General features: G+C 43.6%; 1 protein-coding gene across 3 annotated transcripts; it reads right to left on the minus strand.

Moving 5' to 3' along the window:
- Window positions 1–25,923: 25,923 nt before the first annotated feature.
- PCSK1 (proprotein convertase subtilisin/kexin type 1) lies at window positions 25,924–56,251 on the minus strand. Of its 3 annotated transcripts, none has more exons than XM_072859387.1 (14): window positions 56,069–56,251; window positions 54,274–54,378; window positions 50,725–50,835; window positions 48,317–48,463; window positions 47,780–47,856; window positions 45,546–45,634; window positions 41,333–41,505; window positions 38,826–39,038; window positions 37,542–37,642; window positions 36,320–36,553; window positions 34,658–34,815; window positions 32,525–32,658; window positions 30,535–30,696; window positions 25,924–29,017 (listed from the first exon to the last, which is right to left on the minus strand). In XM_072859387.1, the coding sequence occupies exons 1-14, from the start codon at window positions 56,246–56,248 to the stop codon at window positions 28,655–28,657; spliced, it is 2,247 nt and encodes a 748-aa protein (XP_072715488.1). In that variant the 5' UTR covers window positions 56,249–56,251; the 3' UTR covers window positions 25,924–28,654. The 3 variants fall into 3 exon arrangements, with proteins under 3 accessions (XP_072715488.1, XP_072715491.1, XP_072715489.1); XM_072859390.1 differs by lacking the exon at window positions 56,069–56,251 and adding an exon at window positions 54,736–54,843; XM_072859388.1 differs by lacking the exon at window positions 36,320–36,553.
- Between the last annotated feature and the right edge of the window lie 11,854 nt (window positions 56,252–68,105).

Below are 68,105 nucleotides of genomic sequence, written 5' to 3' on the forward strand. Positions count from 1 at the left end.
AAATTTCCCTTTATTTTCTTCCTCTTTCTCCCTTAAATCCTTGTATATGATTTTAGCTGAAGACTGAGGTATATCTGATCCAGTGCTGGGCACTTTGGATTTCTATCTACAGATGGAAGGGGGTGCTCTCCTAACACCAGAGCTCCTACAAGGGATACTGTCTGGATTTGAACCAAATGGGACATGGCACGCTCTCAGTGCAGCATTTGGAGCTTCTTGAGGGTTTGGGTTTGGTTTTTTTTTTTCATAGCTAGTTTCAGAAAAGCTGCTGGCACAGTCTGGAACTAAAGTAATCAACTTAGGTAAATTAAAGTGGAGTGGGAAACCTGAAATAAAAGATGCGGCACATAGCACAGAGGTTACAGCTCAGCAGCCTCATTTTGTCAGCACCCAGCCACCCCCAAACCGAACGCCCAGTTCTCCCAAGAGCGTGAGTGAGTCGGGCATTGGAAATCTGACGTGGCGAAAAGGACGCGAGGTGATGCCGGGCGGGATGCAGGCGAGCGCAGCTGAAGGAGGTCCTTCGGCAGACGCACGCCGGCCGGGCTGGCGTCACCCGGGATGTTGCATGTGACGTCGCAGGGCGCAATCTGGGTGATTCTGCGAGCCCTGCGCAGAGACCTCCTCCTCCTCCTCTTCCTCCTCCTCCTCCTCTTCCTTCTCCTCGCTGGCCATGGCTGCTCCCGCTCCCCTGCCCGGCCATCATCCCCACTCCCCCCGGTCCCCTGGGGCAGGAGGAGCTGGCAAGCCTTGCGCGGCTGCCGGCCCAGGGAGCAGGAGGAGGAGAGGAGCGGGAGAGCTAAGAGGTAAGGACATGGTCCTGCCTGCCCCAGCCTCCATCCTGCTGCAGGGGAGAGCGGCGGCAGCAGCAGATCCCTCCCAGCACTTTGTCTCCGAGTCTTTTCCCATTAGAAGTTATTGCTCTGGTTTTCAAGACCCACCGATCATGTTAAGAAGTAACGATTTGTGTGTCTCTCACGCCATAGTTTGTAAAGTGGCTGCAAAAAACCCTCAGAAATTCACAGACTACAAAACTATCACAATGCTCTGCTGTGTTTTTCCCTCTCCTCAAGAAGCCAGTCACGCACTGCCTCACCGTCTATAGCAAAGAAGCACTTAAGTGAAGGACTTTTCTCCTGAATCAATCCAGATAAGAGTAAGATGAGGCCATCTGAAAGCTCCTTAAGAGCAGAGAGGAGTACCAGCTGCTCTCCGAACCTGTCCTCCAGCGCTGAGTGCACGCTCTCCACCGCCCACAGCCGCCGCTCCAGACAAAATGCAATCTCCCCAAATGTAAATGCAATGTCCCCAAAATGCAAAGAAGCAAGGAGACTTTTAACCGCCCACAGCAAAGCAGCCTTCGCCCCTGTGGAGAGCAGTTAGCTCACATCAAATGAAGGCAGTACAGGGATCCCCAATGGTTCCCTGAGGAAAATCAAGGAGAAAGCCTTTAGAAGGTCTGTGGCCAACTCTAGCTCTGTCTAGTTTGTTCCTAGTTACCTTTACAGGTAACTAGTGCAGATAAATCACAGTCTCACAGTGCAGATAAATCAACAAACACTGCCACCAAAGCCTGCAGAGCTTTGGCTGGAAGAGGTGGCGTTCTGGAAAGCGTTTGGACAACAAGATGACTTATCTGAGAAAGGCACACATAAAAGCAGGCATAATTCCAATGTGAGAGCCCAAATACAGTGAATGAGGCTTTCTGTTGGTGCTTACAGTCAAAAGGGGACAGTTTCATAGAAAAAGCATAGGCTTCACACTGCGCTGATGTTCCTGTGACCACTTTGCTCCTGGACTGTTGGCAAGGAGAAGAGGATGGTCTCAGGCATCAGGCACGAGCATCAGACTCAACAGCCTAGATTCATGCCATGAAACACCCATCTAACCTTGCTCAGGATGAACCAGGTACCTCAGTTCTGCAGGTGTAAAATGAGGAAAACACTTCCCAAATTGGTTACTGACTCTGTGAGATGCAATGGTGGTGGACACGCTACTTGGAAATAGGAGAAAGTCAGACAGTTGTATACAACTGAATTCAGAGTCAGAAGAGTTATTGCTGGTAATAAGAGGGAAGTAGGAACTGAGACTGAGCATGAAAATGAACAGATAGAGATGATAGGCTGGACTGCCAAAAAGTGCCTGAAACCCTTTTGAAAATATAACCTGAATATAACTTCAGGCACTGGCATGTCAGATGGTTCCTTGTCCACAGGACCCTCAGAAACCACCTCTCAGACACTGTAAGCGCCCAGGCAGCCCTCTCCGCCTGGACCCTGGGTATGACCCGCAGACTTTACTAAACCCATATGAATCTACATCAGTTCTGCACCCTGATTACTAATTTTACTCACGTACTTCAAGATGTAGATGTACTTTGAGTACTTGTGGAGCCAAGACTTCTGTAGGGCAGTTTTGTGTTAGGAAGAAGCATCTGCTCACAGGTAGCTGTAGAGAACTGCTCATGCACCAGGATGGATCTACTGAAGCAGATCTCTCACATAAACCTACCTGGTTTAAATCCCTAATTAAAAACCCAGTGGAAAGGCTCAGCTGAAATTATTTTTTCTTAGTGGATAAGGGTTTTGCTGTAGGGTATCCCTAAACACAGGATACATTGTATTGTCCATCAAGTTGCTTAATTTAAGGAAAAAGTAGTTTCATGAGCACCAGAACTAACCACGACATTAAGTTCCTTGCAGATCTGCATCTCTTGCATGATTGACTTTGATGTCAAAGGGAAGCAAGAGTTCCATTTGAGATTTGCCCTGTCATTAGAGAATTTATAATGTATCTTCTCTGCATGAATTCTACAGGATATTAGAAAACACCATTTGATATTATATCTTCTGTAGTAACTGCAGCTCTGAAAGGCTTTTCTGCTTGGCTGTCTCTCATGCTCCCTGTAGAAACTTTGCAACATCTACACCCCTGTAATTGAAGCTGGCTAAGGGAGCTGAAGCTTGCGTTGGGATCTTGACATGTGTGATCACTCGTGTGATAAGCATAAGCTTTGGTTCCTGTCGGACGGTTCAGCACCTGCAACTTTCAGTATCAGCCTTTTCTGCATTCCTATATGGATACGAGCAAGATTGCAATCTCCCAGAAAGTTCTTCATATACCTGCCTATTACCTGACCTATGGGGTGACTTTCCAGTAGAACAGGCTTAACGCTTCTGTTTGTTGTTTGCCAGAGAATGGGAAAACAAAAGGCAAACTGCAGGTTAATTTCTCGGGTTCTGTCTTGCCAGGGTTAGGTTTTCCTTTCCTGGGGTTTCTGCCTTTATTTGGATTAATGCTAGATTAATGCATTCATCCAACTCAAAGCCAAAGGAGACTGAGAATATCCAGTCCAACTTCCAGGCTGACCCATTTCATCCAGTTTCTGCTCTGCTGAGGGAGATAATTGCATTTCTACTGAGGTACCTGTGTTCCAGAAAAGTGATCCCATCTTTACTTGAGGACTTCAGGGGAATACCCCACTTTCTGGACATTTTACTTCAGGGATTCTTTGCCTCAGTATTTATCCATGTATGACATACAGCTTCGTGTTATGTTGCTGCTCACGACATTAACAAATCCTTCAGGATGTTTATTTTCCTCCCCCATCAGTACTTTTTGATTATAATCAAGTCACCTCATAATCTTCTCTTTGACAGACCATTAATGCATTGAGCAGCACTCAGGCATGCTGCTCAGCTGCCTGGGTAAACAAATTATCTCTTCCTCGAAAGTTTTGGCCCACATTTGTGCGAGCTATGGGCACATGCTCGGGATTCAGGCAGAGACCCTCACCTGCCTGCGGCTGCCCACAGAGGTTATCCCCTTCCAGCCACTGCCGGCTGCATTGCCACGCTTTGTCCGTCACTGCCAGAGTTGACCGTGGTAATGCCAGCGGTTACATGGTGCCTCTGCTCTCACCTGCCGTGGCCTGGGGAAGCGCAGCCAGGGGAGCATCACCGCAGTCCTCTGGAGGCTGCTGTCGCTGATGATGAGCTCTCACCCTGCAGCAGCTCAGCGGATTCCCACCTCATCCATCGCTTACCTCCACCAGTCCCCAAAATGGTTTTGGTGACTTTTGTGTCTACACGCAAACTCGACAGCTGCTGAATCTGACATATGTCACCTATAGGAGAAACACCACTTCTCGACTGCTTTTTATCATTCCTTGGTCTATAACTCTAACATCGTCCCTTTACAGCACTGTGCTGCGGTGCCTGCACCATAACCCCTAAACTCTCCTCTGTGGCTGCTAGCACGCTGCGGTCAGCATCTCCCAGCACTGTCTGTGCAGCACTGCCTGCCCTGGGTGTACGGCTGGCTTGAGATTTCGTACTTCATGTCCTCTCACTGTACGGAAAATTTTTAGTTATTGGTCATTGCTTTAGCTTCTGTTCTGCTCTTCCAAGAAAACTTCAAAGTCACTGTGAAAGCTTTATCCTGTCCAGCAAATGATATGGATTCATCCCAGCAAATTGGTTTTAAAGACAACAGGATTATGGGCTCTAGCTCCACTGTATTTATAGGGACCGTTTAAATTTTAAGTGATAAGCTTCGAGATGAAACTGCTGCTTTGTGGATACATGGTCAAACTCGCATTTGCCTCAGTTACTCATTTCACTTGGCTTTGCATCTAGACCTCATCTGGTTCAGACAGTCAACAAGTGCCAGCAAACATCCAGCTGTCACTTCACTAGCGGTAACAAAACCATCTCTTGCACAAAGCTGATGGTCCTCCACTAACTAGACTAAGCCAGAATGCCTCTCTGCTAGCCATGGAGCTATGGGATAGCCAAAAACCGTTTTCCTGCACTACTTCCCTTGGTGTTGCTCACGCTTTCACAGCATCGAGGACAAGCGCAGCACTACCCGCACAGGGCAGTCAGCACATCGCAGGGGAAGGAAGCCTCATCCTGGGGCCAGACCAGGGGACAGGCAGCCGGGTGGCTGTCCTCCTGCTGGGATGGGCTCCCTGCCAGACCGCGGACAACCCCGCCAGCCTTTCTTTCCCACCTTTGTAAAATATGCTTCTTTGAAGGCCTAAATTTAGCAAGTGTTTATTTGGACTGCAGTTACTAATGATGGCAGTTGGGCAATGGTGTGTGTTATGGCGACGCATTCAGATCTCTTGCACGCAGGGGTCCCCGGGCGCCGGTGGGTGCAGGGGGCTGGGTGAGGGCTGCAAGGGCCATCGCTGAGCAGAGGGGAAGCGTTCCTGCAGCATGGGCTCCGGCTCTGCCCGGCTCGGGGCCAATGTCTGCCCAGAAACACCCGCAGGTCCCGTACGGTCAGTGCGAGGTCCCTGCAGGACCAGTTGTTCTGCAAGGTGCGGTAGCACACGGACAGGAACAGGGTTGGTGGAGGGTCATTTGCTGTCTACGGCATCTTTTCAGGAACTGCTTTTAAAAAAAAGATGTATTTTATCACAAATAAATTAGTATCACAAATTCAGATCTTGCTATGGCACATCACAGAGATGCACTGGCTTTTCTGGGATCTCTTCTTTCATTTCTTCTCGCTGCTTTTTCCGTTTCAAGCACTGCCATTCTCCCTAACCAGCTTTTCAGTTCCTGCTAGCTGAAGAGAAAAAGAGATTTTCAACTTGCATCTTTTGTCTACAAAACTTGGAAGTTTACCAGGATTTTCCGAGAGGTAAAACCTTCATCCAAATCTCCATTCCCCTCCCTTCCCTAAGAAGGCTCACGCAGGGAAGTCTACAATCTCCTAAGACCCAGAGAGTTTCACCTGCCATTCAGTTTACCTGGCACCATGTCTAGCCAATCTACCTGTTAAAATTAGCTTCCTGCTAATTATTGTTGTTTCAGATGTTGCCAGAGAAAGAAATAGGCTCTTCAGGGAATAAATGAGGGGAACTGAAGAGCAAATTCAGCCCAAGGTAAGCCCTCCAGCACTCTAGATTGCATTGAAGCCAAGCAAGACAGCTTTAGTTGTGTCAGAACACAGCTATCACGAACAAACCACCTGCCGTTAGTGAATCAGTCGGAAATGACAGCTCTTATGAGTCAATAGTTCAACTATGGACCAAATGACAGAAAATGATGTGGACTCTAATAACGTGAGAGCCGTTTTCGTAACATGTTCCTTTTTTAACCTGTAATTTCAATCGCAAATGAACTTCCAAAGTAACCGTTTGACTTCAGACACTTGTCTAAATAAATCTGGTGGCATCTGGAAACTTGCTTTACTGCCTGGACTTCCATCTCCTCTGAGATTTAGAAACAAAATCACAGCGCTTCACCTGCCCATTGCCTTCTGCCAGCTGTGGAGTGCAAAACTCACCCCTGTATCACAGAGAAACAACGCAGACTACTTTTAACAAAATTATTTGTCCTTTTTGCTGTGCCAAAGTCAGGACCAGGGCTAGAAATAGAGATACAGCATGAAGATACCGTTTGGAGCCCTGTTGATAGTGCTTCTGCCCAGCTGGAAGTAGGAGGCAGCGTTGGGGGGTGTGAACAGAGGAAGGTCTGTCAAAGAGAAGAAACCAGCCTTTCATTTTCCACTGAACTTAGATAAACCCTGGTCATGCAGAAGTCTCTTCTTTAAGGACACTCTAGAAGTAATTGCTAGTAGTCCGAATTGAGGGCCTGGCTACTTATATATAAAGAAAACAAAACAAACGAGGAATGGTTTCCAAAAGGCCTCCAGCAGATTGCAGCTGCCACTGTCATGGGAGCTGGTCCTGCCTACGCCCAGCTCGAGAGGCATCTCCTCTTCTGCTGGCCGAGGCGTAGACCTCTGCCATGTGCTACGTGAGAGGGCGAGGGGGTGGGAGGGCACAGTGCGCAGACACGGGGATGGGAAGATGTCACCCCAAAGACCACTCCTGCAGCTGATTGCTCGTCCTTCATTAGCACACATCGGCACTAATGCAAAATCGGTTTTAGTGTTAAAAGTCGTAACTGCAAATACAGTTTTTGCTGTACTGCACGCCTTTTGACGAGGTCAGATGCCCACAGGGAGCTGAATTCTACCAGGAGGAACGACTAACGCTGCCTCAGCAGTGAGGAATGTCCCCAGGCGTCCCAAATGAACAACTGCAATTTTAAATGACAAGTTTCGCTGCCAAACAGTCCTCTGCACAAATGGGGACAAACGTGGAGGTACTCTGGGAGCACGGTGCCCTCTAGAGCATTTGGGCTGAAATAGGTGCTTGGTTCGGGTCAAGGCTTGGTGCCTGGCACACACCCCTCACTGGCCGTGTTCACACTCGGTGTGTGATTGAAGTCAAAAACTGATTTACCTAGCGGAAATGTATCTGAGGCTTCTGCACATCAATCACATCGTGCTGCCACACCAGTTCGTTCTGGAGCTTGCATATCGGCACTGGGTTTTGATGGTCTCTGCTAAAACAGCTGTCAGCTGCAGAGATTTTCACTCCCAGGTCAGCTCGGTGGAGTTGAAGCAGGGATTGCATCCAGCCCATGAAAACCTGGCAGACAGCAGCGAGGTGGCTGGGCTTGGCAGCTCCCTGCAAGGTCAGCCAACTCGCCCACCACCCTCTGTGGCTGAGAAAGTGGCTGTTAAGAATTTCCTCCTCCACAGAGGATTTTGTACATCAGTTCTGCTGTGTCAGTTGATCATTAAGAGCATTTTGGAAAGGGTCCAGCTGGCTGTTCAGCAGGGGCTTTATTTAGTGCTTGGTCTGTAGCCGTACACATCTATATGACACGGCAAAATGAGAGCTTTGCTTTCAGAGAGCACGTGGGCTTTGGTGTGTGAACTTTGCTCCAGCATCTTCTCCAAAGGCCGTGGTCTCAATGGTCCTCGTACCCCGGGAACGGCAGCCTGACACTGCCAGCTCTGTCCTACGCATTTGCCATGAACCCATTTTTTCGTTTAAAAGCTTTAGCTTCTGCATCCCTGTCAGTGCTGTAAAGTGATGGCTTTTGTTCCTGTAAATACTTTAGTATGGATTTGTTTAAAGGTTCCATAAAAGAACTACAATCATTATAGCTTGACTGTGCGTTAATAATAGGTACTCACCTCAATATATTCTTTGTCCAGAGGATTAAAGTACTCATTTTCTCCAGCACAGGGTTTCTTTGCTGTGGCCATAAAGCCCCCAGGTCAGCATTACCCACCACTACTTTTGTGTTTCTGTCTTGAATATCAACTCAGCTATTTACATCTCTTTTCATCAAAAGATTTCTTATTTCTACAGACTTTTGTTGTCATGCTTACCACATTTCCTGGTGCAAAGACAGCCCATAAGGTGTGCTCTCTTTGAAAGCGTTCACACCTCACCTTGAGGAGCCCCAACAACATGAGCATCCTTCTCTGGCTCCCCAGCCATTTGCAGCAGCGAATCTCCCCAGGAGCCAGTGCTGCCTGCGTTGCCTGTTGCAATGATGCAGACAGGCTGTGTCAGGGTTGGCGCTGGTTCCCAAGATGTACAGCAGAAGATGCACATTAAACAGTTCATTATATGCTGCATTCATCTGACAGCCTACTATTGACTTCTTCCCCCATAGCTACTGATGCACACATACCTGGTAGAAACTTTTTCACACTCTCCAAGGACTTTGTCCCAGTTGTCTCTGAAGCAAATGCTATAGATTATATGTTACAACACTGTGATGTATATGGTGGACTGTATTTTGTAGCTGACATATGGACACTGCACATCTTTAAGAGATTTGGGCAGCTGAACATGCCTCTTGAAGGATCAGGGCAGCATCTCAGCTTAAAGATGACAAATGCTTGCACATTAACTATTTTAATTAGACAAAGCAGTCCTGTTTCACGACAGAGCAGAAAGAATTAACACAAAAACCTCCAGGACATGGAGGTAAGCATGTCAGTGACTCCAGCACGGACATTTAATATCGGTTCAATAGCACTTGCACCGCATTTATCAGCGTTAAAAGGGAATAGTGACAAGATCACTAAACAGCGTGTCCGTGTCTCTGACAGCCTGGTTCAGCTCCACACACCGAAGAGGTTTGCCAGACCTCAGCATCCCTGGCCAGTGACCGCTGTTGGTGGCCAACGTCCACGAGGTGGAGCTCCGAACGTTGGCATGAGCCCTGCCAGGACACTTCATCGTGCACCTCACACTCCCGGTTTTATCTCTTCCATCACGCAGAACGGTAGAGCTGTGGATGGGTAATCCATTTTCTCGTTAAATGAGTGCTTATTTCAAAAGTAGGCTTGAGGGTTTTCTTTTCCATCTGTTTTTCTGGCTTCACCTAACGCTGGTTTGCGCTCTTGTTCAATCACAGGACCTCCTGATACGAAATACAAAACCGTGTCTTCTTAGAAAATGGGGCATAGCTGTGAACAAACAGCGTGAGGTCGGCTTGACTTTCCGCTCGCGCTGAAAGCTGCAGAAGGCAGAGATTATCGGTAAATTGAGATGGTAGATAATGACAGTTAATGGTAATTGACACAGGCAGAACCATGTTCAAGAATGTCAAGTGTTTCACTGAAAATTTTTAAGCAGTTTCACCTAGCCGATTTCTGTAATTGTGGCAGGAATGTAAATGTCTTTCCTGCAGCCCTGGCACAAACAGGTCATGCTAACTGTAGAGGTTTGGAAACAAAATGAGTAATTAGAGTAATCTTACCCACCTTCACAAGGGACAGTTTGTTCAGGAGATTTTTGCTTGTTTTTCTCATAAGGTTGAGGGTAGCAGTGCTGCTGTCACCTGAGGCACGCCAGAAAGTTATCTTTCTTGCTGCAGATTACTGAAAAGTTCCAGTGTTTCCATGAGCAATATCTGTCCCTGTCTGACCTTTGAGACAGCCCTGCGAGCACGAGGCAGATGTGCCCAGTCTGTTTTATCAGTGCCTGCCAGGCCGTGAGGGTGGGCTTTGAGCCCAACGCCCAGCCCTTCAGCATCAGTTCGGAGAGCGGACGTGGGTCTGCGTCAACACGCTCAGCCTGGACGCTGGTGGGGTTTGGGTCAGAAGGTGCCAACCCTGGTGGGCTCTACCCCAAATGTGGTCATTTTGGTAGCCTTATATTGCTCGGTCAAACACCACTGAGCCAAGATCCTCAGCTCTTAGCGCATTGCTTTTCCTGGCAACTGTAATTAGTATCAAACAAAAAAAGAGCGTTTGATCAGAGGTTGTTTGAAATCTGGTGGGTAACCACCATCCTGCTCAGCTCCATCACCCCTCACACACCCACGCTAAAACCAGGCAATTTGAAGGAAACACCTCGCAGGCTGCTGGGCTGCAGATGCGAGGATGCTCAGTGCCAGCCCAGCACCCTGGGGTGCTGGCAGGGACCTGCTCACCCCAGGGGCACGGCAGAAGCAAGACCCCTGCTTCTCGCAACAGCCCCATGCGCTGGTGTACACCCCACCAGACGTGCCTCAATTCCTCTGCTGCTGTTCGGACGGAGATGGCGATTTTCCTATCACTTTTTGATGAGCGACTCCTTCAGCTGAACAGCCGCTGTGTATCTGTCACCTGGCTTTGACCTCCCGTTATGGGAACAGTGACTCACCACAGGAAAGCAATGTGGTAACACGTGAGGCTGCAGCGTTACCGGTAGGCTAACGTCTCCATCAGGACTCATCAATTAGGGTGCTAATTTGCTTCCATTTTCAACTGCTGGAAAACATTACAATTTATGTCAGCCTGTGCAGGAGGGCAGGTTTTGCCCTCTGGACAAGACCTGCTACCTCTTGTGCCCTGGCTCCTTGTCCTACCTACTGACCTCCGCTCCTCCGCTGGTGTTTCAGCTCTCACCCCGAGTCCTGCTGCGTGCTCCAGACTGCCTCGCTGGCTGCTCTTTCGCCCTGACCCCCTTCATCAATCATGGTAGACCTTTGGCATCTCTTGTGCCCGATCCCAGGTGCTTTGCTCTTAGGGTTCGTTTCTGGCCAGGGAATGATAATTCACACCTCGACAGCTCCTGCTGAATCCCTCCAGCGGAGACGGTCCTCGGGGACCCGATTCACTCGCTGCTGGAGCCTAGCTTTCGGTGCACCAAGATCCTGACGGACCCTGGCTGGACGCACTCAGCAGGAGGTGTTCAGCCATCTCTGCAGTGCAAGCTCACCTGTACCGGTGTGGGATGAGGTGGAGCATTTTGGGAAGAGAAACACTGGAGACTTCTGCCTCTGACCTCCCAGAGCTGCTCAGAGCGTGACTACAAAACTAAGCAAAGGGCTGAAAAAGCCTCCACCAAAACCCAAAATAACATCAGGTAGATGGGACATTGGCGAAGTAAGGCAAAAAACTAAAAGTGCGGGCATAAGAGATAGATACCCATGTCTCTCACACCTGTACTTGTATGCTACCTCTTATGATACATATCTCAATATTGAGACAGATGAAATACTTTCTAAATAAGGAGTTACACTACATGTTTACACCTGAAAAAAACGTTCCTTGAATTTCAGTCTTGGTCAGTGACATTCAAGCAATGGTATTGAAAGCTGCCTCTGGCCACTGTGACCACATCGATGGCATCTTCCCTCCGGTACCCATACCCGTGACACCGATGAGGGCAGGCTAGCAGGCAGGGCACGTTTCAGCAAGCAGAACAGCTCCTTTCCCCACGTGCACCAGGGAGATTGAAGTCGGGGTTAAAAGCCCCTAAGACCCACAGCTGCAAGAGGTTTAATCCCTGCGAGCACAACTGGCGTGCGTTGGTCGAGTGGGGGGAGCACGCTCCCTCCAGAATAAGAATAGAATAGAACAGAACAATAGGGCAGAACAGAATAAGGGTTTTTTCCCCCGTCCCAGGCGCACATCTCTGCTTTGTACCTCAGGCTGGACTGAGGAGATCCCTCCACGAGCCGACTCACCTGCAAAACAGCAATATTTGGGGCTGCCCCCTCCCCAGGCAAGGCTCTCAGAGGGGAGGGAGGGACGAGATGTCGGCGCGTTGAATGGTGACATCCTCCTTTCTAACAGCTGAAGCCAGGCCACCTCGGAGGAGTCGCTTTTGTTGTCATTGGTTTTTAGCTCAAGTTTCGGTGTCTCAGCCCCAGGACTGAGAGGAGGAGGGCAGGGCTGACTCGACCCCTCACTGCTGGAGAGCTGAGCTGCCCCAAAAACTGTTTCTCTCTTTTACTCAAGCAGCATGTGCCTTAAATGCATGTGTTTACTTATGTCTGTTCTAATAGTTTTACAAAGTGTATTTTCCATGCAGGTCGGGGTCCCTGTTTTTGAGCCAGAGGGAGCAGCTGAGCCCCCGCCGGCACCTGATGGGGCCGGGTGAAGGACCTTGTCCCACCTGCAAGAGCCCTCGTCCCGGGGACAGGCAGCACCGCAGCGCCTTGCTCCCCGTCTGCCTGCAAAGGGACCGGCAGCCTGCCCTGTCTCCAAAGGACCAGCCTGCAGCCCTCGCTGCGGCTCTCAGCAGCAGCTCACCAAGCTACTCGGTGGGCCGGGCTCATCCCACTCGCCACAGGCAACGGCATCGGTCCGTGCGTGGGAGCTGTCGCTGGTGTAGCTCTTCCCACTCCCAAACTTTTGCTCAGGTGCCTTTAAAAGCACAGCAGGAACAGCAGCGGTTCCTGGCTTTGAGCATAAATAAAGAGCAAGGGGTTGGCAGCTCTTCGGGGAGTATTTGCTTATCGCTTTGAGTTAAGTTGTGTTTTGCGAGGCAGATTTGTGCTCTGGTCTGGGAACTTCTCAGTGCCAAGTCCCAGAGCTTCTGACCAGCACTGGGCACCTCCCTCTTAGACCAGAATTAAGCGGCTTTGCTGTCCGGCAGCAGGATTTAAGGCTAAACCCTCTCCACAACTTTCCGCTTGGTGTAACGACCCCGAGATGTCCAACCTCTCTGCCCTGATTCTCCTCCTGTCTCTAATTTGATGCTGTGGTTTTTGCCTCGGGAGCCAGCCGATGGAGAGTAAGCTACTGAGCATTTCAACGTGCAAATTCCTAGGATCCAGCCCTCATTTGTCCAATTCATAACTACCTTGTTTTCATGAGGATTTCTCCTCCTACCAGCTACCTAAGAACAAAACTAATCATTATTTTTCCTACAGAATTCAGAGCGGCACAGCTCTGTGGAAGAAAATCTTTTTTTCTGGCATGGTTTTTTTGAAGGATGTATTTAGTGTGATAGTCAGAGCATGTCATTGCTGAGCTCCAGCATAAAACAGAGCCGCAACAAACAGAACTATTAACTTTCAAATTCTCAATAACTGGGTCTTGCTATGGAAACAAAATCTCATGCATTTTTTATGCAACAGTGGCTATCAATTTTCTGTTTGTTTTGTTCCTGGTTGTTTGTGGTTGTTCTTAATAGCAGCATTTTTTACCGAACTCCGCGTATAGAAAACTTCCATAAACTTCTAATTCTCCTTACTTATGAACCTGTTTTTGGTATACCAAGATGAAGTTTTGAGAAGATAATCTAATAATAGTTGAAGAGATCACCTGTTTAGGAAGAACAGGTTACAAGGCAGAGAAAAAAAGTTATTACTACCATCTTCATACCTGCCATATTAGTCAGTAAAACAGAAGTTTTGATCCCATAAAAGTATGTTAATACATGCAGGGACAAAATCTTTTGCACTCAGAAAATCCTGCTCAAAGGATGAGCACACTTTGTATGTAACATATATACACAGTAGTTCCTTCATACCCCATTATCCAACCAAAATTTTCCTCTCCATCATGCAAATAGGGTTTCATTTTAACTGCAGTCTGATTACTAAAGCATTTAAAAGTTTAGCACAAACACAACCAAATAATTGCAAATAAATACGGACTTAGGGTATTGATTCAAATATACTTTCACACTTCCTCTCACAGTAATGCTAAGAAAAAAGTCCCCAGCCTGCAAGTTTTATATCAATTTTACTATTATGTGACAAGGGAGTTTAAATAGCATGTTCTTAGGAATGGAGGAGCACAGCCCAAAGTAAAGGGAAAAATGTTTCAGCTGGCAGGACACTTGTTGGCTATAGCAAAATAAGGAAGGATGGAATAAATCATGGTATTCATGCACCTAAGGAAGTCAGGAGGAACAATTCATGCAGCTCATGACAAGGCGGCAGTCATCCCCTTTGCAAGGTCACGCTTCAATTAGAAACAAAAGAATACAGTCTTGAAGAGCCGAAGGAAAACGTGCAGTGCTACAGGGCAATTGTTTCCAAAGGTCACAAGGCGATATGAAAATTAAAAAATGATTTTGCAATTCTTCACCCGGAGGGCAAAATATTGTTTTTTCCTCCGTTTAACTGACGGCAAAATCGAGACCACTATTGAACTTGTATGTGTAATTATTACATCAATAGATAAGATGATTCAGTAAATAAAAAGAGCAAGAGGTTTCATGCTATTAGTACTTTATCATTGGCTATTTCAAGCTTTTATCAAGTAGTGGTAATCAACCTTTATTTGCGTAATACATTCTTATTCCAGAGTGTTGATTTTATCAAAATTACCTTCTCAGTAAAGGGTGTAATTTTCCGGTGGGAAAATGAAGGATGTTCTCAATACTGGTAATTGTCCAATTATTTTGTACAATTTTTATGTTTTAGCAAGCTCGGTGAGTTTCAAGGCAGCCTGAGCACTCTGCATGGTTTGTACGCATGCTAAATAGGAAGGCACCTGGCAGCGTTTTAATTATACATGGTCTTCTTGCTAACTAGGAAAATAAGACCTGAGCGTGTTTTTTTCTTGCTGAGTGCGAAAAAGACGTCACATTTTCACACACCAGAACACAAACCCGACATTATTCAATTCACTTTCTACTCCAAAAACCATGTTATTTACTAGTGCCTACCAGAGCACAAAACAAAGCTCAGTGAAAAGAGCTCTGCATAGTTCAGTGTGGACAGCTACCACCACGAATACGACGATTCTGGGTGCAATGTTAAAACTGGGTGTGTGGTTAAAACTGTACTGGTGATGTGCTGTACACATGTGCATCCACAAGTACGTGCTCTGCTGATGGAGACGCCGACCCCCGGGAAGGCTGGTGTTCCCTGGAGCAGGAGGAAGAAGACTCGTACCTTGCTTACAGCGTGGTCACTCCCGTCAGTTAGCTGCTGGCGAGTACAGCAGCAAAAGGAGGAGAAGGGAAAGGGCTGGTTACAGCAAGCTGCGATGCACAAGGCAACACAGAACACCAGCAGCACCAGCAAACGCTTCACAAAACCCGAGTTGTGAGCACTGGGATGTCCACGTGCATGGACAAAGCCGTCCTGCATTTACCTGCTCACCCACAGTCACATTTCTACCCGTTCTCCATTCTTGCACCGTTACCTGGAACGGCAAGAAACACGTGTCAGGGTTTGCAGATCAACATGCTGAAAAATGAACAGCCATCCAAAAACCATGTTCTCCTCTACTCCTATGCTTCCATGAAAATATTATATCTGCAGCAGGTTGTGCTTAAGAAACAGTACACTGTACCAGATAATCATACCAGATGATCTTTGTCACTGGGAAGACTAGATGAATCTTAGCACAGAAGTAAAACACAGGTTGCACACGGTGATTTGTACCACCAGTAATTTACATGGCCAAAAACCCCCGAGCAGCAAGAAACAAGTGTTGCCTGACAATATTATTGATTTTCTTATTTTGAAAGAATCACCAAATAAGCACTAGAGGGCAAGGTTGAAGGAGAGCAAGAAAACAACCAGATTTGGACTGCAGTGAAACACTTGACACACTAATGAAATTTCCTTCTGATAAATTAATGTAAATCAGGCTTGGAAGGAACACTCTCATTTTAAAGTTGGCTGAAAGACTGTAAACAAAATGGTAAGTGACAATATAGCAAACTGGGGAGGGTTTGTTTAATACGATGGCAAAGGGACAGGTGTCAGGGCTCTTTCTATTTAACATCCTCATTAATGATCCAGAAGAAGAAACAAGCAGCATGTAATGAGATTTGATACTTGGGAGGATTAGTTAGCACTGGTGAGAGCTGCAAATTAATGCAAAGCAACAGACACCGGAATCATGGGCAGAGAGCGACAAAAGGCACAAAGCACGCAGGTGGAAAACAAATTTAATAAAGAGAAACCTGAGGAAATTGCAGCCAGAGGAAACATCACTTCGGTAAGAGGAAGCCTAGGAAGCAGTAACGTGGGAAACAATTTCAGCAGCAGAGCAGATGAGTTATCACATACCATACCGCATATCGCTGTGCTGCGAAGGTGCTGCAGCAAAAGCCGGGGACACGTAAGGCTGCACTGTGCTGCAGGGAGCTCAGCCGCCTCTACGTCTCGGCACCATTTTGGAGAGCACCATCATGCTCAGCTGCTCCGTCCTGCTCATCTCTGCTGCTGCCAGACTTCAGAAAAGAGCAATAAAGGTGTTGGCGAAGGACTCGGGCGGCTCGATCTCCGGGAAAAGCCTGGAAGTGCTGCAGCTTCGCTGCTGTAGCACAGCTTGGCAAAGCCACGGCTTGGAAAGGACGGGGGGGCACAGCCTCCACCTACATCTGCGGAGGCGTAAGAAGGAAAAATGCAGTTCAGAGCACTGAAACCACAGCTTTGCCTGTCAAGCAAGGAACATGCGACTCTTTCCAAAGTATTTGGGCCGTAGCGTATATGAAAATTCCCACCTGTGAGAATATAAGAGCAACCTCAGTAAATTCTAATGAAGGCGAAAACCTATAAAATCTGATATAGTTAGCAAGACGGCAGTGATGCAACATTAATACGGGCTTGGAAATAAACAGCCTTACACAAACAAGACTTCTGATTTATCCAACCTCAGAAAGGCTGAGCAACAGCATGGGAAGAATATGTCTAAGCAGTTATAGGTGGGTACCGACTGTGATCATATAGCTCAAGTAATGCAAGATGAGCAGTAAATGCCTGCGGATGACTTGGAGGCAGACTGAAGTCCTCTGCCACACCAGATGGGCAGCTTTCCATTAGCCAGCACTTGCTGAATCCCCTGGAAAACCTACGAAGGGAGGGAGCAGCAGCCTGTAACACGGGTGCCGTTCTTCAGCTCCTCTGCCACCATCTTTTGCAGGGTCAGACCTTACTTATTTGCAGATGAAGGCATCCCTCAGTGCAGTCTCATGCATTGCACACACTTTCACAGGCACATAGCTAGCACAGGCAGCAGCAGGGCTTTAAGGAGCAGTAAAAGGAAGAGCATTTGGGATCCAAAACCTCCTGGGCAATTTGCTGGTTCACGATTTGAGCTGCAGCAGGAATTAGGTGTTGTTTTCCCATTTTATTAGCACTACTCGCTTGTTAGAAACTTAAAAAAAATTCCTGGACAATTCAGTAACTTCTTCCTGACAGCACTGTCAGATAATTCAGGTGTATCACAAATCCATAACCAGTACACCCACCTTTACTTACCCTGCTCTGAATTTCGGCAGGGCCATAGCAGCACAGCAGCATGAAGGGAGCGTCTCTCCAGATACCCCAAGTGTCCACGCAGCTGCAACAAGACTTTTAAAATTCTTAAAAAGTCAGAAAAGAAGGCAGAAGGCCCACAGGGTATTTTTAATCTCAACGGAGCCACGTAGAATGCAAATCAAAGCCCATAAGGAGTAATCCATTCAAGTTCACAGGAAAAATTAGGTACTGCAAATAATTAATTCCTCCACATAATGTGGGCAAGGAGGAATCCTCTGGTGCTGTTGGCTATTTGTAGTGCCAGAAATACATGTCTGATCGCTGCCTGTCCCAGGGCTCGGCTCCCACTGGGACCAACTGGGAAGCTCGGGAGTGATACCGGAGTGGAGCCCGACCCTCTCCCGGGCTGGATGGGGCTGAGCCCCATCAGCAGGCAGAGCTGCTGCGGCAGAAGCCCATGAAGCTCAGCAGACCCAACGGCTGCTCACCCATCCCTCCGCTCCTTGGCCCAAACTCCCCACCTTGCTTTCCAGAAGGGAGCGGGAGGCTTGATGCCTGGGACAGTGCACGTCGGCCCTGCAGCCACTGCAGGGGGCAAGCTGTGGCCCATCTAGTGACAGTCATAGGGAGGCTCCTAGGTCTTCTCCAGCTTTGCCGTGAGGTCTAGGACTCTACGCAAGCCAGGTCCTCATGGTCACCCAGCTGTGGGCAAAACCACTGCTCTGGTGGGCTGGTGGGCTCTGGTGGGCTCTGGGGAAGCGAACACCATGCTACCATCTTCTTTTTCCCCAGTTTACTCTCTCTGCGGAACATGCTGGAATTCCTTTTTTCCACAGCAGATGCTGCACAGTGTTGGCAAGAGGTGCTTCCTACAAGCCATCAGAAACCTTTAGCTGTTCCCACGTGTCCTTTTTCAGACAATCTCTAGATGGCAAGAAGGGACTCAGGCAGACCTGCCGAAGGAGAGAGCTCCCTGTCCGAAGCTGCCCACCCTGCAAGGCAGACCCTGTCTTGGTTAGACCTGCCTTTACGGTTAGACTCGATGATCTTAAAGGTCTTTTCCAACCTATACGATTCTGTGATTCTGTGATTCTGTGAAGGTGCTGAGCAACATCCAGGGAGCAGGAGCTCTGGAAGCTGGCAGCTCCCTGCAAAACTTGCAGTCTTCCTGTTCACAGAAGAAGAAAGCAAGCCATTCTTGCCAAGAAAATTCCTGAGGCTGATTGTGATTCTTCAGAAAACAAAAGCGTTTTCTTTGCACGTGAAGGATCACGACAAGAGCATCAAATGTGAATGGCATAATCACAGGCATGGTCTTTGCCACTCCAAATTGTAAAGAACAGCTGTTGGGTAACGGGACAGAGATGAGGAGTTGTGATTATTGTGATTACTGCCAGACTGGTTGGATCTATACGCACAGAGAAGTCTCTGCCAAAGCATCCCACTGTTGTCTGACACCCATATTCTGCCTTCACTCTTCATCTCGCTGCATTCTGCTCCAACTCTGACCTGCTCGGAGTAGGGACTGTCCTACACAGCCTATCTGCTAGCTGCCTCATGCAGCACAGCTTCGTCTTGGTCAGGCTGTTTATCTTGATGAAGCCAGAGTATTATTAAGCATAGAAAAGCACTGCTGTGGATTCGCATATTACCTAAACCTAAATATACCATAAATAACATTTTAATCTGGCTGAGGGACTTCCAAGCAACCTATTTGTCAGCGGTAGCAGTTAGGGCATGCCAAGAATAACACCGAATCAGGAGGTTTTTGAACAGCAGTCACACAGATAGCACAGCAAGCTACTAAACATGCGATGTGTCTGAAGATGACTCAGCCTTCCCCTCTTTCAGGTTAAACAAAAGGTGATCTTGCCTCTCCTGCGTTACTTTTCCAGTTAGCTGAAGTGCTAGTGCTCATCTTTCTCCTGGCCATCTGCAGGCTGGAAGAAATTAAAACCTAGGACAGCTGGTGGAACAAGGGAGCTGTGGCACTCTGCTCTTCAGTTGCTGTCTACAAATGAGCGTGAAACGTTGTCACTGAAGGAAAACTAATGCTGCCCAGGAGAGGAGTTTGTGATGTGTACCTTTATAAGGTTAATATTGTTTTATATAGAGATACATGCATGCTTGTATGTGTACGTAATCAATAATTCTGGAGGAGAATGGCCATTATCTTCAAGCTGGGTAGTTCTGTTTCACATCTCACAGCTCTTGGCTGATTCACAGCTTTCTAGTCCTGCGGATGTTCTTATTTCAGGTTGGTTACAATCTGGAGTCTGCTTTGGTACCTACGAGGGAACCAACAAATTCCCACAAGTTACAGGACCTGAAAAGCTTGCACACAATGTGTAGATCCTATTGATGGTAACGAGAATTAAATGTGTGACATACTGTTTATTGTCATTAAATTCACTGCGCAAAAAATGCACTGGAATCCAAAACACAATATTTCTATTTCAATGTAAAAGAGAGGAGAAATGTTTGGACTGTGGAATGTCTTGGTGAAAACATATACCAGTAAAACAATTGCTTTTCTGGTATAATTTTTTCTGTTTGGAGACTCAATCTAAACTATACTGGTAGCATCACTGTTTCATTGATAATAAGTGCACCTGGACAAGCCATACCAGAAAACACTGCCCAGCACAGAGGAAATCTCAAGTGTTTTATGATCACAGATAGGTGGAGATCAGCAGAGAGAAATGACTTTTTATTTGGGCATTTTGGCAGGAGATTTTAGACTGGGCAGGGCTGGGCTGGACCCAGGTGAAATACCAGCCTGATTCTGTCAACACTGCAAGAATTACTCCAGGTTTCACAGGTTATTCAAGCTTTCCCAGGTTAGGGAAAAAGATGCATCTTTGCTAAGTTCTTGTACGTCATGTGCTCAGTTCCACACAGGTAGCCTCTGGTAGAACATCACCTTCAACCATTTGCTGAGGGTTGAGGGCAAGGAGCATGCCTCCCTCTAAGCAAGAAGACCATTCTTTATTAAATGTATAAAGCCTATGAGGTTGTTAACTCTTTTTGGTGATTCGGTTCTTTGAACAGACCAAGTGACAGCAGCACAGCCTGATGAAAATGAAGAGCACGAGCAGATCAGCTCCATTCGTGACTCAGGAAGGGACAAGCTCATCACGCCCTGTAAGGAGACAGGGTGAGCTAGACATCAGCCTTTTTTATGTGCAAGGTGCAATGTAGTAAATTAAATCTCTTCCTCTTCCACGGTTACTTCCACCCACACAAAGAAACTAACTGTATGACTGCACACTGCAGATGCAGGAAAACAGAAGACGTTTGCAGGCTGAGCCTCGGCTTTGTGCTAACAGAAGATGACTACACTCAGTTTAGTGCGTAATTCCCTAGCCACACTTTGCAATGCATACAGAGATATTTTGTTCCAGAGAGAGGCAATATGGGCTGGGGTTTAAAAAAATCCAAAGGGATTTAGGTACTCAGAAGCCAGTGAAAGGTGAAGGACTTGGGGCTCCTACTTCCTTCCGTTTCCTTTTAAAGTTTCAGCAATGACTCATGCCATCAACACGCCTTTGCAAGTGTAACGTGCTGTGGTCACACTTGAGATGGGTGCAACAAGCTGAGCTGACACAACCGCCATTAGCTTTGCTGAGAAAAGTAAACACTGAGCATCTCTAGAGGTAAGCACATGTTGATGAATGTTCCTAAAAATGGGAAATGGCTTAGACTCTCAGTTGGTATAAAATTATAGGGGCGAAGTCAAGGAACTGAGCTCATTAACACAAACTGCAGAGCTGATGAACCTTGAATATCTGGAAATGCTGGGCTTTGGATTTTATAATTAGAATTCTGGTAGGAAATGGAGAATGAGAGATCAAGAAAGCAATGAATTTTGTTACAAAACAAACCATATCTGACTCATCAGCATGAACAGCAGAAAGATCTTTAAAATTTGTCCTTTGAAGCCAGGGTAATGCAACTGAAAATCGCTTGAATAAAAAGACTGAAAAAGCACAAAATTCACTCTTTCTTGTTTGGGTCTCTTTCCAATCTGTCATCTCTTTCTTGTTTCTTCCTTTCCGCTGCTATAGAATAACACCCAACTCAAGTTATTTTCAGCTATTTTTGTTTCTCAGGTACATGAGAACATTTGGAGTGAGCCTATAAGGACAGTGGAGTTAGTCAAAATTTATGTCAAAGTAAGTAACAGCACATCTGTCTTCAGACTGTTCTTCAGTCCCAGTGCATTTGTACAGCACCGTAATATGAAACTAAATTATTGTAATATGCTATGGTCTAGCTTCTTATTAAACGGATAGCATTCTCTGAACTTCATAAGAAGACTAAGGTCACACAGGTTCGAAATGCCCAAACATTTGAAATGTTTAGTAAGAACATGAAGTTAACCTGTATGGAAGCAAGGTCTCCAAACACAGGGCTTGCCTGGGGCTCTGTAAGCGTTGTCTCCCTGATGAAGAACATGCACTTCCCCGAGGGAAAGTGATTCACCGTACTAAGTTGAGAGCCAGTGCACTGCCATGTCAGCAACTCACGAAACTCAGTTGCACACTGCATGGAAATCCAGGCATGACTCACGACGCTTAACACAGAATTGCAAGCAGACATTTGCAATAACTAAGCAGAACTTTAGCATCACATCCCCTTACTCTGTGCAGAGGTACCCCGCAGGAGCAATCCTTTCGGATTCAGCCAAGCACTCCGTCAGGTACTTGATCCCATGCATACGCTTAAACAGGACAGGAGAGTGATTTAAGCAAGCGGGTAAGATTAAGCACACATTTAATGGTTTTACATCACCTGCAGCATATGCCTAAACGACTTGCTGAACTGAAGAATGCCCATTGTTTTCTGAGTTGATTTTCCTCAAGCCTGGGTCTTTATAGAGAACAACCTTGGACTGAAATGGGAGATCTTTGTAAATTTTCTGCAGCGACCACCAGCCTGAAGAGTCCCATGGCCTGAAAGGATGCGTGGGAGCTCCAGCCTAGCTTTTCAAAAGCACTGAGCAGCTGCACCCGGGTGCGCTCAGCACGGCTCAGCACCAGGCTGGGAGCAGGAGGGGGAAGGAGATGAGGACAGCACGCACACTGCCTACCTTTAGACATGTCAACTCAGCACCTGAATTAGGCGCGTGGTTCAGAAGTGAGCTGCTACGTACCCTCGTGAGAGTGTCCTCCATAGTGTGACTCAGAACAACCTCTGAATCCTACAGATGCTCTAAAGGAGACTATTTCTATTAATTTCAAAGGAAATCTAAAGAAATATTCAGAGTACTATGAACACCCTTCCCTAAAGAATTTCAAATTCGACGCTCGAAGCCATGAAGCAATTTTGACTGCAGTGTTTTCACAAGAGACCCAAGATCCAGCATTTACAGTACCTGATACAAAACTTACCTGTTGCCTTACAAAGCCAGCATTACTCAACTGTCTAAACTGTTCAAAGCTCCCTACAGAGTTATGGCTCTTTTTGCATAAGAGTAGGGTTGCTTTTGCATTAGTGCAACTGCAGAAATACAGAATTCTTTGGCGAAATGTACCTCAGCTGTTAAAAGGATTATCAAATGAACAAATCTCCCTTCCTCCTCTGCTGCCCTCCAAAACAACCTGCATTATCAATACTACTTTGATGCAAAATCTGAGCTGAAATTTAACTTTAAACTCCGTTACAGCAAATTAGCACTGTGTCTTCTTCCTTCTTGCTCTTCCTGCTAAGAGTCGCTATGTTCTGCCATCAAAGAGCTTACGTGGAGTCACGTAAACATGTACATACTCTTTTTTCATGTAAAGGTATAAGCAATGAATTGCGTTGACCTCAGACAACCTGGTGTAAGCCACTGGTTAAGCAGTGTTTTTAGTATCTAGAGGTATTTTCAGAGAACTTTCATTGGTGCACCACTCTAAAGTGGGGTAACTGAAATACAGTGTAAAAGAGGAGAAACTAATAGCTACAGGTTTTTTCTAAATCCTCAGTTTTTAACAGGTCCCTCACAAACTGCGAATTAGCATGAGGGTAACCGAGTTCCCCGTTGAACTGTGGTACCAAACATTGCCTTGACTTCCTGGATTTGCGATGCTCTGCATCACACTATCGCTATTCCGAAGCGCAGGACTAATGCGCTAGGTCTAATGGAGCTGGCATATGGCTCTCCTCCTTGTCTAACCGTTACAGGGCTGTTTCACTTGAGCGCTTCGTGGATCAGCGTATGCAAAGCTGCACGTCCTTAGTTCTAAGTGCATCTCCTTATCAGAATATATGGCACTGTATTACCCTGCATGTTTATGGTTTGAAACATGGACTGATAACGCGGGCATAGTCAAACAAAATGGTACATGTAACAGCAACCAATTCATTTGTTTTAGGGAAAGAATATGACATCAGAAAGAAAGAGATGTATGCTCAGCTACATTTGATTGGAGGTAGTCAAATAGCTGAAATGATATAACCATTAAGATATATTTTCCTGATAACTACCCATATTCACATTATCTATTTATTTTTCTCTGGTATCTTAGTGGAACTTGGAACATATTTGACCTATTTTTTTCCACTGGGCATTTACTGCATCACTGGAAGCAAAATTTCTCTTTCTTTCTGATTACATTATCCTCATAAATGGCAACAAGAGAAGCAATATTTTTAATGAGTACCTGTGTCATTAAAAGAAAAATGTTTACTGAAATGATCTCTATTAGTGCCTAGTAGGGTTGGAGTTTGAGCCTTTTCAGTCTGCAGTCAGAAATATTAGCTAGCCAAGTAATTGATTCAGAGCAAAACACACATTTCTAGAGTTGTCCCTTTCTAAAATGCTGTTGTGAATGGCATGGTTCCTAGGAGCTCTGGAAATGGACTTCCTGAAAGGAAAAATTTGATCAGACTGAAAGGTTTTAGGCTGTGCAGATATTTTGTATCTACATAAACACAAAAGTGGTGTTGCATAATGATGACCAGGTTTTTTCCTCTAATTTTTAAACTATAATTATTTTCAGAGGTGAACTAATTCAGGAGCCAACTATGCTTAGGTTTGTAAAGTTTGGAAAATTGCAGTGGCAGAGGTTGGTTTGCTGTTGCAGAAGGAGGGACAGCAGTGCTCCTCCTGTTGCTCTGACGCGTATGGAGTTAAGCGTGGCTGTCACCTCCGCGGTGCAATATGCACGTAAGAAATGTAAAAGCTCATAAGTAACCTTCGGATGTTTCCCCTTCCCGTGAATATGCTGTTTTCATAAACAGACTACATCCACTCCTAATTTCTGATACTAGCATAATTCTAGTATTGTATTTGTAAAGTCCCCTTTTCTCTCTTAAAATAATTTTCTTTTTACTGAAAATGCTTATGATTGTTTTCAAATTGAAGTGACTTTGGGAGAGGTAAGAAAGAGGACACTTCTTTTGAAAACTAAATATCCAAGTTTGGAGCTACAGGGTATGACTGATCAGAGACTCTGCTTGGATAACCCAAAACAGCTAAGGCTAGGAAGTTCAAATGCAGCGTGACATTTAAAAAGCAAGCCAACTTGAGAGAAAATCCATTGTTTGCTGTAGAAGCTAGTTAATATTGCTTGAATGTAGACTTAGATTTCTTTTTTTATGCTCCTTCAGAAAGCTGTTTTCTATGCACATTTACTAAAGGTATTTCTGCTATGGAAAAGTAGCTTATTGAAAGCACAAAAAAAGTTTTAATTAACCTTACAGCATTTGACAAAGCAGGTTTTGTTAACTGAGCAGCAGTTAGTTGAGACTTGAGAAGCAAACTAAATCTAAGTATGATCCATAAGTCCTCAAGAAGTTAGAGCTTTGGCAAGCAGACTCGTACATCTCCGCAGTGTTTGCTCAGACATGATGTCCTTTCAGCCTAACAGCAGGACAAGGGGGTTTCATGGAGAGGGCTCCATCCTTCTGGTCACGTCTGAGCATCAGCGTAGGTTGGAGCAGCCCAGGGAACACCCCAAAGTGTGTGCATGGCTACATGGTCCCCACAGAGCCCACTTCTCAGTACGGACCAGCAAACAGCTACTCCTAAAAAGCAGTTCTCCACAACTATCTCCAGTATATAAGGGTATATAAGGGCTTGTTTCTTTACCGGCTTGAAATGCGAGTAGCAGGGTAAAAAAACCAACAAATATTTTAACTGCTGCTGCTTTGATGCAAGAAAGTGAAGACCTGCATATCTCATTTGACCCCGACTTGTTCTACTGTACTATTTCATTGTAGTGCTTCTGACACACACGTCTGTATGTGAAATAGGCAGAACTTTGTAATTCGGAGCCAGCGGGTTTGAATTACAGACAGTGCTGCTGTCACTGATGTCCGCAGCAAATCTTACTTCGGCTGCAGTTGTGAAAAGTAAGCATTCCAGCATTCCTGGTGAAGAAATCCTCTGCAAGTCTTCATTTTCAATAAATTGCACATTTTCTCCACCCAACCCCCTGTTACTTCCTCAAGCCCTTATTTTTAATTCTAAACTATATTTCTCAGTCCTTTTAAGTCAATGGTTTGACTTCATCTTACTGTTTTCTTTACAAATGTTAAGACCACACACTCTGAGCTCTGCTAACACACTGTATTATGCTACTAGTAGACAAATTTTAACATCACATCACATACATGTTGCGGTTGCTGTTGGAACATGCCTTTTAAAAAATACCTTTATTGGATGAAATTGTCTCTTTCCCAAGAAAAATCTGGTTCTTTAATATAATTTATTATGCCTTTTAAAATTCTGTCTGTTCAATAAAATCTTTGCTATATTATAAATACCTGTAACGAAAATATAATTTAAAATTCTGAGAGAAAACATTGTTTTTTCCTTTTACATTTTTCACAAAACCCACACAGGCACCAAGGAAAGACTAACAATAAAAATAATTTACTCCTGTACAATCTACTCTGGGTTGGAAACATTCAAAAGAGAGATTTTAAACTTGTCCTCTAATGAAACTTTGGCTACAACATGGGAACGGAGCTTAAAACAAAGGAGGGTCCTATGTTTTGTACCCGTTTAATCTGAAAACTTCTTTCAGGGGCTGATTGAATGTTGCTAGTACTTTCCTCGCTGTAACGTACCTGAACAAGGACTCGCTAAAATCGCTGTTACCTGAGGGAACCAGCCTCTGAGCTTCATTGCACAGACTAAAAGTGGTCCTACCTCACCAGAGGGGAATATTTATCGTGGAGATTAACTCTTAGTTCTGCAAATTAAACATTAGTGGAAATAAGTTAGTGCTCTCACTCTGCAATAGCAGCAATTAGAAATTTTTACATTTTGCTTGTTCAGTAGTTATGTATTGCCAGAAAGCTTGTGTGTTGAAGGGACAGCACAAGAAAGCTTTCTGATTTGGACTACTCGCAGGGATTTTTTTAATCACTTCTCATTCTAAGCAAATTTCTTAGTAGAGAGGGAGCGATTCAGTATAAGAGACATTCAATGGTGGAGTTGTTATCTTTGAAGTCTGGACTAGAAATATAGAAGAATTCTTCAAATCAACTAAGCTCAATCTATTTAAAGCTGGCAAAAAAGCAGACTAAGCCCAAGATAGGCATGAAACCATCACAAAAAATAAATAAGCAGAGATTTTTAAATCTCAAGTTTGGTAAGACAATTGTCAAAGTTGTCTTTAAGCAGTCCCTTTTTCCATCAAAGAAGACTTCAGTGCTGTTACAGTAAATAGATTTACCTTTAAATTACAGAATTTAGTGTGAAGTTTGAAAAATCTCTATCTGAACTGATGAATTATGAGCAAAATGCTGAATTCCTGTCTTGGAGACACTTGCATCATTTTAAGGAATAGACAGTGTAGGAGAATCAAATATTTCTAGAATGTCTGGAAAACACATTTCTATAGTAGATGAGAGAGAAAGAAAAAGTACAAACCAGTCAGCACTTGCTTTGATTCTCTTTAGCACTGCAATGAGATAACTATCCCCTGAGAATCTTCATTTCCTTGTTCTAGATCCCCTCTGATTTCTGACATCCAACACTGCATTATTTTTTTTTAATTATGAAAAGCAAAATAATATGTCAATCTTGACTCTGGCTTTAAAGAGGTATGTGTGGAAAAATGTTTGTCTAGTACACTGCTAATGTTAGGGAGCCGCCAGCCCTTGCCGCTTTCTGACAGCCACTTCTGTTTCCTCCTCTCCCAGCTTCTCCTTCCTTCTGTTCCTCTCCCTCCTCCACATCCCATGTGCTCTTTCCCTCCATTTCCGAGTCCCTTCTCAGGGTATTTTTTTTAATCTCACACCTCTCCCATCCATTTTGCCTTAATTTCCTAGATGTTTGGGAAATGTTACAATCCACCACAGATACTCCAAGATCCAGTCTTTAAGTGGACTTTGCTGGTACAGTTATCCTTTCTATTTCACCTTGGTCACAGTTCAAGGAAAGGACAAAGTGATCTCAGCTTTGTTCTCCTGACCACTGCAGACATAGGCATCTCAGAAGGCATTTATACCATTTAACTTTAGAAATGTCACTGAGGTTCCATAGGTAGGAGATTGGTCCCCCAAAGCTCATACAGTTGATACACATAGATCAGTACTCTATCAGGTAACTCAGAACCAGTGTAAAGACTAGCCAAGTGCTCTGAAGTGCTATCTATAGGAGCCTCTGCCTTCATTAACTACGTACAGCCTAGAAAGACTAGGCTCATAATTCAGGCACTTCACTTAGGTAGTTAAAGTTAGGTGGTGAGAATGCCATCCCACAGTCTGGGATGCCTCATCTGGGCCTCTTTTATGTTAGTGTATGTCTGTCTGTAGTCTAAATGGTGCATAACTTCATCAGTGTTCACTGATGCTCCAGTCCAACTTCAGCCTCCCAGCTGCTCCTCTACGGGAGAACAGAAGGGAAAGGGAGCACTGCTGTTTGGAGAAGGAACAAAAAACCTATGACGGAAGCAGTACTGGCTGCAAGTGTTAAATCTGGAATAAATGCCAAATATAAGAAAGACTGCAATATTCATTACAAATGCAGGGATGAGAGTATATCCCCATAGTTTTTGCAGTTCGGTTCAAAACTGCTTGGTAATTCAGGTTTTGAATCCTACTGCATGCTAAGTGAATAGGGTGGAAGAAAAAGTAACATGAAAATTGTTTAAAATAGAGCATTAGAGTTTTCAGGGGAATACTATTGCATTTCATGCCTGAGGGGGCAAATCTACTCTGATGGTAATGAAGAAAGGCTTTGAAAAAAGCTACTACTAAAAAGCATCAGTTTACTGCCTTATCCTCCCACACCCGTTTTTTCCCCTCCTTGATATGTGTATTAAATATGAAGCAATCAAAGCAGCAATCACACAACTAGAGCATACAGCAGACTGAAAAAAAACTACAGGTGGGGCGGGGAGAATGAATATTTCCAACTCAGTGCCATACCCTATAGTTTAGTTTCCTTCATTTATAATATTCACCAAGGCTTGCAGCAGTCTATCATCTCTATGCTTGTATGGTTTGGCATTGTAAAAAAGGTCAACGTAGTCACTGTACAGACTTTCTTCTGAGTCTCTCAACTGGGAGGGCTTGTTTAATTTTTCGAGGGCTTGATAGAAGTGTTCATATGGAATATTTAACTTCTCACTTGCACCCTTCTTTGGCAGTCGCTTCTGAGCCATCTGTCTGCTAAAAGCACTTCGCAGTAAATGTAGCATAGCCTCTGATGGGATTTTATCTTCTGCTTTGTCACTGCTACCACTGGTATCTTCTGTGACTTTGGGCTTTTCACTCAGGTTCTCCTGTGTGGTATGGTCCTAGAATACAGATTAGCATAAAAAAGGTTAGGTGTCAATGAAAAACTGACTGGATTAAGATTTGCTCTGATTAGTGATTTCCAGCTCTACGTGTGGGTAGATGCTATTTTTTCATTCAGGAGCCACTTAGCGTCTAGAAAAGAACTAGACCATTATACACCAAAACAGACTATCAAAAGGACTATATTGTATAAATCCACCCACAACATAGGAATATAATTACAATATAATTATAAATTCAGATTCCACATTGGCAGGATACAACACGTCATTTTATAGCAGGATTTGTCCCAGCCTTAAGAGATATTTCTGGTTGTACTATGTGAGACAGCTCCTCAGCTGTCTAACTGAAGGAAGTATATGCAGTGGCGATGGCAGCTCTGATTGTGCCACATACCCTTGTGAAAATGACTGAACCAGTGCTTCCATATAACTTCTGTCGATGATCTCACCTGAGAAAAGGCAGTAAAGTATGGCTAATGGGTGGCCATGACATATATCTTGGAAACCTTGGAAGACTAATGCCAGATACAGATGTACAGAGAAGTCAGTGAGAGGCATGATCTCGTTTCAACAGTGTCTGTTATACCTCCCATGCTGACACTGTAGTATGTGGCTGCATAGCTTCCTCATTTACACTAGGATTGCCTTTCTAACTGAACACTCATTTTAACTTCATCTGGTTTTTACTGTACCTCCTGAATCCACTTTTACTTTCTTCCAATTTATTTTCTTGCACATGGCTGCCACTCCTGTGGACACTTATTTAATGTATTTAAAGACCATAATCATGTCTCCCTCAATCTTCTCCTTCATAATCTGGCTGAGGAAGGTTAATCTCTCTATACTTTATGGACATCCTAATTACTTAATGGCAAGGCAAATTGATGTGATGTGATAAATAAAGTATTCCAAAGAAGTTGACATAATCAAGCATTGTGAAAATGTACAACACTATCATCCCGTGCATCCAGAAACCCACTGCCACTCTCAGAAGCCTGGAGTATGTTTAGAGCACTGTACTTGAAAGGTAAAGAAGGGTGACAAAGGACCTAGCAGCAACATATCTGCTTAACCAAACCTTCTGAATCAGTGAGTCCCTGACTTTTGTCATGTCTTTTCTTACTAACCTTCTTCCAAACTCCCTGGAAACACTCCAGCAGGCACAGCTCCTTTTCGATGCAACACTTGTTCTCACTAGAATTACATAAATTCAGTGTGTCTGTCAGAGCTGTTTTCCTCGCCCTTGTACCACTCAGCTGCATTAGCTATTGAGTTTACTGCTTTAGTCGCAATATCCTCTTACCATCCTAAAACTCTTAGATGTTGGTGTATGAAAACAGAGAGTAATAAAAATATCAGTTGTTGACATGGACAAAATTACAATACACAACTCAGAAGTGGCCAGGTGCTAGATGAAATGAATACATAATGAATATGTGTCTTCTTACTAGGAAAAAATATAATTTTCTTATAGAGTGAAAAATACGTAAGGAAAAAAATTAATGTAATACTACCTCTACAAAGTCTGTCATCTTCTCCACTCCTCTTCTGTCATTCTGCACAGCATTGTAGGATGTGTATACACGTGGCTGCTTCATATGTTCAGGCTGGGTAGCAGTGCCATGCAAAATCAATTTCCAGTTTACAATCCTTCCTTCATTTTGTATTCTTCTGGACTAAAGGACAAGCATGGCATTAGCAGAGGTTCTCAGGACATAAGAAGAGGAAACAGGACACTTGATGGTAAAGTAGACAGAAGTGACTAAAATAAATAAGGCTTTCAATATCTAAATTTAGACAATGACTTATAAGCACCAAAAGACTGATATATTAGAGACAGGATATATCAGAAAGTGGGATTTAATACAATGGCTTAACTACTCCAAATATTCACATTTTGATACAACATACTTATTAATTAATCATGTAAGCATCAATAGAATTTTGTCATAACACAGAACACTAAAAATTACCAAAGTAGTATTTTGTGTTATTAGTATTTGTTCACTAAGCCATTTCTTGGCAATTTCCTCACAAAAGTTACAACTGGAATAGTAATTTGGAATAATATTCTGTAGTGGTATACAATAGCAATCTGAAACACAGCTTGTGGAAGTGAGCAACTAATGCTTTGTCCATTAGCTTTGGCAGCAGTATTTAAATAGTGGAAAGTGGAAGAGACAAGCACAGAGAACACTGAAACTTTATTTTACCAAAGCTTCTTTCAGAATTTTTGCTCAGTCATTTAGTGACTGAAGACAGCTGCTGAAGCTCTTCTTTTCTAATAGAAGTCTATACCAAAGTTTACATACACAATTTACATGACAAGTAAATTATGAGTAACTCTGCATGGGAATCTGTGATTTCAGTTAGGGTCATTAATGTGAAAACTTATTTCAGGAATCACAAAACCCTACAGGCTGAGGAAAGAGTGCATTACCTCTTGAGGACAAAAAGCTTCGTTTATTCTAAGTTTCAGGTACCTCTCACTTGAAAATGGAAAATGAGAGGTAATTACAAACAAAATGCTCTTCTTAACTTCGTTCCCAAAAATGCATTACATTAATTACAAAGAGCAGGTATCTGTAACCATGGGGTTATCCATAAGCCTGCACTATTAACACTACACTGCTGATAATAATATTTACTTCTACTGCCTTGTCCTTCTGCTTAGTACTTGGCATTATCCTCCTGTTTACAATTTGAGGCCAATAGGGGTTGGAGGCTCAGTGTCTGATAGGAAGCATTCAGCTTCTGGCAGGATCTGACCCCTAATGACAAGCTTATTAACAGACAACTTCAATGAAATTGTCCAGAGATGAGTGTGCTTGATCACCCTCTCTTTGAAGAGAATGATTTTTCAGTTGCCTATCAAACAGCTTTATTCTGAGGTCTCGCTGTTGTAATCCATATCCCCTGGTGGTTTTAGTAAACTTATTTATCTCATATCTGTAGATTTCTTGGCTTTAATCCTTAAATGTTGTTCAGCAGTAATTACTCTAAGAAAGAAGTTAGGGAAAGGTATACATCAGAAAGATCTCTGAGGTCACCAGAAATTCATTAATTCAAAAGGTTTTGAGTTAATGAAAATTATGCACACACACTAAGAGAAGACTAGATCTGTCCTGTGTTCTTTTCTGCAGAAAAACCTAATTTGCACTTAATCATATGTTAATTTGATTACATATGTCACTCCATGAATCACATATTAAGTGATTTCTTTCAGTGACATATAATGTGTGAAAAACATAGGCATGAAATTCTTTTGACAGGTACGTGTCAGTGAAATGAGGATGGTCCTTTGCATTTTTGTAAAAAACAAGAAAACCTGACCCTATCTTTTTTCTCTAATCTTTAATCCAGATGGATATTTAGTATAAATAAACTCTTGTTGTAGCTTGCTTTATGAGAAGACTCACTATTCAACATGCTTGGTAGTGGTTAGTGATCATTTTATCTGCGTTAGCTTCCAAATATAGCCAGTTAACATATCGACGTACTTACCACATCAGTAATTCTTAAAACCCAGGTGCCTGTTGGATTCTCTCCCCATGTGTGAACAGACATGAAGTCCCAGTTCTTAAAGCCATTGGGAGATTTATCTCTCTCTCTCTCAGCCAGTAAGACAGTGTTGGTCCCTGTGTTAGTGCAAGATCAACAATAGTGACTGTTCATACATATCCGCTTTTACTTTTCACATTGCTCAGCTTGCACACTATCTAGTGCATAGGTAACCTGGAAAATAAACTATTTAACAGTGGCTTGTGGAACGGGAAACATGCTATTTCTGATCAGTGGTTTCTTTAATTAGTTTCACAGCAGTATTTAAGAGCATAAAAACTATCACATTAGGTCACACTAAAAAGGTACATCTTGCTTAGTGTTCAATTTCTAACACAGAAAAGCAGTGGATGCACATAAAGAAGCATAACAAACAGAGGTCAGACACAAACAGTATTCTCCACTGATGAACAGTTCAGGAAACTTCTGAGATGGAAGTTTTGAAGGCAAACCAGCTCACACAGTATTGTGAAACCAAAGCCTTACCCTGAATTCATCACTGTATTTTTTTTTTTTTTTTTTTTTTGGTGAGTGGATGTAAATTGTTGCAGCATGGAACTCCAACAGGGTGAAATGCATTTGCATTGTTATTACTATTACAAAATGCTGCAGTTCACAAAGTATTTCTGCAGCGGAAGAGATTCTACTGCACAGTAGGAAATTTGTTGTGCTTGTTTGCATATAAGGAGAGAGCAAGGGAGCTATATTTACATAATAAGGAGCAGAGAAGCCCCAGGGAGCCGGATCACTAGCTATAAATATATTTAAAGGTAACACCATAAATATAGAAAAGGAATGACATACATTTGGTAGTACTGTTTTGCAGGAAAGTGGAAAAACAGCAAGAACGAAGGGAAAGAACAGTTTAACCATGATAGCAACATGATACAATAGTGGAGGCAGCAGCACTGGACTATTGCTACCTCAGCTAAACCCACAGAAATGCATACAAAGATGAAGAACACATTACTGTCGCCAGTCTTTCAAAAAGGGGTGTTTTTCTAAGGTGAAGCCATACTTCCTACATATTAGCAGTAGAACAGCATCTTGGGAGGGAAATATCTCTATAAAAGTAGAATGAGAGCTACTGTTGCTGTCATCTCCACCTAGAGACAGTCCGTATATTTACTCCCAAACTAAAACTTACCTAAGACGGAATTAAATTTGAAAAAAAGCACAAAGAGTCAAGGGTAAAACACCTCACAGCAACATTGCTCCCATAAGACACAAGGTAAACACAGAAAAGGAGGAATTAAGGTTAGACTTAAAAGATATCCCAGACAAGGCACGGTTTGGAAATACAGTATATGTACATTATCTTAACCCTGGTCTCTAGGGAGGTCCTGCAATAATGACATGAACAAGGCTCTACTGGTTTATTATCTGTGAATTACTAGATTAGCCTTCAATATCAGTAAATTAGATTGGCCTGATGTTTAAATTCATACCTGAAAGCTTGTCTGTTTTTTTCTAACAATATCAGTTGATTTAACAGATCTTACTCTCTACAAAGTTGTTTATATTCATTCTCCTTTCTTTTTTTTTTCCTTATGGTGTTATTTCAGGGCATTGTCAAGATAGCTTGCCATATTCTAGCACATTTAGTACCATTGTCCTAAGGTGCCTAACAGAGGTACTGTGTTTTTAAATACACCAATGGGGAGACACAGTTACATGAAATCTAGGGAGTCAGATACCCTGTTTTCCATTAGTTTGTTAAACCACAGCAAGGCTGATAAGCATTATTGAACTATAATTTGTTGTCTGACAGGAATGGTCCTGTTGCCAGAATGAAAATATATGAGAAGCGGTGCATTCATCTTCTGAAGTATGATTTTCAAACCTCTTCTCACAAAAATAACCTGGAACATGTGAAAGCTGGGAAGGGGTTTTAGAGAACCAGTCCTCTAGTCCCCAGGATGCTTTGTCCTCACACTCACCTGGCAGAGGTGACTAGATTTGTCCAACAATATATTCAGCTCTTTTTAACCACTGAAGAACACAGAGGTGGTTTTTAATGAAATAAATGTTACACACCACAGCAACACAAACAAAGCATGTCTTTGCATCCTGTACCTGATGGAGATACCAGAGTGACATGAAGATCACCTCTACGGGAATACTCAATCGTTGCCTCAAGCTGCACATGCTCCAGAGATGCAATGGAGTTTTCTTGACCCTCGCAGGCTTTTGTGGGAATTTCAATGATGACTTCCTCATTTGCTCTCAATAATCTGGCAAAATTACAGGAGGTCTTTGATTACTTACAGAAACTTTTGATTCTGGGTCGTTATGTGAAGTGCAAATGACACATTTAACACCCATTCAGAATGATGAGAAAGGAAGAAGTAAAGACAAATTCTACATTTTTTTTTTTTTTAATGCTTGAGTAAAAATCATGGGAAGTTCTGGAAGCACAGATAATACTGAAGTGGACCAAGTGACAGGCACTGCATAACACAGACTTGTGCAACACACCTGGAAACAAGCAAGTAAATTTGATAACCCAGGGTTTCTGTCAACACTTCGTTGTCCCACAGAGACTAAAAAAAACAGTCTTTGCTGTCAGCTACATCACAGGACTTATACTTAGTTCCCTCATTCAAATATCCAGAAGAGCTGTTATCACGGAGTTAAAATACTGCAGCAGGCACAGCCTTTTTAACCCTTTGTAGACAACGCCATCTCAAGAAAAAAAAGCTTACATCTTCTGTACATTCTCTGTACAGAGAGCTACTGTGCATAGCTCTCTCTGCACAATTTCCATTACTTCTAATGAGAAAGAGGTATCTAAATATCCACATAAATAATTCTAAACTCAGAATTTTGTGATCTTTGCTTTTATAATGGAACATAGAGGACTGCAATAAAAATATATAAACAGCAAGTATTATATACATCAGTACTGGACCAGCATTCTGTGGAAAGGAGAGAGCTCATAAAACCAAATTGACAGTAAAATAGCATAAATAATAAGGTTACCAAGCAGTGACACTCCAAAACACTGTAATATGTTTCTACAGACAGATTTTTGGTGCACTTATACAGTATAATATCAATTTTTGAAATAGCTGTATTTTTTCTAGACAACAAATCCGTAAGTGAACAAGTGGAGACAAAACCGGTCTCGATATTTTTATTGATTAACCAGCTTAGTGACTAATTGTAAATACCTGTATGTTGAGCTCAGTTTAGGCTCACTATGCTGGGAGCACTTGTGAATGTGGCTGCTAAGTCTTCTCAGTGAGCCTTTGAGACACTTGTGTTTCATCACAGATGTGCTATGGATGTGACTACAGCTCAATATATCACCTTGATTTCAACATATACTATGCCTGTCACAGGAGAAGAACTGCTAAGACCAATTACAGATGTTTTTTTAAAAAAAATCCCTGGGAGACTTTGGTATCTTTTTATTCATCTTCTGATAGCAGACTAAACATTCATATCTTCTCTGATCAGGTTCACCCTCATAGTACCATCCATCCATAGGCTGGCTGCACAAGCAGACATAATAATCTTATTCTTTGTTAAGGCTTCATGCTAGTAATTTCCATCAGTCTTACACTAAAAAAAGCAAGCAACCCAACACTGCTTGCCTGCCCCTGAGGAATACAGTAAGGCAAAACCAAATGAATAAAAAAAAATCTCTGAGTCTGGTTCAGAGCAATCTGTGCAGAATACTATCCTTCAGGCTTTACTAAGATAGACATAAGCTTAGTTACTGCAAATTCTTACCTTGGTTCAAAGCTTTTGTCTTTGACAATACACTCTCTCTTTTCTGGTACACCTTTCCACCTTTTGGGATCAGCTAAATCTACCAATGCATTGGCATTGAGTAGTCCAAACCCAAATCGACTGTTGACCATCAGTCCTGCTCCATTCTTTTTCCATCCTGGATTTCCAGACAGTGGATCGTATTCTGAGGTCCACACTACCAAGTGCTGCATATCCCTCCATGTTAGATCTGGGCTGTTGAGAAAATGTTCCTGGTTAATTGCTTCAGTGCTATCTATAATTTTTCTCTCAATTATTAGTCTGCAACAGAACATGCTTTGAACGTATATGGCATCCCACTATTGTAAAATACAGAGCATGTCACATGCTTATCCTCCCAATACTTCTCCAGGTAGACAAGATTTCTGTGTAAATGAAGAACGGGTATCTATCAAGACTAGAGTCCAATTCTTCAAAATTATTCAAGCATTTAAAGTTAACTAGCAAAACTAGTATTTCCCACCAGTCTTTATGGGACCTGGACTTTGAAAATTCACTGGGTATTTGATTCTATCTGTGATTAACTCTACCCTTTAAAATATGGCCCTACATGTCTTGGTTTACATCATCAAAGGAGTATGCAATAGAACATAGAGCTGAACCTACACCATTCAAGTACTAAGCCTACACCCTAATGCCTGAAGTGTTTTCTGTGAAAAAGCCATTGTCCTTTCCTGTCCTGTTCTTTTTTACCCTCTCTAAGTCATACATTGTGACTACCAGCCCTACAGGATCTGAACCTGCCTGCTCCCTGCCAGCTCTGAAAGTCAAGCTTGGATACCTTCCATTTTATGTCTCATCATTGGCAGAAAAGGTTCTGTAAATTAACTGAAGACTTAATTTAAAATCTTGCAACCTATTGTCTTCAAATTATGTTCTCCTGATAGATGTGCGGCCTCACTGTTTTTAAGTGCAGTTGACCAAAACTCAGTAAACAATTGTTGCCAATGCATAAAATGGACTAAAATTCCTTGGTCATCACGTTTTACTTACGTTGGATCTGATTTGCTAGGAAGATGTTGAGGCAAGTAGCTGCTTATTTTTGTCATCAGGCTGAGCAAGTCTGACTGACAAAAAGTGGAGCTGCAGCATGAGATGGTGCCACTTTCAAATAGACAACATTTTGGGGAAGGTGGGGTGGCTGAGAGAGAGGAGTTTCAAAGGTAATTGTGTGACATCTTACTTTGCTTCCAGCGCTAGAGCAAAAATTCCTGCTGCCAGCGGTGCAGACGCAGAGGTCCCAGTGTGAGTCTCTGTACATTCATCGTGAAGATCAGCACTTGTCTGACAGAAAAAAAAACAAACAACCCAGTTTGCATGAATAAGCAGTTGTAAACACAGTCATATCCACACTCACAAACATAACCATGTATCCTTTACTTGGTGCATATTAATACATTCCTCACCAGCAGAAAAAGTGATGGCTGTTTAAATCCATTCATATTTCAATCCACTCTTTTTACTTCAACTATAATTTTTGTATCAAAACGCTTTGTGTTGGAACAAAATACTCCCACACTGAATATCTTATTTTATTCTAAGGTTTCACAATAAATGTTTCAGGCTTACTGGTGAATCATAAAAACAGATCATTGTGTTGGGCCTAGAACATTTAAAATTACTGCTTGCTAGAAAATTACTCATAGGATTAGTATTGGTGTTCTGCTCCCTCTTCAGCAGAAGAACTATAATTTGCAATGAAACACGTGCTTTATTTGGAAATTAAATACCAAACTCATCTGCCCATGTATCTACATCTCGGCTATGAAGAGAAGCCACTTAGGAAGGACAGATCTCCTGGGTAACTTGGAATGACATTGTTTTAATTCCCAACAATGTAGTTTATTGTAAAATTAGCATCCACCAGGGCTGAACAGAAATTATAGGTACTTCAACATTATTTTATCACAGCGATTTTCTTCAGTACAAGTTATTTCTTGCACAGTTAATGAAGGCACACGGACTGCTCTGTCTGCTTGTTGAGTACGTTTTACAGGTTTGGAAGCACTATTGTTGCTGTCGTAAGTGGGAATTCGGGGGCTGACAATCTTACAAAAGCTAATGGCAAGGTATATCAGAGATACTGACTCATATGGTACACTAACTTCACAGGTTCTTTTTCCATTTACTCTAAATCTCTCTTCATCTGCCCTTTCTGAAGAATGGGACCATATCAAACTTCATGCAGAGATCTCTGTCATACACAAACAGCAGACAAATTCAGCATGCTGATTTAACTACATTGACACAATGATTTTGTTTAACCATTGTTTACATTAGAAGATGTTCCAGGAATACAATCACTTTTTGGATTACAAATCCCTCAGTGTTTCAAGGCAAAAGCACTAAGCATGTAACATATAACATAAAGCAGGCACTTGAAACCAAGCATTTAAGAGCTCTCACTTGTTATTTGCATATATAATACATTTCTATGTTTGTTCTGAATCTGGTAAAAACAACCTACAATTCTTTGGTCAGTATAATCCCCACTGCTGTATGCTGTGGCCAGAGTTGAAGAGCACTTCTCTGCATACCAGGGAGAAAGGCCTTGCTGAGAAGCACTGCTAATGGAGATAGTGTAGATACTATCAGTGTAACCATCACAGTCACAGTTGTCACCCTGACGGCCTCCATTCCCAGAAGCCCATACAAAAATGGAGCCTTTCCCATTTCGGCCCTAGAGGAAATGGAAATGAGTAGTTATTAAAGAGATTTCAGGCTCTGTAATGCATTCTTAACAACACTTTCCGCCTCGCCCCCCCAAAAGCCTCACATTATCAAACACTTTCGGGTAGAAAAGGACCATTTTCCATAAGCACTGTAGAGGACAGAGACAGAAGAGACCAGCTACTTGAGGTATCCTACTTCACACCCTAAGGTACATCTCTTAGTTTGACTGGTCTAGGTTTAGTGTTCCAGGTACAGCAACTTTCCTCAGAATAGGTTTTTAAGTTAAAAACAGAGTCTGTGCTCCAAGTAAGTTTTCCCACATGCTGATGTTTTGGTCCTGAACATTTCTAGGAAAAATGCCCTTTTTTTTTAAGAAACAGCAAGTTTATCAGGGTCTATTTCACTTGCCTTTCCTGTACCCAAGGTATGGGTAAGCTGTATGAATGATGTATGTGATATGACCTTTCCACCAATTTATTTTTTGAAAGAAAGCATTTCATGGTTAGCATTCACTTGCTGAAACACAGTGCACCAGCAAGCACAGCTGACTGAAAACCTTCCCTTCTCTTACAAATCTGTGGGCCAGCACCACCAGCCTCCAGACATAACCACGTTCATTCCCTGCTCTGGTCTCCAGTGTGTAATGAGGGAGCAGCAGCAAGTAACCAATGCTGACAGCTGACAGCATGTAAACCATCACAGCTATCATAGGGGAAACACGTATCACCCTATCTATCCAGTCTTAAGCTGTGCTCAGAGGAAAAAAATACATTTCGTGTGAAGAGCAAAAGTTCATGTGTTGTTCATCATTAATATATATACATTCACTGGAAACAGCTGTTGAAATACAGATTTTTATTATCCCACTCAGATGAGATTTGAAGTTATTCATGCAAGTGCTAAGACATTTGCAGCACTTAAAACATTAAATATAATGAAAAGTAAGCTGTATTCGTTGTGATACAACTGCTAAAATGGGAAGAACAAGCCATGTCAATTACAGAAAATGAGATAGTGTCTTCCTTTGAGAATAAAGGCTGCAGTCCAGAAAAGCACTGGTATATGTAAACACCTGCTTTGATTTCACTTAGAGTGCTACCAACGTCTCTCAGATGCTTAAGGCTAAGCATATGCTTAAGTGCTTTACCAAGCCAGCAATGAAGGCATCAGGGGTGAAAGTCGTTGGCAACCCCAACTCTGCCTGACTTTAAGCAGATCAGAGACCATCCGGATCCTTGCAACAGGAAGCCTGACAAATTAATGGGTAAATTTGCTCCCCTTAAGAAATAAAACCAGTTGTAAAAAAAGATACATTCTTCACCAAATAGCCCGCTTTTTCAGAGTAAGACCACTGAACACTGGTTCCCTAATTATTGCCATTAATTCTCCCTCTTCTCTTGCTGCCTACCTAGGGACTTATATCTCTGTTTGTCACCAGCCCACTCCTCTCAGTCTCCATTCTTCCCTCAGAGTATGTATGTCAGCTGTCAGACTCTTCTTTCTTCTTCTCTCCTTCTGTCTGCTAATGTTAACTGCCCTTTTTCCAAAATCCTCTTTCTTTTTGCTTTTGTCCTTCAAGCTTCCCTCCATTTGTCTCCTCTCCTGTCTCTGATTCAGTCTTCCTCACTATATTAGTACCTGTCCATCTTCAGATATCTTTTCACCTGACTAGCAAGAGCAGTAGTAGTTTATCAATACATGCCCAGTAGCTCTCAGTTTGCACCCTACTTATCATCCAACCAGATCTAAAGAGGATAACATAAAAAAGAACTGTAAAAACATTGTCTCCAATACTCTTCATCATGCATTTTTACTATCTTCATTTTAATTGGATCATGATACACACCAATTTATAAACTAATGCAATTAACATAATACCAGCCCATCTACAAGGTGCTAAAATGCATCACTATTTCATACAGCAAAATATTCACAAAGCAGAAATTTTGTATTAAATTTTATAGGCTTTCAGTGCAGAAATCCAATTACTGTTCAGTGCAAAACAAGCAGCAGAGAAGGGTGGGGGTAGGGCGAGACAAAGGCAGCAAAAGTAAGGATGGAAAAAGAAAGCTCATCTGTGGAGAATGGCAGCTTAAAACCAGCTTAGAAAATGGTGCTTTTTTTAAAGTCCTGTTCTGGCTGGTAATTTCTCTGACCTGTACTATTAAAATCTATCTCCTCCTTTTCAATTATGTTTGAGCAAAGAGAGCACAAACCATTTTCATTTCTTCCCTGATATAAACCATTTTAAAATTCTATTCTCTGCCACATTTTATTGTGTCTTTCTCTTAAGTATCATACCTGCTTTATCCCATACTCAAAAGCTTTCTGTGCCAGTCTCCCAGGTCCCTCCACGGTTTTACCATCATCATTAGGGCCCCAGCTTGCACTGTAAATATCCACGTGTTCTGGATTGAAACCGATTGAACTGGCTTCAATAGCATCGGTGACTATTCCATCCAGCATACGTATACCTTAACAGAAAGAAACAAGAAGGCTGGATTTACTTTCTGTTCCCTCTTCTTTGTCTTTGTTAACTGTTTCTAAAGTTTCCAGCAAAATTAATCCATAACTATTGCAACCACAGCCTACTGCTGTTCATGTAAGTAATACTCAGGACAGTTCATGTCAGTGTGAAACAGTACACTTACCCTTTATTTGCAGAGCTCAATGGTCTCTACAAACTTTCAAAAAACCCTCTCAAAATCTTGGTTTCTCTTCTTTCTTTCTTTCTCTCTTCCTACAGACAGCCAAAAAGATGATGTTTTGCTTACTGTTCCTGCTTTTTCTTATTGCATTGAGCTCTTTCTTGACTCTTTCTTCCTCTCTGTTAAATCTGTAACAAAGACTTCTCAAACTGCTAGCATGTCACTAAAATTAAATAGGTTTTATCAGCATTACTTTTATCTTTAAGAGTTCTAAGAGTTTTAGTTCAAAGATGTAGTTCTGAAGGTTCTGACTAAAACACTTTGTCCTCACAGTCATTAAGGTTTTGCTGTCTTTGTGACACTGCTATTTCACTAGCTCTTCAACCTTCACCACAAAAAATTTTGTTGTTTTACTGCCACGTTTTTTTCTACTGTGAGCAATCCAGACATGCTAGAGATATCTAGCCATTAACATTTTATTAGGAACTGCATGATCTAATCTTCTTCAGAGCAAGCCTGATCTCAGTGGTACTTAAAATTCAGTGGCAGACAGCGGTTCATCTGCACTGGATCTCTCGCTCTGCAAATCCCTAGTTCTGCAGTAGGATTGCTACCACTGTCCAGTGCTAGAGGAGGACAGAAATAGCAGAAGTCTGGCAAAATTCCCACTATGGCATGGCTCTCCCAGCAACAGCAGCAATATAAGAGCCACAGCAGTCAGGATTCAGCCTGTGTTTCAAGCAATAAAAATGTCTGGGTTGTCTTGAACTTGGCAAGTTAGTACTACAGCAGCTGCACCATTACTGGCAGTTGGTGAATTATGAGTACTCATTTTCTAGTATTTTCCACAAAATGGGGATTTTTCCAAAGCTCAGCTGGCAAAATGTGGTCGTTCTATTAAAAAAAAAAAAGAGAAAGAAAAAAACCCGCCTCGCCCTTGCAGCTCAGTGTCTTGTTCTTTTTTTATACTATCAAGCAGGAAAAAAAAGACTGTAAGCATAATTCTTTTCCCAAATGGCTGGCCTCTAAGACTCATAATACCTCTGAGATAAAGCTGGGCTTTATTATTTCATATCAATTAGTGGCAAAAACAGACAAAGGAGTTAATCCGCTCAACCACTGCTACTCCACTATCACTCACAAAGCTGGGAAAAGAAGCAAGGAATATCCTGTGTCTCAGGTACTAAAACCACCACTTACGCTGGATAGGCTTAAACTCGTAACATTTTGAATACTCATTTTTCAGTTTGCTCAGAACTGTGAGATTCTCTCATACCAGCGTGCTGTGAGCAAAGATCTGCCTGTGTGGAAATGACTGCAAGCTCCGGGTGCTAGCTTGCAACACATAATGAGATACTGGGAATGCAGAGAGTAGTGTACAGATATTTCCCACAGAAGAAGACAAAGACAACTCTGCAGATAAATAATGTAATAAGGAAGAAAAGAAGAACACTGACAACACACTGATGAAAACAGTTCAAGAAAAAAAAATGCTGTCTTTTCATTGTGATCTCCAAAAATCCTGCTTGTTTAAGTCAACTCAGGGATTTGATGACTGCAGTGATATTTCCCTAAGCAGACTCCAATTATGTCCTCTTGCATAAACTCTTTCTTATTCTTGCACATGCTTGCTCCCATCATCAGTCCCACAAAATTGAAGGGCAAAGCCCAAGGTAATTTCAGACACATACATGTATCTGCCTGGCAGAAGGCTATTTTTAGCAACACGTCACTGTGCGGGAACTCTCAGCCCAGTCCTTTGTAAAATGGAGCTTCTTAATCATTTGATTTCCATGGCAGCACCAGAGAAATACCGTAGCACAGTGCTATGGTTAGGTATGCATGAATATACATTCACCCTGCTTTACGCCAAAGGTGATCGATACACACGCATTTCTTAGCTCTATGCAGAACAAGAGGTGACTGTTAAAGGACAATGAAAGGTGTCACTTTGAAAACTGGCATAAAGAAGGGGATTTTTCACACAGTGCACAGAAAAGCCTATGGGATTCACAGCCACAAAGTACTAAAGAGACTAATGAAGGTTTCAGAATAGGGCCAGGCATTGACGTGACTAGTCAGAACACTCAGGATTACTAAAGTCAGTATTTTCATGGAAAACAAAAAATTTTGAATGGAATGTTTTGTTTTACCCTGTAATGCAAAGTTGAACCAATCTCTGATGCTGAAGGTTAGAGAAAAAGGTATTCCAAATGTGAGGGTTTCTTTCCCTAAAGCAGCTATTGCTGACTATCAGAGAGAAGGCATTGGCTGTGGACCACTGGATTTAACCAGTATGGCAATTGCTACAAGAAAACAGGCACTTAAAGAAGTCATCCTGAACTAATGTCAAAGAGAAGTGTGTAATGCATCATTTCATGGATTTAAAAAAAAAAGGAGAAAAAAAGCCTATGAAGAAATGAACCCTGTGTAGCTTGGAACATCAAAAAAGCCTTCCAATGTTTAGCCTCTCCAAATTTATCTGAATCTTTTGAAGACTTCTCCTATCTTCCATTGCTCTCTGAACATATTTTTGTTACATCCCTATCTTAATCAGGCTCGTCATATATAACAGCTTACAATTTCTCTCAACTTTTCTATTCTGTCTCCTCCCCCTGCCCAGGTATAAGCAGATTTCTGGGTAATTTAGATTCCTGGACTGCTTTTCCTCCTGTTATTTTCCTTTACTAGACAAATCACACCACACAGATCCGTAGTTTGCATTGGCAAATGAACACTGAGCATATGCAAATAACTGTGGAAGAATCTTCTCTGTAGATGCAAGTGCCTTAAAATATGGGCACAGCGGGAGTTCAGACATCTTTGCAGCTTCATCCATTTTGCCTTGCTTTGAATTTGGCATCTTCGTCTTATGAGTGAGATATTTTATCTAAACAGAGCATGACAGCATAATGCATTATGGCAAAGGCAGACTGCAAAGCTGACATCTATGACAGCTCAGTAGAGTAAATGGGAACCTAGAAATGTAAGACTGAAATGGTAGGAACAGCAGTTATAGGTGTCAATTGCCACTCATCGTCCCTTTGTTGGAAAGGAAAAAAGGGAGTAATGGAAAAACTAGGACTGTACAAGTATCTTCCCCTGAGCTAAATAACCATTTGCAACTGATACTTTGATCATGACTATTTCATAAACCTCTAATGGATTAAACTTTTAGTCACCACTTCAAAAAAAATGGCAATATTGATTGACGGGCAAGCAAGACTCTACTTATTTTCAAAATTAACTCATGATGATAGTAGAGAAGTAAGCTGTTGAAATAAAAACCACAGCAGTTTGAGTATCTTGACTGACATGACCTTTTGAATGTAATTGTGTAGATGGAAACAATACGCTGCAAGCAAGGGTGCGTATAAATTTGTATCTTCTTACTTTCACTCTACTCAATCCCTCTCCTCCCCCATGCCACCTCCTTCCAGGATGACCAATTATAAGAAGTGAGTCCATCATTCTTTAAAAGACACAGTCTTATCTCTGGGTACAATATAGGTTGTTGCTGCTATTATTATTAAATTTTTAGTTATTATTTTTATTTTTATTACTATTATAATCATCATCATCACCACCACCTACATCGTTTTTGCTGTTGTTATATATTCTACCTATATTCAACTGATAACCAAATTCCAGAGAGTATGCTGACATTCAAGAAATGCTGTCGTATAGATGTAACACTGCATTATGGCCAGACAGGTGTTTGTAGCCTAATACTGCAAGATTGTTTTTTTCTGAGAAGGACCAATCATCCGTATTTCAGATTAATGGTAGCTGAAAATACTCAGCACTTCACAGGATCTGTCTGGTTTCCATTCATATTAGACATCTAATTATTTTCATTTTCTTACCTCCAACTTTGGAATTGTAGGCTACTCCAACTCCACATTTTCTGTTGTTGGCTTGCATGGCAATTTCTCCTGCACACCGTGTCCCGTGCCTGAATAAATATAGTAAGAATAAACAACATCTCATAACGTCGTAACTCATAATCTCATAATCTCATAATTTACTCATAATCTCATAATCTCATAACTGCGTAATGTGCAAACAGACTCAGCAATGACCTTCTTCATTTGGTGGAAGTCTTCCTTTAAATTAATGCAGCTATTGAATAGCTTTTGAGTTTTATCTACATGATACAAAAATATTTGTTTCTCTTAGGCATCAATCAACATAATTTTCCTACCTAATGATCAAAGGATCATTGCCATAAGATGATAAATACCTAATCTAAGTCACACTGAAGTCCGTAGACCTATTAGATATCAGTATTTTAGTAGAGTGCAAAAGTAGCGTAAAATTATGGGGCTAAATGCTGCTAAACTTCTTCAGACAGAAATATGATACAAGCTTTTTAATCACACTTTTAGATACTCTTTTTTTAACAACAGCTTTTATTTAGGATTTCAGAGAGTTAGCATTTAAAGTATCCTCACCACGGCTAAATTTTTCTTGTAACTGACTATTTTCTATGCAATTCTTTTTTTCCATAGGTGCTTCTTCTTCCACAATACAGAAAACCTTCATATAAGTGTAATTGTAAAAGAGTTGTATTATATAATACTACAGATTGTTATTCAATGAAGTGTTAGAATGCTTCTGGGCTGAATTCCATTTACTTATTAATAAAGATCAGAGGTAATACAGGTAGATTTAAGAGATAATGTAATCGGAACAAGAGGATAATGGCTTCTTGCTCTTAAATAACGCTGTAACAAAGTAGAAATGTCATTTGTCAAATGTCTTATTCATGGGACATTTATCCTTTGATTGATTGGGTTTTTTCCCCATACACTGATTTATGTTGTGGATGCTATTGTATTGTCTGATAGACAATAAGGAACCAGTGCATCAGTTTCTTACTGTATCTTTATTGAGTAGCAGCATCTGAACTGGTTTACAAAATTGACATCTTCTGTGTACCAGCTTTTAAAGAGCTCCATTCTCTTCTCTTTCTGATGGACAAAATCCCTCCCTGAACTACCATGGATATGCCTAGGTGTGACAGACCCATCAAGATGTTCCACAGAGTATCAAAGAGGTAGCTCTAGAGAGGGCATCAGAGAAAATTCCACAAGTCCACTAAGTGAACTATCTGGTTGTCTTGTGTTCAAGCCTTTTGAAACTTCCTAGGTTATTACCTTGAGGACATTTAGGCCAAATCTGGTCTAAATAAAGCTTCCATATGCCTCAGAAGAGACAGAAAGATTGTCCCAGGAGTGAATGCAACCTCCATGGTGTCTGACCGTGTGTCATACCCGTATGAGAGGAGGTCAGAAGCATGACTACACCTGTGATTGCCTGCACTGAGCTAGAAGCTGTTCTATTGGTCCAAAAGGTACTGCCAAAACTGGAAAACAGCATCCTTAGCTACAAAAGCTGACCCAAAGGGATGGGTTTCTTGGTACGTTCCTCTAAGATACAGTCTCTTCCAGAGCCCTTCATAGGAGACATATTCTTTTAAAATTCCCAGTGCAAAGCAGAGAACTGAAGTAAAAATCTGCTTAGGGAGGTATCATTCTACAAACACACACGGTGACATGAACAGATTGTTCCCATCAGCTTACAGCAACATATCAGTACCTTGCATATAAAAAGATATGAAGACATTCAGGACATTATAGGGAGATTACAATTATGAAGCTCTTCATCTGGGAATTTAATTTCCTTAGGTTCCAGTGTTTGTGCCAATGGTGCGTGCAAATCTTTGTGCAAACTGAAACACAGAAGGTTCCTTCCAAACATCAAGAAACACTTTTTCACTGTGAGGGTGACCCAGCACTGGCACAGGTTGCCCAGGGAGCTTGTACAGTCTCCCTCCCCAGAAATATTCAAAAGCCAGCTGGATTTGGTTCTGGCCAACTGGCTTTAGGTCTACCTGCTTGAGCAGGGGCTTGGACCAGACAACCTTCAGGGGTCCCTTCCAACCTCAACCATCCTGTGATTCTGTTATACAAATTCTTCCTTTTATTACATAATTGTAATAGGGGACATACATAGATATTTCTGCATTTGCATGTTCTAACACAAAAATTAATAGTGTACTGTTTTGTTCTCTTCACACAACTGGGAGGCTACTCACTTGTTTTCGTTTGTTGGGTCATACCGAGGAAAGGGATCATGATCGTTGTCATTGAAATCATAACTTGCCTTTGGATCCTACATTTAAATACAAAAAAAAAAGAATTAATTCAGACAACTAGAATATGCATTTTTAAATGTGTAACAAAATGGGTTCTAGAGTCTGTATTTATTTATTTGGTGTGCCTCATGTTGACAGCAATCAAGTTGGCAGAATTTGATGGGCATTAACAATTCCATAAATTTTTCACGGAGCTTTAATAATTCAGCATTAAACCACTGTATACAAACATGCCTGGGAAGTAAATCCACTGAGGGAAAGAAAAACCAACAAAAAAACCACTCCACTATCATTGCTAAGTAACATTCAGCTTCCTGTGACACAGACCAGGTTCCAAATTATGCCTAAGGCAAATATTTCAGTCTCTGTACTGTAGGAGCTGACTTACAGAACAGACAGCAAGCGGGAGAAGAGTGTCTGTATATCAAATTTACAACTGATTAATTTATTCCATAGCATTCTAACGCTCAGACTTACATAGTTAGCATAGATGTCAGTGTGATTCCACTCCAAGCCATCATCTAGTACTGTGATGACAACACCCTTGCCTGTAATCCCTTTTTGCCATACAGGAATAACATGGAGATCCAGTTTGGGCAGGGAAGGAGTTATTCTTGTATCTTGCTGGGGGACAGAAAGGATTAAAATATGTCAACACTTTTATCCATTTATACTATGCAGGTCCAAAGTTGTATTTTAAAGGTGCTCTAAACCATCCCAGGCTGAACTTGTACATTTTGCTCAAATTTTGCAAAGATAAAACAAATATTAGTTTCTTCAAATGCTTGTAGCACTGAAAGATTTACCCCATTACTTGAAGATCCCTGAAGACCACCTCTGAACAAAAAGTATCTCATATTTATTGGAGGTAGGCAGCAGAAACATGGGAATGGTAGGGACGTACCGATGAACCTTGGAACATTGAGTTAATAATCAGACCTGCTAATGTTTGTTCTTTTCACTTGATGAGAAGCCAAGACAGTACCGTACAGTACAGTGAGCTGTGTTTTCTCCAAATGTGTTTTCTCCTTTGACATTCAAGTTAGCCAGAGCAAAATAATTAATGGACAAAACAATTAAGGTAGTCATTTCATTAGGAACAACTGTGCTGAATCACAACTTTCTGTTTACTACCTTCATTACTGTTCCTGTGGTAAATCAACTGGAAGTATGAATCATCTACAGCCTTCTCTTCCACAGCAAGTTCTTTGAAGAGTAGCTCCTAAACGTGTCATTTTTCCTCTCTAATATTGAATGTGCAGTACATACATCTAATTTAGAAAACTTGCTTAAAAGTCCCATAAAAACAGAAATGTAAAAAAGCATTTTCTTTCTGTTTCTCTGTGCATAATTACATTAGTTGATCGCAGGTTTTTCATTTCTTTGTTTCCAAAGGAATGTTGCATACAATATGAGGCTTAGAAAACAAAATTTGTTATGGGAATGACCTTTTTTTCATTTTATGCTTTCCTTCCTGACTGCTGCTGTTCAGGGAATTATTTGAGGTTTCAAGTTTTGTTCTCGAGAATCCATCAAATAATCATTTTTTCTGGTGATGTGTGAAGGTACACTGAATAGAGCTGAAAACTGTTGCCATCAAATCATAATAATAAGGTAATAATAAGTTATTTACTCCAAGGCAAGGAACATGTTTTGGAAGAAAATATTTAACAAATTTATGCATTTAATCAGAAAAAATTCAATGTGCACTGCAAACAAGGGTAAGCAACATGTTTCTGTTTCTCATGTGGGAAAACTAGAGGGAAAAGAAGTGAAAACCACAGAAAGGTGGAAAAAGGAACTATGTCTCCTGGAGAGCAAGACATTGTTTTTTTTTTTTTTCACAAAACTGCTGTTTTGAACTCTGTGTGTGTTTATTTGTCCAATACGGACTTCTCGGAAATTTCCTGCTTCCTATTGGAAACAGGCAAAGAAGCAAACAGATATTCAACTTCAAAGAAAAGTTAAATTCTTAAAGATAACCATTTTTCATATTGAAAAGAAGTCTGTAGGAATCTTCATGGAAATATTTTATGCTGTACGTTTTATAACATTTTTCCTAGCTCAAACAAAGGAAAGAGAGGGCAAAGCATTATACAAGCAGCCTAGAGTTTGTCTGTTTTCTCTAAGCTGAACTGAAGAAGAGAAAGGTATTTCCAGCCACTTGGGCCACATTTGTGCTTGACCTTTCTTCTTGATTTGCTATACTCAACTCTAATCCCATCTCTATTCTGCGTGAAAGCAGTGAAGCCTAGACTGAAGGTACAACTAGATGCATAGTGGAAATACAGACCCTCGAAAGAAACCATACAAAATATAAATGATCAACTGTATTTCTGAGCTGTCACATACAGACAGAAACTGTAGGGCTCGGGAAATTTCTTTTCCTTGAGGTTTTGAACATGTGACCTGTGGAGACCCTCTTCTATTTAAATCCTAGTCCAAGAGGCTGAAGGTGCTTGTCACATGCACACATATGCTTTTGTTTTCGTCTGGAGTATGCACTTTGCACTACCAATTTTAATAAAGAAATACATGGCCAGCTTCAGACCTGATAAGGGACTTCTTATATGCCAACAGCAAATATTTTAAAATTATCATAAAGGTAGCTTTTAACTGTTACACTGCTTTCTAATATCAATCCCCATCCTAAGCAGCAGCCTGAATCAGCTTTTAGAATCTTTGCACAAACGACACTTCAAAGAAAACAGAAGGTTGCCTGGAAATATTATCACAGAGATCTCTCATTTTTATAGCATATGCTAATGAGGGGGACTCTTCCTTTACTCCCTTCAGTGCAATCGCTCTGATACGAGTGAAACAATACAGCTGACACCACAACTGAAATTCCCCATCCCCAGTTCCACAAGGAAACAAATTCTTACCAGATACCACTGCTGATTCCACATAGGATCATTGAAAAGATTTTCTGCTGAGTCTCTCACGGTGGCACGCTTAGTTCGCTTTTTTTCATATTGCTGCTCTGCCCATGACACCTACAATTATTTGTAAAAATATGACAAGTAAGCCTCTACAGGTTAGGACTTTCTTAGCCTAGAGGGTAAGGGGTTTCCTCGCACAGCAAAATTTTGATGCCTAAAGCAAAATGAGCAATGTTTGATGCAGGAAGGAGGATTATTTATACTGTAGTACAGTGTACTCTGGGGAAGAGGACTTGGTGAAATCATGATACTATAGAATCAATTCATAGAAAACCATTAAGTACAAGCTAACAGTAGAACTCCTGTGAGAGCCACACAATGCAGGCTTTTATATCAAATGTGTAGTATGGTTAGAAGGTTATCTAAGCAGTGGTGGTTACCAAAACAAGCAAAACCACAGCCTGCTCCTTTCTCCTACCTACATTTTAATGCCTATCTATTTCTATTGGGAGTTAAAAGAAAATGAGAAAGATTATCTCTGGCTTTAGCCTAGCAATCAGAATTATGCTGTTACTCATAGCCCAGCTGGACCTTCAAGTCTCCTTCCCAGTGGTGTTTTGAGTGTGATCAATTAGTAAGCTATGAATATTGGAGTAACTTCATCACTGGCATAATTCTGCTTAAGGCAACTGAAAGCCAAAACGCTTCAGCGTGTTTTGCTAAAGCATCAATGCAATGAGCTGCATAGCATTTGTGCACAGACACAGCAATCTCTAAGTCACTAGGCTGCACTTTAAAAGTGTATCCCACTTTGCTTGAATGCATTACTAAATCCAGTTCAAATCAAATACTGATTCTGATACCTCTCTCTGTGCTGTGTGCTCCTTTTAGAAATGGGAATAACATGTTTTTCATTGCTCGTACCTGGACGGTCACTCTGACACAGATCAAGTTGGTGCTTTTCATCCCAATTTCCAGACAAGCAAAGCAAACTCAGGTTCAGTAGATCACCAAGATCCTGCTATAAGCCTCAAGTGGAGAATGCCTTGGATCTAATCTTTTGCTTTAAACATTTTATTTTTCTCTACTGTGATCCCATGGCTTTATGGTCCTTACATCTATCACCGTATATGAAACGATAATAAGAGTGACTCAGAAATTATAGTGATTAAAAAAAGTACTGATTTGATTAAAATACAATTTTCTAGTGAGAGCCTAATGGAAGTTCACTACAAGAACATAAGCCCTTAAAAATAGTAGCTACACCAGGCACATTTACTGAAAGCTCTCTAATACTATTCCCTTTGCTGCATATTTAGTGCTAAAACCCCAACAAACTGTAGCTAGTCACAGAAGATTAATATACCCATGTAAGTATAAGTATTTTAAACTGCCCTATTGATATCTAGGTCCATACATACTTGTGCACAGGTTACAGCTATTACCTTTATCTCTTTTCCCTGCCTACAGCAAAGCTTGGCCTCTTCATCACCCAACAGTAATTAACAATTGACAACTTCCATGCTTGTTATTTTTTTCGATGTGGACAACTGCACTGAGGGAAATGAGCTGAAACTACCAAGCACATATGTCAGACAAACAAGCCAAATGTTTGTCACTCAGCAGCTGGGTGAGGTTCCAACCATCCATCTACGGCAAAAGCTGAAGGCCCTGTGCCAAATCTCCAGTCGCTGATAACATAAAGCAGTGAAAATAATCTTGATTCAGGTCTCTTGCAAGAAAGCAGATTTGGAAACTAGCACAAATACTGGAAGAAGTTAGGGAACCAGACAATTATATCCTTTCAATATATTCACAGCCTTTATCTGTTTTACAACAAACACAGGGACATCTATAGGAAGCAGATAAATACTCAGATTAGAGCCAAGTTTTACCCCAGCTTTCACACTTAACATACCGTAAAATTCATGAAGGCATTATACAAACAAAAGCAGGATTCCCTTCTCTCTCCCTTTTTAAAGATTGAATTTAAATCTTTTTAAACAGGCTGTTGCTGAACAAGAGTGGCTCTTTGGAGCAAAGGTCCATGTATAACTACACAGCATTACATGATTGCTTTGTGTTTATATACTTACATAATGACATAATTACATCTCATTCATTCACATAGTTAATTTGCATACTAGATGGTAAATAAAAGGGAAATTGGAGTAAATTTAGCAAATCACCTGCAGCATTTTGAAGCTCTGTTTTTGGATTTAAGTATGTAAGCCTGCAGTAATGCTTGGCAGTAATGTGTGTAACACAATTGCTTCCATTCTGCTTACGACATTAGGATTTGGTATGTTAAATGCGGTCATGCCCCCCCTGCGTAAGAGGTGCATTCGATGTACTAAGTCCAAAAAAGGTAGGAACAGCAACCAAAACTCTGTTCCTGAACATTGTACTATGATGGCATTGAACATTTGATCATTGGTATGGGTATAAGTCAGAACACTAATTTACACTAAAGCTGTGGGTTTGAACATCCCCAGTTTAGAATTATTTCACCTAGGAGACTTCAGCTGTTAAGCCAGTGTTTGCAAGGAGATAGATGGGAATGTACAGTTTTGAAACAGAACAGACAAAACAAATACCCTGTCTCACCCCCTCCTTTAATTCTTCTAGCTACGCATAGAATATTTCCTCCTAGATGACACTTGCATCTAAAACCTCCAGCTAACCAGTTACTCGTTCTTGAGTAATTTGTCCTTATGTGATAAATTGCTGGTTTTCACAACTAGGTTACTTCATCTTTTGGACTGCTCATACTTTTACAGTGATTGCTGCAATAATGCTGATTTGAAATTCAAATGTCATTGTTCTGAAATTTGCCAGAAATTGTTTTTAAGAGGGGCTGACAGCATTCAGGTCTGTTCCTTAAATTTGCCACCCACCCCATTTTCTCATTATGTTTGCAAACAGACATGCTTCTCTGTTAAACAAAGTCAAATAAATGGAGAGCCTGCTTCACCAGTGGGTCATACCTTAGAGCCCTGGCTCTCCAGTGTGCCCGTTCTGTGATCGCAGTGGGATCCCAGTCTACCTGTAAGTCTAGAACGTGTGATGGATCCTTTGAGAAGGGGTTTTAGCTTGTCATAGAAGAAGTGAATCCAGCAAAACCTCAGCCCTTTTCCCCTACTTTTTCTTTTTTAATATTCAGTCACTTTAAATCAAACCTAATTCCCATGGTAATTGCATAGACATGGCCTGATTAAACTTACTGCTTCTATGGATTTTACTTTGAATAGAGCCCTGTGGTTTCTCATCCACATTTTCATCAGCGACACATCAACATCTGAAATCCCGAGCCTCTGCAATGCTGCATATCTTAAATCTTAATTTGGAAAGCACTTGCAAAAAATATGGTAAGAGAGGGTCAGATTCTGCCTGATAATGACAGAATAATAAAGTATTATTCAGCACGAGTATGGATGGCTGAAGATATTAGACTTGCAAAACCAAAAAAGCCTGCCTGTGACCTCGTTACAAAGCCAGTGATACCGAGACAGAATAAACAGAGGGCATGAAAAGGATAAATGTAACACTCACCCGCTCATCATCGGAAAGTCTTTTTGTGATATGAATGGCACTTCTTCGAGACCGTCTTGGATGGCTTTTACGTCTGAATAGGTAGTGATTTTTGAGTGATCCAATCTATAAGACAGAGGCGTACTTTAAGTATCAAGAGATATTTCCCCACTGCAAGCAAATATCAACAATCACAACCTGACCGAATTCATTCTGCTTAAAAGAGGAAAGAAAAGAGCAAGAAACTAGCCTTTAGATATTTTAATCTAAACTAAAAAATGCTCTTCAAGTAAGAAGTGCTTATCACAGCCTCTGTGCTGCTAGAAGAAACTGGGGGAATAGTTTCATTTCAGCTAGTGAAGTAGCAGTCATTACTACTACAGTACTCAGTAATGTAGTACTTGTAGTAGCAGCCAGTATACTCATGGACATACCTGGACACAGGCACATTTCGAAGGACAGGTTTTACGTACGGTCACGCACCAGTTTTATCTGCTCGTCCTGGGGTTCAGCTGAAGAGGTGTAAAAAGCTTTGTGTGGCTTCAGAAACCTCACTGCGGGGTTTGTTTGTGCAGGCACCTACTGACCTGGCGTTTTCACTTGCGCGGTAGCTGGTCACCCGGAGACCTGGGTGCACCCCTCCAGCTTTAAACATCCCTCTTCCCCAAGCACGGGCTGTTTGAAATCGGTGGGGGTGAATCCACTGACTCCAACGGCCGAAAGACCAAACCTTACTTACAGAGGTGGGATCACACTTAGCTTTGAGAGTCTGAAGAACATGACAGTGCCCGGGATGTGGTGCTGCCCGTCCCGCACGCCTGCCTGGGCAGGAGGCCGGGAAGGGGCTGCCCACAGCCCCGAGCCCACCCGAGGAGAGGCGACCGACACCCCGCTCTCAGCCTGCTCCTGGCAGAGGGCTGCGGGCCACGGCGCGGGTGGGAAGCGGCTCTGCGGTGGAGGAGCGGGGTGCCGTGCGCTGCCAGACGCGCTGCCTGGCACAGGACCCTCGTCTGGAGGTGGGACGAGGCTGTCACCTAAAGGCGGTTACTCATCCCTGACAACGCTGACGTCACAGCATCCCAAAAAAGCGCCGGGAGGGCCTGCTGGAGAGGAGCCCCGCGATGGCGACGGCGCCTCCGTGGGGGGAGCGGGATGGCGGGGGGCCGGAGCCAGGGCTGCCCGCGCCCTCCCCCTGCCCGGACCCTTCGGGGAGAGCCGCGGCGCCCTGCCCAGCCCTGCCCGCTCTCCCGGGGGAGCGGATGGGTGCCCGCCCGCAGCTGCCTGCTCCCCTCAGGGACAGCGGGGGTGCCTGGCCGCTCCCCTCGGGCGGAGTGGGGGTGCCCTGCGCGACCCTGCCCGCTCCCCTCAGGGAGAGCAGAGTCGCCCTGCCTGGCTCTGCCCGGCCTTCTCAGGGAAAGCCAGGTGCCCTGCCTGGACTCCCTCAGGGAGAGCCGCGCCCCCTGCCCGACCCTGCCCGATCCCCTCAGGGAGAGCGGGAGCGCCCTGCCTGGTCCCTGCCCGGTCCCTGCCCGGCCACCTCAGGGAGAGCCGCGTCGCCCTGCCCGACCCTGGCCGATCCCCTCAGGAAGAGCCGTCCCCGGCCGGGCGCCGCGGTCGCGGGGCTTCCCGCCAGGTGCGGAGCCGGGGCCGGGGGCCGGCGGGGGGGAGAAGGCGCCTCGCACTCCCCGGAGCCCCGCGAGCGGCAGCCGGGCGCAAGTTTCGGGACAGCCCTGAGGCGGGAGGGAAGGGAGGGAGGGAAGGGAAGGAAAGGAGAGGAGCCCCGGCGGGGCAGCTCCCGCCTCCCGCCCGGCCGTACCTGCCCCACGAGGTCGTAGTCCAGGTCCTCCGCGATGGCTCTGGCGGCGTCGGGGCCCGCCGGGACCTCCGCCGCCCACTCGTTGAGGAACTGCCGCTCGGCGCTGCCGCCGCGGGCCAGGCAGCAGGCGGCCAGCAGCGCCAGGGCCGCGCACCGGCCGGCCCAGCGGCGCCCGTCCATGGCAGCGGGGCGCGGGGCGGGGGAGCGGCGGCCGGCGGCGAGGCGGGCGGGCGGGCGGCGGGGCGCCGCGTTGCTAGGCGAGCGCGGGGGAGCGGGCGGCGGCGGCGGCGGCGGCCCGGCGCGGGTCCCTGCCTGCCGGCGCGGCGCGGCGCGGCTGCCCGGGGCTGCGCGGTGCCCAGACCCTCCGGAGCCGGAATGGAAATGAGTGTTTACACGTCAAAACGACGACAGCCATCCTGACGTCAAGTGTACCTGGCCCCCGAGCCGGGGGGGGTGGTAATTCCCCGGGGGTGGGGGGGGGGCGGGCGTCGTGCGCGGAAACGAGCCGGAGGGACGCGGGCGGGCGGCGGGGGCGAAGCGCGACTGGCCCCGGCGGGTCCCGGGGGACGGGGGCGGCCGTTCCCCGCGGCGGCAACTTCGCGGACTTGCGTGTCGTGTCGTGTCGTGTCGTGTGTGTGTCCCCCCCCGGGACGGGGGGCGCGGCGGAGGGGGCGCGGGGGTCTCGGTCCGCGCGGGCGGGGCAGGGAGCGCACGGCTGCGCCGGGACCGCACGCCTTGCGCGGTCCTGGGACCGTCCCCTCACGGCAGGGACTTGCTCAGATTCCCCCCGAGCCGGAGGGCAGGGGGCAGCACGGACCCCGCCATCCCCTCCCGCCCGGCCCCTCGGCGGGTGGGTTCCTCGCCGCTGCCCCGCGATGTCGTTGGGAAGCGCAGCGCCCGCCGCCCGGCCTCGGTGCACGGGGAGGGCTGGGCGAATAAAACATTTTTTTCAATTAAGCTAATAACCCGGGACCTACTGTGGTTGATTAATGCGCATCATCCCCTGATGCTTCCGACACACCATAGGTATGCGGCATTAGTTGGCACCGCTACCCGCTCTCATTACATAACAAATATCTTTATCCTGAAGTACAATTACTCTTTTAAAAATAATTTTAAATTCCCCCCCTTTTTTTTAATCACATCCAGTGGCCTGCACGTTGCACTTTCTCAGCAAACACTGCAATTTGTTAAGTACTCATTTATTACCATATTCTCATTTTGCATCTGCAGGTCCCCAGCTCCTTCTGTTTTATTTAGCCTTCCTACTACCATTTCATTGTCTTTTCTCACATGCCAGAAAACAGCTCTCAAAATTTCCTAATGTTCCCTAAATGCTCTCGCTTCTGCCTCTGAAACAGAACCTTTTAGCAGCTTCATTTTATAGTTAACTATATGTCACTGCTTGATTCTTCCAACCTTTAAACTGGAAATTTTAATAAGTTGCTTTTAGGTATCACAGCTGTGATTTAACACTGCTTTCCTCCTTCTGTTCGTTACAGAGTGACGGATATGCCTGCCCTACTCTTCGTTGGCTTCTAAAATAGGAAGGTAATGAAAAACATAAGTACAAAACAATGAAGAGTGGAAAATATTGTAAAAGGCCAGCATTTCAGAGTTTGAAATCTCAGCCTCGGACATTATTGTGCCAGAATGGGTACAGTTCTGAGAGCCTCCTGAGGACCCGTGTGTTCCCGTAGGGATGAGGGGATTGTAACCACTGCGGCCATGACATATACAGGAGCCCAAAATAGTAGGAATCTGAATGGATCAAGGGAGGGGAAAAAGGATGAGTATGTAGTAAGTATACCAGAAACACCAATAGGATATCAATAAATATCGATAGAGAATAGAATACCAATAAAATGACACCACGGCACCATGCTGGTATTCACCCATACTCACTTTCTGCAACATGGTATAACAACAGGACAGGGTTTGTGAAAGTCAAGCTGGCAACTAGGACGTGTGTTTTCTGTTCATTTTAATTTATTGTATCCGCTGCATGATTTTCTCAGGGTTCACTGCCAAAAATGTATTTTCTTCACTTTTGTGGACAGATGCCTTAAAGATCCCTCTGTTCCATTTTTAGCCATGTGTCTGAGGCTTTCTTTAAATGCATCTGTCTCACCAAGCAATTGCTGGGTCCACACGGGTTTTTCCTGTGTCAGTTTTACCACTTGAGTTTACTACTCAAAACACAAAGGGCTTTTTACCTCTCATTTCTCATCACTGAGACTGCAGCTTGGCTTGAATTTTACATTTTGTATTAAGCAACTCTGCAGAAATGTTATCTGCAGACAGAAACAAAATGAGAGCCATATGTATGTATTATGACAATTTATATTCCCAAATCCTAAGTGGTGGTTAGAACATTTACATCCCGAAGACCGTTTTGAAAATCTCAGTGCTCTTTTCTAAATGATTAATTCATTCACATGTGTTTATTTATTGGGATATCTTTCTGTGCAGGACTTCAGTTAGATGGACTGTGTGCAGGGTCCTGAGCTGTGCTAGAGAATGAGCTATGTGCTACACAAGCTTGGTTATCCTATCCATTAATGAAGGATGCTGTCCAACCCACTACATTCCCATCTAATAATAGCACAATAAAAAGGAACAGCTTGCTCAGCAGCATCAGGTGGAGTCAAAGATAATTGTTTCATGCTCCATAAACAATTTAGGTTTGTTGTTTATCACTGAAAGGGTTATTTAGCCCCTAGTGTGCGCAATGGTATTCTGCCTGAGTGTAAGATCAGAAGCAAACATAAGACCAATTACAAAAATATTACTTGTAGTGTACAACTTCAGTTTAACGTGATATTCCACATAGACTTGCTTCTAGGGGATCTACGTTCTGATAAGGACCTCTTTGCATCTGGTGGAGAATTGTTAGTAAAGCAGCTCTTGGGGGTTTTTTTCAGTGTGTGGTAGCTGAGTGGGAATCATTACATTTCCCAAGCTGAAGTGTCTTCTTGTCGACCAAGTGCAAAATGTTTCCTTGCACCTAGGTAAGACATTCGTCAATACAGTGTGTAATACCGAGTATGAATTCCTAACCCTCAAAGGACTGCAGCCACTGGTTGCAGGAGAGCCGCGAAGGAAACCCCTCAGTCCTGATTTTGACCTAACAAGGGTGTAAATCAGCAGTAATTACTAAAATAATTTTTATTAAGAAAAGTACATTACCGCAGCATAAATGAACTCAAAATCAGAACCCATGGGGCAGGAGTCTTTTCTCAAATCTTGTATTGCTTCACCAAGTATAAATACATATCTTCACCTGTTTATGTTCTGGATGCCTGCCCTGTAGCACACTTCGCTCACAGGGGTACATTGAAGAACTTTGTGGTAATGTTTGGTAACTTGCTCCAGGACATCTGGATGAAAACTGTAGTGGAAATTTCCTTACACACCCCATGTGAAAACTTACCCATTATTGCCAAAGGCGATGTTCCAGCTCTGTCGCGCGTAGGAGTTTAACTGATTGGCTTTTTCTTCCTCGTTGTCAAAGGGCATGTAAAGGTTCCAGGCCATAGCTGTGTTTTTGTACCTGAATTTCTGATCCTTCGAAAAGATGTCCATCAAAAAGGGAGACGGACTGATTTTGAAAAGCCAAGCGCTTACACACAACACCCTATTTCTTGCTCGTTAGTAAGGCTAACACATTTAAACGTAGCAATTCTTATTCAAGGCTCAAGTCTATATTTTTGAGCCCAACTCCCTGCTTAACTGCTGCGGCATCGCTCTGGACACGCGCTGACTGCTGCGGCACGTGGTGGCGGGGAGGGGACTGTACTGGAAAGAGGGGCTCAGGAGGAGCGGCAGCAGCTGAGGCTGGTGTGGGCATTGCTCTCTGCAGCTGGTACTGTGTGGTTTCACCACATCCACACTGGCCACAAACCCGTCCCGTCAGCCAGAAGGACACAGTCTGGCAAATTCTGCCATGCGGGGGAAGGCTGGGGAGTTCAAAAGCTTCACCGGCTCTGAATGGCAGCCGGTATCCTGAGAAATATATTGATTACAAGGTGGGAAGCACAGGCATGAAACCCTGCAACTCATGAAGTGAGAAAGCTGTCACTGAAATGAAAGCACCCCAGGAAGCTATAAAGAGATAAAGTCGCATTCCTTCCTCTTTGTGCACCTTGTAGAAGAGGAGCAATTTTCTTTCTTACTGAGGCAAAGAAGTAAAGAGCGCAGGTAAACGGGAACAGAGCATAAGGAAAACCAAAGGCAGGTAAAAGAATTACGTTTATCTGCAGAAAAAAATCAAAAAGTTTCCCGGGAACGGCATCATTTTATCATCTTACTATCTTGAGAGAATATTCCTGATGAAGAAGGGTATTATGTAATGACGTTTCGTTTTGAATCAGTCACAAGGTAAAAGCCAGAGAGCAAATTCATCTCTGATGTCACTTCATGAAGTCGACCCGTTTGATTTTGCAAAATGAAACTAAGCATTTCTTTGTCTACCCACAGAGCTTTCTTTCAACATGTGAAGTTAATTAGGTTAAAATATTGGTCGTCCTTCACGAGTAAATGATAAGCCGTCACTGTGGGAAGCCAGAAGAGGCGCGTTTACGAAGCAGGAGGAGCACGTCCTGAACATGTTACTGCGTCCCTGCACTCTGCTGCTGCATTGACAGAGAAAGATGAGACCAGGTCTCGGTGCTAGGGATCTTCCACTGCCACAGACGGCCGAAGCAGAGACCTCTCCACTGCGAGCCTTGCTCTGAAACAAACAGTGATGCAGAGACGGAGACACTTGTTTGGGGGAAGAAATCACTGCTCGGGGATCAAAGATCAACCCAACCCTAGTCTAAGCGTTCTGGCTACTGCCTGTCAGCAGCATTCACAATTTGAGGGTGGCTCTTGGGCTGTTCTGCCAGCTGAGCATGCACGGAGCAGCTCCCAGGCCAGGCTCGCTGCCAATTTTGCAGAATACCTCCGACTTTCACCCTGACCTCTGAGGAACTGCTGCGTGCTATCATCTGTGAGGAACAATGCTTTCCTCCTTCTTTTGTTTCTCCTCCAAGTGCATTCACCTAGAAGAACAATGTGTTGCAGAAAACCTGTTCTAAAAAGTGACCGCTGGTATTTCTGCCCGCATCTCATTATAAAACCTGCCCATTATTAACACTGCAAGATCAGTAGATATTACACAGCTGTTGGGAGCTAAATGCTTTTGCAAGATAACACTTCAGGTTGTAAAGTATAAAACCAACTGGTTACACAGGTGTCGACATTATTTTACTGACTATTTGAAAGGTCCAATTTGAGAATGTTAGCAGCATTCAAATGGGAATTCGTGTTATATGTAGCTTTAATTTGCTAAGGCAGAGGACCACATTTTAAAATGAGAGTAGCTGGAAACACAGTTTGATGGCTGAAGTGGATGTGGTAGCTGCTGTAGTTTAATTATTTAAATACTAAAAAGGGCTGTGCTGCTTATATTTAATTTGGCTGTGGACCAAAGAACACTCTTGAAACCCACTCTTTTTCGGTAACACTATTTCTTTTTCTGCAGGAGCCAACACTACAAAGTAATTGAAGGATAGTATAAAAGAAGCCATATGTGTAGGCAATCACACAGAATATGGGAAACACCTGTTTTTCCATCAATTACTGCCTGCAAACTAGTGGGGCATGTTTACTTTGGGGGCATTACATTTGCTTGGGTAATAGCGCGTGACACATTTTCAGTTTTACGGCAGACGAACACTGAGAACAGCTAATCATATCTGTATAAATGAAACACAAACATGCCCTCCCAGCCATACGTGCGGTTAAATAGGGGCCTAATGACACCCCGCATTACCCGCTGCACGCTCTCAGGCAAGCAGGAAGCAGTTGGTGAACAACCATCCATTTGTAGCAACCTGGATAATTCTGTTTACTCTATGGCTCAAACTAATTCAAGCAAAAAGCCTGGAAAATGCATAGACAGGACTGTAGGAGAGGTGGAAAACCCCAGAAAAACAGCAATAATGTCGTTATTTGGAAGAGACAAAGTCCCCCCCAAAGTATTTTACTGCTGGCAACAGAAAGAGGCACAGTGCAAGTTCGTATCCTGTTTGTTCGTAATCCAGATAACAGAGGTGACCAAAGAAAGGAAATATGTTAGGGGAACGTTACATCAACTTCAGCTACATAGATATAAACCCCAACATTTTTAAATTCTATGTCTTTGGGTTATACTTTTAATAATATTTCACTTACAGTAAAGGACTTTATTGTCCCCACTTGCAAGCTCTTCAATAAATCCCTAAGTGAGGACCAATAAATTCATAAATTGTTGACGTATTTTAATAACAGCATATATAATATTTAGCATTGATGAAAACACTGCCGAGAATTCAAAATTACTATTTGTATTACACGTTTAATTTAAAGGGGGCAGTTTTGTAGAAGTCTTTTTAGAAGACTAAGTACATTGATTAATTATTTTTAAATGGCTCTTATACAGTGTTCTTCCTCTTCATGTTCCATTTCAAGTGTGGTGAAACAGAGAAAAGACCGGAAAGAACAGGGAGCATGAATACATGAGAGGAGAGTAAAAATACATGGGTAAACAGATTAAACCCCACTCAGAGCTATATAAAAAGCTATATTAAAAAAATTGTCTAGTCCTTCTCTCTTTCTCATTTTTTTGAATGTATGAGTAAGTAACAAAGAGTGACAATAAATTATGATTTTAGATTGAAATTTCAGGAAAATTTTCTTGTGTGAGGAAAGGGTAGTCTCACCGAAGAAAACTGTGAGAAGATAAATTACAAGTGCTTCCTACCAAAGTCAGTGCTGGGCCCATAACGTACACACGTAAGGGAAAAGAATGATAGAGCAGAATAGAATCATAGGATTATTTAGGTTGGCAGAGACCCTTAGGATCATCGAGTCTAACCATTAACCTAGCACTGCCAAGTCCACCACTAAGCCATGTCCCTAAGTGCCATGTCTACACATCTTTTAAATACCCCCAGGGATGGGGACTGCACCACTTCCCTGGGCAGCCTGTGCCAGTGCTTGACAGCCCCTCTATGGCAAGTAATAGCTGACATTAAATGGTCAGCCTGTTGCAGAGAGGAGAGCAGTGCCTGTCACCTGCCAAGTTCCTTTTGGTGTTTACCCCAAGCACAGGTGAACATGGGGTGAACGGAAGCGTGTGGCTTTCACCTCTGCCTTCCCAGGGCATTTCTTTGTGTTCCACCTGATGGGGTGGGATGGTACCCGACTGCCCTTCTGAGGCCACGTCAGTGTCCGAGGTCACCTCGCCAGGAGATGCACCTACCCTCTGCAAAACTTGCCTGAAATCAGGCTGATTTGTTTAAACGGGGGAAAATTCCTCTCATCCTTGTTTCAGCTTAAAAGACTTAACTTCGGCTTGCATTAGGCCAATGAAGAACAAATTTAAGTCTAGCCTAGCCATTCTTAAACTGAAATGAAAATGTCCCCACGTTGTTTGACCAATACAGCCAAAGCAGCGTCAGGCTGTGGATAGGCAAGGCTTGTGCCTGTGCTTTGCTCCTCCTCAGGGCAGGATTTCAGGTGTCTGTGCTATACATCCTGCACTCAGCCACATGTTGTGCTTTTGGATGCTTTTGAGGGCTACCTGTGTACTTTCATGTAATAACTCAAGTGCTGATTTATATCAAATGATTAAAATCCAGCTTGAAAGGTGGAAGTGTTTGAGCTACTGGAGCACCACTGACAGCTGGGAAAGAGTTTTTAAATATTCTTTGAGCTGAGGTTCAGCTGTGATAAAGCAATGGCATTTCGAAGGAAATCACTCACCCCTCACAAAGCTGCTGTTTAAATACAGAGCCGGCCCTTCTACGTATGCATGTCGTGCATGTTATTGGAACCATTTTTACCAGTGCTGAGCAGCATGGTAGCCAAAGCAAATACAACTTTTAGGGATAGGGTATGCATTTTAGAAAACGCTTTAAAGATGCAGTAGTAAAATCAGAGGATTTCCACAGCAGATTCGCATAGGCGTACACTCCCTCCATCTAATGCTGTCCAACAACAGGTCCATCTGCCTGTCTCTGTGCCGCGTGGGACTGCACTGTCTGCTCATTAGAGACATTTCTGGATCCCAGAAGGGAATGCCGAGTAACGTGTTTCTCTTATATACATACTCAGCCCGCTAAAGATGCCTGGATCTTGCTGTGCTAGGCTCTGCATCTCTTGTACTGATGGAGTCTTTCTCCAGAGAATTTTTAGTGGGGTTTTCAAAAACCTTCTGCACTTCAGGAGATATAATGCCAAAATATCAAAACCAAGATGTCACCCTAAATAAAAAGAGTATTAAGGGTACAAAGTTACTAAATATCTTCATATGTGTGGTGGGTTGACTTGGCTGGCTGCCAGGCACCCACCCAGCCGCTCTCTCACTCATCCTCCGCAGTGAGGGAGGAGGGGGAGAAATAAGCTGCAATAGCTCGTGGGTCGAGATAAGGACAGGGAGATCACTTGCCAATTACTGTGGCGGTCAAAACAAATATGACTTGGGGAAATTTAATTCAATCTAATTTAATTTAATTAACTCAATGTAATTGGCAGTAATTTATTGCTGATTGAAAATCGAGTAGGATGGTGAGAAGCAAAGATAAGAAGTAACACCTCCTCCCCCCTTCCATGGGCTTAAACCCGTGACCCTGTGATTAAGCATCCCATGCCATACCAGCCGAGCTGCCCTGGCCCTGCTGACCTCAGGGAGACCCAGACCAGACTCTGCTGGGGCTTGGCCTGTGCCTGTCGCGCCTCCGTTCAGCACCATCGGAGGAGCATGGCTGAGACAGGGACCCAGACCACCTCTGAGGATGCCATGAGTGAGACAGCGACCCAACTGACCCAACCTCCAGCTACCATCATTGCCCCAGTGAAGAAGCACTGGGCACAGAGGTGGATGGATCCACACCATCGATTATTAAGGAAGAGGTGACCCCCTTCTGAGCAGCCCCCTCGGTTTGTGTTTGTGGGTTTCCAGCTTAGAGGTGGCTTCATCTCACTTCATCATGTCCTGCCCCTGGTCAGCAGGAAGAACCAGAGGATGGCACCTGGGTGCACCTGGGTCTCCTTTTCCCTCTAGTTAGGAGGAGGAAGGGTCTGATCAAGAATTTGAGATAAAGACCGCAGTTGGAAGAAGTCGTGGACAAAACTCGGACTGGACATCACCAGAGTGGCATAATTGTGGGGAATCTTTTGTTGTTGTAATGTTGTGAAGGGTCAAACAGTGGAATTTTATTGTGCGTGTAAATTGTCCACCTTTGTCAGTGTTGTAATGATGTTACTTTGATTTTGGTATGGGGAATGTTTTTGTGTGGGGAGAGGCACCCATGCAGGAGGTGATTCTCAGTGAGGAACTGTGGCCCGTGGAGAGGACCCACACTGGCGCAGGTTTATCCTGAAGTATTGCAGCCCAGGGAAGGGACCCGTGCTGGAGCAGAAGAAAAGGGTGAGGAGGAAGGAGTGTCAGAGGGCATGTTATAAACTGACCACAGTCCCCATTCCTCATCTCCCTCCACCTCTCAGGTGGGAGAAGGAGTCAGAAATGAAGGAGTGAAGTTGAGCCCAGGATGAAGTGGGGAGGTGTTTTTAGGTTTCATCTTTGTTTCTAACCATTCTCCACTTCTAGTTGGCAACGTTAAATTAATTTTCACCAAGGCATGTCCATTTTGCCCATGACGGTTAACGGTAAGTGACATCCCTGTCTCTATATGGACCCACGAGCTTTTCCATCTCATTTCTCCCCTGCCCCGTTGAGGAAGGGGAGCAAGAGAGCGGCTGCGTGGGCATCTGGCAGTCAACCGAGGTCAACCCACCACAGTCCTTTTTGGTGCAAGTACTGGGTCTGGCTGGGGTGGAGGTCACTCTCCTCGTAGCAGCCTGTATGGTGCTGTGCTTCATGTTCGTGGCTAAACCAGTGTTGGTAACACCGGTGTTTTGGCTATTGCTGATGAGTGCTCACGCAGCGTCGAGGCTTTCTCTATCTCTTCCACCCTGCCCCAAAGCAAGGAGGCTGGAGGTGGGATGGAGGTTGGGAGGGGACATGGAGATATTCCAGCTGACCGAAGGAATATCCCATGCCATATGACATCATGCTCAGCAATAAAAGCTGAGGGAAACGAGGAGGAAGGGGGAACGTTAGTGATTATGGCATTTGTCTTTGCAAGTAGCCATTAACCAAGCTGAGACTCTGCTTTCCAGGAAGCAGCTGGACATCTGCCTGCTGATGGGACATAGTGAATGAATTCTTTATTTTGTTTTGCTTACATGTGCAGCTTTTGCTTTCCTTATTAAACTCCATTAGCTCAACCCACAAGTCTTTTCACCTTCCTTTGATTTTTTTCTCCCCATCCCGCAGGAAAGGGGAGTAAGTGAAAGGCAGGGTGGATGCTTGGCTGCCTGCCGGGGTCAGCCCACTACAATATGCCATTAACGTATATAAATGATCACAAAGGTATTGTACATGTTGAGAGTTGGGACTTTTAACATTTGCAGTTAAAGACAGGGGAGCCAAGAAGAGATACAAGACCCCTTCCGCACCTTTACTGTCTCAGCATTGCATGCTGGCGTTTGGGAGAGCTGATCCCTGCAAGCAATGCGGAACCAGTAGTCATCCAAGGAGCAATGAGGTGGGCTGGTGGGGCACCGAGGGAGACGCTGCATTCTATAAACAGGCAGGAGAACCACCCCTAGGCACACATCGGCATGACTGAACTGAGCGTGTAACCTGAGCCCAGCTCTGTGACTTCTTTTTAATATTAAATGCCCTAAGGTGACTGCCAGTTATCTGAAGAAGTATTTCCTTTATAATTTATAAAAATACCAGCTCCAAATGTCACTGGATGATTTATTCTCATCCTGTATTTGGGTGAAGCCACAAAAGAAGGAGAAGGGTGTATGTCTTAAAAGCAATCTTCCCTAAATCACCTTTCTCATGCCAAACAATCACAGGAGTTTCTTGCTCCTGCATACAAAAGGCATGTTGTGATTTCCCTAGCTACTGCTGCTGGCGCCGGGGAAGAGCAATCTTCCAGCCTCTCCTCTAAGAAAAGACAATTCAGGCAGATCACGGTGCTATGGGATGGGGGATGCAGGAGAGAGGACCATGCAGGGCGAATGAAGCTGATCGTGTAAGCAAAGAAAATTCAGCTCCCAACAAGCTAAACTTAATTCCAGTGACAGCTGAAAACATTAAGCATCTTCCAGGAGGATGGTGTCTAGCCACAGGCAAAAATGTGCTTTCTGGGGAATCCACTCAATCGAGTATCATTAGAAAGGAGACATAAAAGGTTAGTGACATCAAAACAAATGCATTTGAAACTTTTTGCCATCCAGAGGGACCTTGACAGGCTTGAGAGGTGGACCCGTGCAAACATCGTGAAGTTCTACAAAGCCAAGTGCAAGGTCCTGCACGTGGGTCGGGGCAATCCCAAGCACAAATACAGGCTGGGTGGAGAATGGATCGAGAGCAGCCCTGAGGAGAAGGACGTGGGGGCGTTGGTTGATGAGAAGCTCAACATGAGCAGGCAACGTGTGCTCGCAGCCCAGAAAGCCAACTGTATCCTGGGCTGCATCCAAAGCAGCGTGGCCAGCAGGTTGCATGAGGAGATCCTCCCCCTCTACTCCGCTCTGGTGAGACCCCACCTGCCATACCGCATCCAGCTCCGGGGCCCCCAACATAAGAAGGACATGGACCTGTTGGAGCGGGTCCAGAGGAGGGCCACCAAGATGATCTGAGGGCTGGAGCACCTCTGCTGTGAGGAGAGGCTGAGAGAGTTGGGGTTGTTCAGCCTGGAGAAGAGAAGGCTCCGGGGACACCTTATAGCAGCCTTCCAGTACCTGCAGGGGGCTACAGGAAAGCTGGAGAGGGCCTTTTTACAAGGGCATGTAGGGATAGGACAAGGGGTAATGGGTTTAAACTGAAAGAGGGGAGATTTAGGTTAGATCTAAGGAAGAAATTCTTCACTCTGAGGGTGGTGAGGCACTGGCACAGGTTGCCCAAAGAAGTTGCGGGTGCCCCCTCCCTGGA

The sequence above is a fragment of the Ciconia boyciana genome, chromosome 4 (assembly GCF_034638445.1).
Source record: "Ciconia boyciana chromosome 4, ASM3463844v1, whole genome shotgun sequence".
Lineage (NCBI taxonomy): Eukaryota > Metazoa > Chordata > Aves > Ciconiiformes > Ciconiidae > Ciconia > Ciconia boyciana.

Bases quoted from the DNA above. Each gene is read 5' to 3' on its own strand.
- PCSK1 (XM_072859387.1), bottom strand. From the start codon at position 56,248: ATGGACGGGCGCCGCTGGGCCGGCCGGTGCGCGGCCCTGGCGCTGCTG. The intron at 48,464-50,724 runs GTAAGAATTTGT...TCTGTCCCCCAG, and splicing joins GGAATCAGCAGTGGTATCTG to CAAGATACAAGAATAACTCC. The intron at 47,857-48,316 runs GTAAGTCTGAGC...ATTTAAATGTAG, and splicing joins CTGACATCTATGCTAACTAT to GATCCAAAGGCAAGTTATGA.